Source organism: Electrona antarctica (assembly GCF_951216825.1).
Source record: "Electrona antarctica genome assembly, chromosome: 8".
NCBI lineage: Eukaryota > Metazoa > Chordata > Actinopteri > Myctophiformes > Myctophidae > Electrona > Electrona antarctica.
Genome location: NC_136789.1, coordinates 39,570,875 through 39,642,963, shown reverse-complemented (window position 1 = coordinate 39,642,963; position 72,089 = coordinate 39,570,875). Strand labels below are relative to the sequence as shown.

At 44.0% G+C, this 72,089-nt stretch overlaps 4 protein-coding genes across 5 annotated transcripts in view; 1 reads left to right on the top strand and 3 right to left on the bottom strand.

Annotated features, from left to right (window-relative positions):
• ppm1e (protein phosphatase, Mg2+/Mn2+ dependent, 1E) overlaps positions 1–2,493 on the bottom strand; it is a 26,935-nt gene extending 24,442 nt beyond the window's left edge. Inside the window, exons 1-2 of the mRNA XM_079509036.1 lie at positions 2,312–2,493; positions 1,836–1,864 (exon numbers count right to left, since the gene is read on the bottom strand). Coding sequence (XP_079365162.1) covers positions 1,836–1,864; positions 2,312–2,484 — 202 coding nt within the window. The 5' untranslated portion in view covers positions 2,485–2,493. The remainder of the gene's footprint in view (positions 1–1,835; positions 1,865–2,311) is intronic.
• Positions 2,494–5,344: 2,851 nt separating this feature from the next.
• pom121 (POM121 transmembrane nucleoporin) lies at positions 5,345–23,891 on the bottom strand. The gene is made up of 14 exons (XM_079508857.1): positions 23,218–23,891; positions 21,181–21,444; positions 20,497–20,664; positions 19,862–19,942; positions 18,900–19,071; positions 17,712–17,800; positions 17,534–17,613; positions 16,463–16,584; positions 15,766–15,865; positions 14,991–15,413; positions 14,105–14,343; positions 12,019–13,339; positions 10,531–10,638; positions 5,345–10,232 (listed from the first exon to the last, which is right to left on the bottom strand). Exons 1-14 carry the CDS (start codon positions 23,835–23,837, stop codon positions 10,135–10,137), a joined length of 3,885 nt encoding a protein of 1,294 aa, XP_079364983.1. The 5' UTR covers positions 23,838–23,891; the 3' UTR covers positions 5,345–10,134.
• Positions 23,892–25,779: 1,888 nt separating this feature from the next.
• LOC306927749 (E3 ubiquitin-protein ligase TRIM35-like) lies at positions 25,780–29,564 on the top strand. The gene is made up of 2 exons (XM_079507590.1): positions 25,780–25,915; positions 26,606–29,564. Exon 2 carries the CDS (start codon positions 26,795–26,797, stop codon positions 28,205–28,207), a length of 1,413 nt encoding a protein of 470 aa, XP_079363716.1. The 5' UTR covers positions 25,780–25,915; positions 26,606–26,794; the 3' UTR covers positions 28,208–29,564.
• A 12,039-nt stretch (positions 29,565–41,603) lies between these two features.
• Positions 41,604–71,735, bottom strand: ypel2a (yippee-like 2a). 2 transcript variants are annotated; one of them, XM_079508240.1, is made up of 5 exons: positions 71,553–71,735; positions 49,818–50,182; positions 46,598–46,641; positions 46,200–46,308; positions 41,604–44,637 (listed from the first exon to the last, which is right to left on the bottom strand). In XM_079508240.1, the coding sequence occupies exons 2-5, from the start codon at positions 49,923–49,925 to the stop codon at positions 44,548–44,550; spliced, it is 351 nt and encodes a 116-aa protein (XP_079364366.1). In that variant the 5' UTR covers positions 49,926–50,182; positions 71,553–71,735; the 3' UTR covers positions 41,604–44,547. The 2 variants fall into 2 exon arrangements, with proteins under 2 accessions (XP_079364366.1, XP_079364365.1); XM_079508239.1 differs by lacking the exon at positions 71,553–71,735 and having other exon boundaries at positions 49,818–50,054.
• Between the last annotated feature and the right edge of the window lie 354 nt (positions 71,736–72,089).

The window sequence follows — 72,089 nt, the reverse complement described above, 5'->3', positions numbered from 1 at the left end:
CGGTAATAATAATATAATATATATCCTAGTGCAGTGATTATCAACGTGGGGTCCAGGGTCTTTAAGGCAGTTAGTTCTCTAACCTTTTCGGGTAAAGGACCCCCAAATTAATATGTAATTTGACTGAGGACACCCATCTGAAAATGAATTGTGCCAAGGACCCCCGCAGAAGAGAACATTTTCTATATTTATATATATTATTTATTTTATAAATGCCAAAATAGACGATGTACAAGGACTTGTAGATCTGCTATTTTTAAATAGCAAACATATAAATGGATAAAGTGGTTAAAATGATTGTGATGCTATTATTAACTACCTTTGCTGGGGACCCCCTCCCCGGACCCCACTTTGAGAACCATGCTTTAAGGAGAGTAGACTGTAGGTTACAGCCAGGTTAAGGCAGGTCTGTAACTCTGAGAGTGTACTGAGAATCTACAATGTAAATTGGGTCTCAAAGATGAAGCATCTTCATCACACATAGGGGGGTTCTTGAAATTGAAAGGGTTCAGAATCAGAAACACTGATCTAGTATGCATGCTGATGCTGTGCTTTCAAAACGTTAAATAAATAGGCCCTCTGAGCCTGTGTGGGGATGTTGTATCAACAATACAAGCCCTATCAGTGTAGTGTTAATAAAAGCTATTAGAATGCAACGATCTGGCTTCGATTTGAGGCTCATGGCGTGACCGGTGTCTGCAGCTATTTTTAGCCCGCCGTGAAGATGCGCGGAGACAGCCCATAGCCCGTAGGGACGGTACTGCTGTGATTGGACAGTTGGTTGCCAAGCCTCCGCTGACGCGAAACAACGTTTCAAGCTTATGCAGTGGTTCTCAAAGTGGGGTCCGGGGACCCCCGGGGGGCCTTGAGGAGGGTGGTTCCAGGGGGTCCCCGGCGAAATTAGCTAATATAGAATCAAAATCTAGTTATCTATTCTGGAGTTTTGATTGATTGAAATGTGTATTCACACAAATTTCACAGTATGTAGAATGGGTACATTTCAATGGGCTGCTACACTACAGGTCAATACAAAAACTGCTACGAGGATGAAACCAGAAAAAAAGCACTAAATCTTGTTTACATCAGGGTCTTCCAAAACAAATTGTGTTATTTATTTACTTTCTTATGAAGTATGAAGTTTGATGCTAGATGCGTTGTGAGCTTGTAGAAGCCTTGAGCTTGAAAATAAATAAATAACACAAATCTTGAATGGGGATCCCTGGCACAAAATATTTTCAGATGGGGGTTTGTGGCCCCAAATTCATATTCAGTTTGGGGCGCTCTTGACATGAAAGCCACTGCCATAGACTATAGCCGGTAAAACAATAAGAACACCAAGATAATATAAATAAATGACAAATAACCTACAACATTTTTTGAGGAAACAAGACGAGATACAGAGAGGCTCTGGTACTTAAATGACCCCTATATGCAAGCTGACCGTCTCTAATACATTACAACCTGTGGTTGCCCGTGACAACCCATGTTATCCAATCACAGCGCGAGGCGGCCGTCCGCCCTCCCGCCCGGCTATGGGATGTGATCGCCAACGATCAATGACGTCCCGTGCTACGCAAAAACAAACGGAGGGGATTCACCTCCTCACAGAACAGGAGGAGAGGACCATTAAAAAACCGCGACACGTTCCAACGTGCGCACTGTTTTATACATTTAAAACAAAGGCTACAACTGTAATGTAAATGGCAACAACTGTAAAATAATGTGTAAAACGGACTTTAATGAACGAGTTACGAGTATAGTGGGTGATTGAGCAACTGTGAACAAGCTGTCGTGTTTGTTTTAATGAGCAAATGTTCGCTTGCCGACAAGAGCACCTTGTATTTCTTGTCGGCAAGCAACGCAGCTGGTACAAATAAAGAAAACCACACTAATACCGGTAATTACACACTACCATACTCATACTCTGCTCTATGAGTCATCATCAGCCGGGCTGCTGCTCTAGTCTCATAAGAGAACCCAAACCCTGCCTCTATAATAACTTAACAATTTTGAAATGACCACAAATGTGCCAAAACAAATGTAAATATAAAATAAACATATTGCGAAAGAGTCATAATAATTGTATCACTTTAACTGAATTTCAGAAATCGTAGGATATTCCTGACCACGAACGTGCAAAACAATGTATTAATAAAATAACAATTAAAGCAAGCGAGAGAATATAAAATAATTTGCTCACTTTAACCACATTTCAGAAATCGAATATCTATTCATGACCACAAACTTGCAATGCAATAAACATAATAAAGCGAGAGAATAATAAGAATAAAAAAAACTCAACTATTTGTACAGGTGCTGGAGGCACAGGTCGAGGCACTCCCCTTCCACCTCGTCCTCCGACAGCAGGTCCGACAGAGGGCGCATCGGCAGCGGGTCGTTCTCCTGCAGAGGTGGCCTCATCTCCCGGAGGAAGAGCTCCAGGAACCTCCGGAAGGTTTTCTCCTCTGCTGCAGAGCCGGCCATCGCTTCTCATTTCCCGGGACGAGACGAAAAGAAAAGCCCGGTTCCAGAAGACTAGAGAGAGAGAGTGTTACTGTAGGCTACTGAGTACTGACACTTTGAAAGAGAGGGGGGAGGGGGGAGGAGAGAGAGAGAGAGAGAGAGAGAGAGAGAGAGAGAGAGAGAGAGAGAGAGAGAGAGAGAGAGAGCTGCTCTGCTGCTGGGAAAAGCTGCTGGAGACGGAGTTGTTCTCCACCACTCTGCGCCGGCTCGTGAACGCGCCGCGCGTCCGAGAGAGAGAGAGGGGGTAGAGTGGGCGGATGGAGGTCGACTGACAGGGTTTTACAGGCTATTTTTGCTCAAATAAAGCCTAAAACCACATCTGGAGCAGCATTTTATATAAATAATAAATGTGTACTCCTGTAGGCCGGTAACAGGACAACTCACCCCTTTTCCGTTTTCCTCCCGGAATATTCCCCAGTGAGGGGTGGGAGGCTGGATGGCAGACGGCTGTGGAACTTAAAGGACAACATAACAGGCCTACTACAGCTCTCAAACCTTTTCATGTCAAGGACCCCCAAATTGATATTTGGTGGTCCAAATGTATAATTATGTTGATATTGATCAGACGCCCTTCTGGAAGATCAGAACACAATGCATCGTGAGGCGAAGTGTGAGCTTGTAAATCGGCTATTTACAAGCACTGCAACAGGCTATTTTTGATAGTGGTAAAACCACTTATCTGGCACAGCATAACCATACTCCAGAGCGCCACAACACGACTGCTCACTGCTCTAATGCAGAGGACACATTTCACATTAGCCTATACAGTACAAATGTAGGCCTAAAGTGCTAATTCAATTCAATACCTAACGTGTTTGCTTTTTTTGCAGGTCTTAATTGCATTTCTGAGACTGTGCAGGATTGTATTTGATTTTCTCATCCCCTTGTTTTTGTGTGTTACTGTTTTGTTGTGCTTTTTTCCTAATAAAGCTGATTTCTTTTCTCCCCATTTTATAGTAAAATAATAGATGCATTTTACTACTTAGAAAAGCAATGTAGATCTGATATAGGCCTATTATTATTTATTTTCATCACCATCTTTCACACGGTTATCCATGATGGAGAGCGGTTTGTGGTGTGTGTATGTGTGTGTGTGTGTGTGTGATGGCTAAATGTGGTGACCAAATGACCTTTCCACACAATTTCTACTTCCACTTCCAATGGGCGGATTACCATGCAACTTGCTGAGTGAGTAATTCAACGAAGTGCACCCGTCCATGGGGGATGGTCCCTACTGATTTAGGTGAGCCAATGGCACTGGTGGAAAAATAACTCAGATTTTTACTGAAGTAAAAAATACCATGGAGCGTTAATGGCTATAGTCACTAAGCCACATACTAAATATAGGCGCCGATGGCTTTTTTGGGGTGCTTCTTAAACCTGTTTCCTCCCCAATTTAGTCACCAATCGATTCCTCCCCACTCACATCTCTGCGTTGTCACTGCTGTTGAATCCTACCGAGACTCACCTACCAGCCGTGAGGAGCACCCAACGGGAGGACGTGGAGTCTTCATCCCACTTCTCTCGCCCCAGCCATAGGATGACATTGACATGCAGTGACCAGCCTGCCCAGCTTCCCTCTTTGTGTAGAGATGCTCGATAACGCCGGCTGCACCACGGTGGATTCGAACCCACAACCTTTGGGGTGGTGGGCAGGCACTTTACCACTGCGCCACCCAAGCACTTGCTCCGATATAGCCTGAGCTGTCGAGGTTTGATTCCCGAGCCTGACCTTTACTGTGTGTCACTCTTTCCCCGTTTCCTGTCATTACTCCAATATATCTATCAATAAAGGCAGAACGCCCTAACCCCCCGCCCACTGACAGCATATGGAGATCTAAGGGTTTCCATTAAGTCACGAGGCGTGACCATATATGGAGGCGTGCGTGACTAACGGACAGGAGATGCAGGTTTTCATAGTAAATGCGACCTACAGTTGCAATAATCTGCAAACTATAGTAGGCTAAAGCTGTCAAATATTTGTAGTGAAGTAAAAAGATGTATTGGAGATTTGGAGTAGATAGAAGGATAAAAAGTATTAAGAATTGAACAGATAATCATTTCAAGTAAAAGTAGCCTACGGTACTTGAGTAAATGTCACTTTCCACCACTGCCCAATGCCCTGTCCATTAGCGCCACCATTAGGACACAATTTCTGATGACACAAGATATTCCAAAATCTAATGGCCAGATTGCCATGAAATCATCAGCAAGGATAGTGAGCCACCCCATAAACCATCCTCTAGCGCCACTCTCAGGCTAAAATGCACTTTTCACAATCACACAATATCTCATAATTTAAACCACAATAAACTGAGCTCAGGAGTAAAGTTAAAGCACTGTGTTTTGAATGAATACAATGTAATTTTGCCCAAACTGTGGTAGAGTATGTTAATACAATGTCTCACCTACAGTAGACACATGATCTGACCAAAGTTTTGACCTTAAGCAGACAGGCTCTATTGAGGCTATGTGCGTGACATCATCGTCCCAGACTCCCCGTAATTATGCGGGAACGCTCACCGAGTGGTAAAAAAAAACACAACAGAAAAGTGAAGTGGTCATAAGTTGTAGATGACAGTTATAAGTTATAGTACAATAACTGGTTATTAAATCATTTTTACTGGTATATTACTATACTAATTAATGCACCCTAACTAAATCAGGTTTAAGACTAACTAAGCATAAATTAAGCTTAAGATTTTCATCTCCCTTTCAAAGGAAAGGAAAAAAAGAGATTAATAGAGGAAAGGAGAAGGAGAAATATGTTTGTGCTTTTCCATTTGACATCATCCATTCAACGGAAAGGAATACACCAGTGTCAACCTTGTCACATTTTTATTTAAAACCAGCACAATTCAAGACATCATGAGTAGAGGCTATATTACACTGCCCTGCCCAGTGCAGCAACGTTCACGCAACATCCAAAACATCTGCACACTCACGCACACCGTCACAGACAATTAAAGTCCCAAATTCGTAGGCACGTCTTATACACAGCAAAATCCCCAGTTATTGTATCCATTCTGAACTCTGGGAGTGTAACAAAATGGACTCGTATGGGTCAATTTGTACATGCTCAGAGTTCACATAACTAGAGGATTTGTATTGCGCAGTCATTCTCCAATCGCTCTGAAACCACAGCCTTTGGTTCCCTTGTACAAAAACGTGTGAAATTATTTTTAAGGGCCGTTTTCATGTCTGAAGCGAGACTTAAATACCACACACAAATCCATCACACAATCATTGTTCCTCACACTTTTCACGGTGAAATAATGGTATATCTGTTTGACACGTAGGAAAGGAGGAGTCCATGTTACGTACGCCGTGAAAATAAAAAAGGTTCCTCCATTTACTAACAGAACCCAAACTGTAAAAGTCCTTGACACAGATTATTTGTGCTTCTCAATACTGTATAACAATTGTGATTTTAAAATGGTCTGTGGAAAAATACATAAATTACAATTTAAACTATACAAACAAACAAAAACAGTCAAGTTTCATGTGCTCGGTGGGTCACAGGTTTAACTGGAATGTCAGAAAGCCGATGGTATAGTGCAAAAAAATCAATCTTAAGGTATTGCCAGATTGAAATGTTTCAAATTGATTTTTTTCCCCCGTTTATAAATGCTCCAAATTGGGACGGCAGGTGAAAGTGGTTAATGAAAGATTGCCAGGTAGCCCTAAACATGAACTCAGTCACCACCTGGGTATACAAACCCATGCAAACGTTGTGGAAATAAAATAAAGATAGATGTAATAACTGTATAAATATGGTTGATATCCATGTTCTGTGAAACCCACATGAGACCATGCGTCAACCAGAGAGCTTTTTCTTTTCTTTTTTTACACACCATGAAAACACAACCAGTCACATACCAGACCATGTAAAAACACATTTAAAATAAACGCCTGACAGGGGAAAACTTTGACAGTTTTATTCCACCACAGCAATATGGTTGAGGAAAAATGTAATGAATTAGCACAAACAAAACAGAAACAAAAAGTTTGGTCTTTAACTAATATACATGTTTAGACCAAGCGCCTTACTGAGCCAAGCTTGAAGGAACTCTAATAGAAACCTGCTTGATATACAAAAATATATACATTTTCTTGTTCTTTGTTTTAAGCATGGGTTAGCCACTGGTTAAGCCCCCCTTCGCCGCCCAAAATTATTATCATACACCCACGTACAAATTCACACATTTCAGAATCAACAACTGGTTTGTCCAGGAGGGGGCGACTTCGTATTAAAAATGAGGACTTGGAAAAACAAATAATCTACACACCATATAATAGGCTTCGAATCTAAAGCCTGAGTTGTACTTTGTTGTGCGTGGGTGTCGTGCACCAAAAGCAGCGGATCGGCGATTTTCGGTACGCAGGCACCCGCGCACAACCGAGTTTAAGTCAGGTATTAGGAGTGCAACATTACCCTCCACCCCCCAGGGGATTTCTGTTCACCTTCCCTGGGTGGTAAAAGATCACATTAATGTTAAACATACGGTTCCCTTCAGTCCTGAGTTTCAGTCCAGCATGAATGAACATGAGCTTTGTGGAAAACAGTTTTAAATTCACTTTCGACAAATACATTCATCAATACTTAAGAAAAAAAATAAAGAGACCCGATCCAATGGGAATCATTATAAATCCTAATTTACGCACCAACGCTTTGACAAGAACGGCCGACCGTTTTTCAGAGTTGTCGATTTTTTTTTTCAGTTGAAAAATATGTAGGTTTTTATTATTATCATGTGACAAAAATTTGCCTCTTTTGCTGATAAGTATCTATTAGACTTAAATGTAAACTATTTCATTCACCAAGAAACAACTGAAACAACGTATATCCACCTAATAAAGTGGCTCCTTTTTTGCATTGGCTTTCAGAGGGGAAAGAAAATCTGTTTTGGTGGTGGTGGGGGGGGGGGGGGGGATCTTGGTGCCAGTTGCAGGAAGCGACCCTTCATAAAAAGCCATACAAAAATATAATATCGACTCCTATCCTCGACTGCACTTGATCCCCACGTTACGACCAATGCCCCCACACAAGCAAATATGCTGCCATTCACATTCATTTCCTCCAAGTGCGACCCAATAAGGCAAATCTACAGTAGTAATAATAAACAGAATAAAAAAATGAAACATTACATCAAATATCTAAAGTGAGTGAAAGTCATAGCTGGGGGGGGGGGGGGGGGGGGCAAATATGATCTTTCCAGTAAAGGCTCCAGTCTGTACTTTTGATGCAAAAGGAAAACCATAACCTCTGTTGGATTTTCAAATTCTGAAAGGTGTCATGGTGTCTACCAGAGTATAGTTAGTAGTAGTCTGAAGGCTTTTAAATACATTGCCGTTTATGACAGTAAAATGGTATAGGCTGGGGAACTTTTTGGCCTGAACGAAAGGTGGAATCTTAATGGTTCAGATAGAAACCACAATCTGGGAGGTATTTAAAGGACCACTTCACCACTTTTCAACCTATCTTCATATAATTGGTCCTCACTAATAATCATGATAAAATAGCACCATTTATTCTACTCCGTCTGAGTCTCATTGGTAGGGCTGTGGGCAGTTCAGAAACCCGTCCACCAGTGATATCATCGATGGGGAATCCAAGCTAATAGAAACGGCAGGCTTTCTATTCCTGAAAAGTTGCAATGCAATAATGGAAGCCATTGTTCTCAAGATAATAAAAATCTCAATATTTTTCGGGAAAAAAATCTTGTTTTAAAAAGAAACTCTGCCTAACGATGATGTCAAAAATGGTGGCATTTTATCATGAACATTAGTGAGGACCAATTATATGAAGATAAGTTGAAAAGTGGTGACGTGGTCCTTTAAGTATTCATGGGTCAATACTGAATATTACTACATTTACATGACATTAAAGCAGTATGCTCTTCAACATAACAGTTCCTGTGCCATTATAAATCTCAAGAGCATTTCGGAGGAAAAGAGGCGTCACCCAAATTATCATCAAACTCATCTTAGTAGGAATTCACATGTACTTTTTTCCCCTCCTCAATGACTTGTTTAAGAGGGTTGTTGTCGCCGCACTGCACCACAGCTACACTGAATAAGGAAATCGGTGTTGAAAAGAGAGGTAGTCAAGTAGTTAAGTCTCCACCTGTGGATTGCACAGTAAAAATCTTCAGTACTCATTTAACTCGGAGAGTACAAATGGAACCAAATGGACGCAAAGGTTCCATTTGTACACTAGGTAGGAGTTAATACATTTCCCCGAAAAGCTCCATTTGTACACTCATGAGTTAAATGAACACTGAGGAGTTGACCGTGTCGGACCCAACGCGGGGTAACAAGATGTTCTGGCATTGGAACAGCTTTAATAAAGCAATACTGTGTCCCGTTTAGCCAAATGGGGCTCCCAATGTGAAAGAATAACAATAAAATGAAATAAAACAGTTGAGAACCACTTGTTCTCATCTAGTACACATCAACATGTGGCTTGCATTTGACTTTAGGCTCATCCTAAAGTCAGGTTATGTCACAAGGGCAGTCTTGTTTTTTTTTTTAACAACCGGCTTTGGTTTCACACATTGGCAATCACCACCATTTAGGACACTAGGCAAACACACATCGTCTGGTAAAGTACTTCAAATGTAAGGGGAATGCATATAATAATGTACTAAATGGAAAAAAGAAAAAAAACACAAGGATCTAGGTATTCAGACATGCTGTGGTCATTCATTCGCGGAGACAAGAGACAATTCTTTACAACCCAAAACGCAATTAAAATATAATTGTTCTAAAGAGCTTAGTGGATATTTCACATTGGAAAAATAAAATAAAATGGTGCATTAAGCCCTATTGTTTGGCATTGCTAAAGAATATGCTCTTGACCTGATACATTGATACATACGTAGTCTACACTCACACCTGGTTAGCACGTCACATTTTAAAAAAGGAGGGAAAAAAAGGATGAGTCTGACTCAACTTGGGACAAAAACATGGGATACACCAAATACAGTAAGGGGGGGGGGTTAAATTGTATTATGTGTTGTTTGCGTAGAATCGATGCCGTTTAATTTTCTTTTTAAACAGTCTCGCTTCTTTTCAAGTAGAATATACATTTGCGCTTCAAATCCACCTCCCTAAGCCATCCTGTTCCCTCCTGGATCGACGTAGTCAGCCAAGCAGCAACAGAACGCGGGTTAAATTTCTCCCGGCAAACACAAGGGTGAGCATGGCCGAGAAGACCACACACACACACACCCACACAGACACACACACACACACAGGGAAAGTGTGGTCTTTTAAGTGTGGGGTGTGGGATTAGAACAGGCAGCTATGCTAGTCGTTATTTAGCCATAGCAGCAACAGTAGCGACAAAATACACGTCCGTCCCCCATTCCCCCGCACACGCAGAAGCTGTCTTGGGTTGTAGCAGTGGTTCTCAAAGTGGGTTCAGGGGATCGCCAGAGTTCCTTGGGGGAGGGGGTTCCAAATGGACCCTTTCAGGTCTGTAACTCCGAGAGCGAACTAATGGAACCGAATGGACCCCATTAGTTTGCTCTCGGGAGTTATGGGAGTTCCTTGAAAATAAACAAAAAGTTTGAGAACCAACCACTGCAGTTGGTTTTTGACCTGCCGTTACTTCTTCCTGGGGTGCTGTCTGCGGGCCTGCAGCCTCTGCCGGGCACCGGAGGGCTTGGAACTGGCGCCGATGGAGAAAGAAGGAGTCGCTGAGCCTGTGAGACATGGTTCAGGGAGGAAGTCAGAATCAGATTTATTGTCGAATCATCATCATCATCACACGATTTTTTTCTGCACGAGCTCTCAAACATTGCAGGCACAGGAAGAAATTAGAATATGGATGGACAGAAAAGAAGAGGAAAGGAACACAGAACAGCTCAATAACAGGAAGGCACAGGCAAATCAAATAGTCCAAAAAAAAGTCCAATATAAGGTGCATGATAAAAAAAACAAGTTTGTACACCAGCGTTGTGCAAAAACAGCCAATCTACAATGTCTATGACTCTCTCTTACCAAAGGGAGAAGGTGCGACAGAGTTGAAGCCTTGCACGGGAGTTGCTGGGCTGCCAAAGGGAATGGGACCTGTGGGGGCACTCTGTCCAAAGGTGGGAGTAGAAGTCCCTGAAGGCAAAAAGGAAACATTTTCATTTGTGAAACAATGTGAGAGGAGCCCCCCGCTCCTGCTGTTCTACACACTGCAAACTAGGTGAAGGTGCTTTTATATGAAATATCCGAGACTATATTACGATTTTATGGAAGACAATGTTGCTAGTTTGAAAACTTCAAATGCTGAAATATTAAACTGAACAGAAAACAGCCTCTCTAAGCTCTTAATGCATCTCAGAGATCGGCTATTTTCACTGTGCAACATGCTTTCATAGAAGGCATGCTCTATGGAATCCACGATTGAAATCAGTCGTGGTGACTGAGAACTTCAATCCATGAACATTGCAAGAGTCTGTCTTTTTTTTCTATAATTTTTATCCCACGATTTTGTATCCCATTTTTCACCCCTGTGTCAATTATCTAATGTGATCCTGGGCTCTACACACCCTCCGCCAACCTAGTCCCCATATATGGGAGAGCAACGGACTTGAACTCATGCTTCCTTCATGCCCGAGTGTCCAAGTTACTCCTTTACACCTGACAGGGGGGAGTTTCCCTGGTTGGACGTAGCGAGTGGAAGGAACACGTTATTCCGACCAGTTCCTTTCCCCTCCATCAGGCGCCCCGGCTGGCCAGGGGGAGGAGTCTGTCTGAGTCCGCTTAGAGTTATTATGGAAACAAAGCTGCCATGATTCAGTGGGGGCCGGTGCCGATTCAGGACCAAACACATGACCTGTTTTGGCTGTAAATGTAGGCTGGCATTGAACTAGAACAGTTTATAGTTGATGACAAGATAATGCATTTGTCTCACATAGTTGTTGCAAAAAGTTCCTGTGAGGTTAAACATTAGGATTTGAATGGGGCAATGGGTCAAATTCAGACACAACTACAATTTTGACATCTATCAACGTTTTCTAAACCCTAACCACTGGGGGTGTAACAATTGCATCAGAAAATCGATTTTAAATTCAAGAATCGAAGTATATCGAAATGTAAACAGCAGCATTGACTTTGTATCATACCATTTTGCAATGGAAATAATCGATTGTATCAATATACTAAGGTCTTGGGGGTGTATAGGGCAGTTGTTCTCAAAGTGAGACCCCCCCCCACCAGGGGTCCAGTGGGTTCCCAACCAAGCAATGAATTAATATAGCAGCACAATTTGCTGTTCAAAAATAGATCTAAAAGCTCACAGTGTGTCACTTCGTGCTACGCTAATGCTAAATCGTAACATAAAAAATCTCTTCTGGGGTCCCTGGCAAAACCTTTTCAGATGGGGGTCCGTGGTCAAAATTATACACATCAATTTTGGGGTCCTTGACATGAAAATGTGTGAGAACCACTGGTATAGGGTTTAAGTGGCTAAGTAACATTATACGCTTCATTACTCACCAAACGTTGGCGTACCACTAGCAGCAGCTCCAAAGTTGAAGCCGGACACGGACATCTGCGGCGGCGCGTTATTAGAAACGGGCGTTTGGAACTGCGTGCCCGTCATGGCACCGCCAAAGTTGAAACCAGAGGCTGGATTGGCAGCAGGGCCGGCGGGGGTTTGTTGTTGCGCCGCGGCGCTACCAAAACCAAAGCCGGCCGGCGCCTGCGCAGTCTGAGTCTGAGCGGCCGCCCCGAAGCTCGGGGGCACCGCCGCCGCCGGAGCCGCCGCGGCGCTGCCGAACGAAAAGCCGCCGGAGCCGAACGCCGGCTTGGCGGGGGCCCCGAAGGTGGAGGCCGTGGTGGGGGCCCCGAAGGTGGAGGCCGTGGTGGGGGCGGGGCCGGCGGCCGAGCCGAACGTGAAGGGAGCCGCGGTGGGGGCGGGCGCTGCTGCTGCGGCTGGCGCCGCCCCGTTGCCTCGCCCGAAGCTGAACGGTTTCACCGCCGCCGTGGTCATGGTCGCACCGGGGTAGGCCGGCGGCGGCGCAGCCGTTGTGGCCGCCTCAAACGACGGAGGCTTTCCGAAGCTGAAGGTGGGCTGCTGCGGGGCGGCGGGGGGCACAGAGGCCCCCGCCGTGGTGGTGGCGGCGTTGGGCATGGCGAAGCCACCGAAGGACATGGTGGTGGCGGGGTTCTGGCCGCTAGTAGTCGCCGCCTGGCCGAAGGCGAAGGGGTTCTGGCCGGTGCTGGAGGGTTGGGTGGTGCTGGCGGAGGTGGTGGCGGGAGCAGCGCCGAACGCAAAGGCGCTGCTAGTGGACGAGGTCTGGGCGGCGGTGGGGCCCGCGGTGGTGGCGGCGGCTCCAAACTGAACCCCGAAAGGCCCGCTGATGACGGAGGAGGCGGGCGCCATTGTGGAGGCGCTGCTCGTCGTGGAGGAGGGAGCGCCCCAGTTTCCAAACAGAGGCTTGACGGCAGACTCTGCGGTGGTGGTACCGGAAGAGGAGGTGGTACTGGTGGCGAGACTGCCGAACATCGACGGGGGGGCGGTGGTCGCCGTCAGGGACCCCCCGCCAAACATGGAGGTGACGCTGACGGAGGTGACCGACGGGGCCGAGGTGGCTGCTGCTGCCGCGGGCTGGCCGAAGCCAGTCGCGCCGGTGCTGCCAAACAGCGGCTTGAAGGTGGGCACGGCCGGCTTGTTGTCGGAGGAGGCGGCCAAGGAGGAGGCCGGGGCGGTGGTTGGGTTGGCGCCGAAGATGGGCTTGAAGCCGGAGGCCAGGAGAGGGTTAGCTGTGCCGGCTGCCGAGTCGCTACCGGGGACCATGGGAGCCGACATGAAGGGCTGTTACCATTACAAAAAAATGTAAGTTGAACGATTAATTTTCATACAAATAATTGCGATTAACGATGTAATAGTGTTTTTGGCACTGGAACATGTGAATAAAAAAATAAAATGTTTGCCTTAGGCTTCGTAAACAAAAATGGAGCAGGGCAGATATGATAAACAACTTAAATATACAAATTAATTTCTGACATATTTAACAATTACATTATATATATACGTTTTTTTTTATAAATAGCTGATCTACAAGCTATTTCTGCTAGTTTAGGAAACATTTTCAACATGGAAACAATAGAGCACCGAAGTCTGACGTCAATATCGGTAGAGGGCGCTAAGTCCACGGGTTCATGTACTTTAACTGTGATTTAAAAATAAGCAAATCATCCTAGCCTAGTATCACTCATATGGATATGAAGAATCAACTGACTGAGAGAAAACGCTAATGTTGCCGCTGCTGAATTAGTTACATTTTTGCTAGAAACAGACTGAATCAAATACGAGGGACTAACTGTCATAAAACGATACAGAGACACCTCCCCGAAAATAACGCCGAGACAGTTTGTTTATTTTTGGACCACAATGCTTATATGAGACGATTTTAAGATGACCCCATGTTATTCTCCAAAGAGAAAAACTTCCATGAACCAGGGGATGAGTGAGGACTTCGGCGCTCTGACGATTATGCAAAATCTGTGTTAATTAATTGCGATTTTCTCAAATAATTGCGCCATTAGGCCATCATGTAATAACGGTGACAGGCCTAACCGATGTGCTGGAGGCTGAAGAGGCGGTGTGCGTGCTGCTGCTCAGTCCAAACAGGCTGCTGGCTGCCATGGTGGTCTGACCCCCACCCAGCACCTGGCTGAAGGCAGAGCTCACACTGCTGGAGGCCTGGCTGAGGCCCGACAGGGTGGAGGCGGAGTAGGGTGGAGGTGGCTGAGCCGTGGTGGAGGCAGGCTTCAGCACGGAACCATTGGGCTCCGAGGTGGTTGTCAATACTGGACCTAAAAAAGAACACACACAACCATACAGTAATGATAGAGTGATCATCATCTGCTTCTGTTCTGTTTCGTCTAATATCATAGAAGCTACACTAAACAGTTCAAAACCAGAGCTCATGGTCGTGGCTCCCAAGGCACTGCTCCAGAAGGTTGGACGTTTCCTACTTCATGTTGATGGCAGCTCCATAACTCTATCTCATAAGATTTGCATAAGATCTGGTCATCCCAGCTTAGTAAGGGGTTTAAAGTAAATATTTAGGACGGCCGTCGAGCCGATTCTACTCTATGGCTCCGAGACATGGACACTTTCAAAGAAATTAGAGAAACGGCAGGATGGCAATTACACCCTCCTTCTAATTAGAGCGCAAAATCTCTCTTGGAAGAGCCACCCATCGACTTCTCTAATATACCGCAACCATCCCCATGTTTCTTCACTAGTCCGATCCAGAAGAACAGTTTGATGGCCACTGCTACAGAGCTGATCATGAGGTTATATCTTCCCTTCTTCTCTGGAATCTTGCCTCAAAGCAGACCAGAGGTAGTCGTTCCAAGCTTGTACATCTGCTATTTTTGAAAACTCTGGCACAAAATAATTTCAGGTGGGTGTCCCGGGACACAAATATATCAAAGAACGACTGATCTAAGCCTACCTGCTGTGGTGGTGTTGAGCGTTGATGTGGTGGAACCGGCTGGAGGGACGCTCTGCATCTTCAGGATCTCCAGCAGGGAGTTGGGGAGGCCAGGGGCAGGCGCAGCCGCTGGGGCAGGGGCCGGGGAGGAGCGAGCCAGGGCGGCCGTGAAGCTCGGGGCCGTGCTCATGCTGCTGCTGGTGATGGCGGTGGCGGCTGGGCTGGGGTCCAGGTTGATGACGGGGATGGGTGCTGCCGCTGCTGCCATGCTGCTGCTCTGGGCGGAGGAGGAGATGGAGGAGGTGGTAGCGGTGGGCAGGGGGGCCGCCAGGAGGCTGGCCAGGGTGGGGCCGGAGTCCACAGAGGAGGAGGAGAAGGAGGCAGCAGCCTGAGAGGAAGGAGCAGGCTCTGCCGAGGGAGGATCAGGCTTCTTTGGTTCTGGAGCTACACGCAGAAGCAGGTGAACAGGGTTAATGGTTTGAAACACACCGAGCGTACGGGCCATAATTATTAAGAATATCTGAGTGCGCTTTGTGCAATCTGTATCAAGAATGAGCCAACGAGTACACCTCGAGTTCATCGTGTAATTAAGCCTCAGCCAATGTGATCATCCTTCTCTTTCGTTTGATTGTCAATTCTTATAGACTGGTGGGTTTTTGTCAGTTTGACTGGAGCGGTCTTTGATGCACAACAAATTTTAATGTTTTAATTAACAAAAAAATAAAATAAAAATCGATTCGAAGAAATCAATTCCTGATTGTGTGTGTGGTTTTTTTAAAATGTTTTCGACACTCACCGACTTCTTCCAGGACTTTCTGGATCTTGTTGAGGGCGGCTCTCTTCTCCTGGTCCAAGTCTTTGACGGTGATGGTGTATCCCAGCTCTGGGGGTGGAGGCTGCAAGGGAATTACCATCAGCAGAACTGAAACATTGTCATGGCTGAAAATGCAGCTGGTGGTGAAAAGGTACGCTTTTCCGACCAGTCATTGGTCCGACATGCGGAAAACGACCGGATTAAGGTTGGCGAACATGCATTAACCCATTTTGACCTGAGATCAGATTCTAAAAATGTCTTCTACGTCCTGACAGTTTTCTGAAAAAGCTATGTTTCTATGTCAGTCGTTCTTCGATTTTTCATTCTGGTGGGATGAAGAAAGAAAATAACTTCGGAATGACAATTTCATATTCCTCATCTACAATCAATTAAAAAAATTAACTATCCAATAAAAGTAGAAAAAAAACCCTACATACAGTAATCATCAGTTGATGGAAAACCCCATATTGTATGTCCAAAACCGTTTTCAAATAAAAAAATTTTAGCAGATCTAGCTTGAAACCCGGCACGTGGATCCGCTACTTGTGTGTGGCGCTGTAGTAGGGTATTCATTTTACAAGGAAAAAGCCCAAACACATTAGAATATGGAGATAAGAGGTTTCTGGCTGACGGCAACACTATAATAATAATGTGTTTCATAATGGACTGATCATCTTACCAGGGAGATCTGCTCCCCATCGTGGCTGGCCACCAGCTGGATCTTACGCTTCCGTTTCCCTCCGCTGCTGGTGGAGCTTGACGACAGAGCCACTGGGACCTTGGGGACAGGGGCCACTTTTGCTGGAATGGCAACATGGGATTTCAATACGTGTTAAAGGTTTCCATTTGTGATCCTGGAACCACCAGTGCATTCAATAAACAAATTCCGCCATTACATTTTGTGTCGCAGGCCTATGATCGCATCACACTGGCTTTATCAAGTTTATGTTCAGACGCAATACATAAACTATTAACAAAGGCAACATGCCACATCTGAATCCAGAGGGTATGTGCGTGACATCATCATCATACCCAGAGGTTATGTGGGAATGCCTACTGAGTGGCAAAAAAACCCTACTTTCTGGCCTTGACAGCCCATACATCCAAAGTTCCAAACAGAAAGAATCTGCATTAAACAACATTAAACTCATGTTGTGAGCACAGTTGTTTTGATTTTAACCATCATTTGAGTCTTAGTCTGAATAGAAGCTGCAGCACACCACACGGAAAGAAAGAAAAACGGCAAAACGACAAATCCGCAAAACGTGTGACATGATCATGGCTCACGTCGGCTCACATTGCTTATGATTATTATATTGGTGCAGAGCCGTAGGCGATATTGGAGTTCCTAGGATGAGCAAGCGCTCTCTCGCCCGCTCATTGTACGAATACAAATGTAGTGAGATTGGTGAATGTAAACAAACAGCTTTGTGATAGGAAGTAGACATAGCCACCTGGCATGCACACTACAGCATGTTAAGTCACTGTTTTGCATCTCCGTGTAAAAGCTGAATAAAAAGTGAGAACGCAATGGGACTTTGTCCTTTTCTCTACAGACCGCTGCTGTGTATAAGTGGCCTCATTCAGAACCAATTAATCGAGAGGGCAGGACCCCCACAAAAATTGAACTTCAGCACATTAGACTACTGTAAAACAGGCTTTGAGTCTTATATCAAGTTAACACACCCGATTTTTACTGCGTACACATGTCAGTATGAACTTATATAATATATAGCCTATAAAGACTCACATATGGTGGGTTCAGTGTCTGTGGCCACCTTGTCAGACTTCACTGAGGAAGCAGAGCTGGGAGACTTGGCATCTTCCTCCCTGGATAAAACACAAAGCCTGGGTCAGACATGACGAAGAGGGGACACTCATGCATTTCATCATCACTTCAACTCGTCACAGCGAAGCAGAAATCCTACCTGGGCTTGACAGAAGCCCTCTCTGGAGTCTGAGAGCGAGACGACATGGGGCTGGAGAGAGGGGAGGCGTGTGCCGAGGCTCTCTTCCACTAAAGACAAAACGGAGTTAGTTTTAGTTTTGTATTCTTGGTCAACATTGGTCAGGGCTTTACCGTTTTAGGCTGCACTGTGTGTGACTTTCCTCTTCTACCACGGATGTTAACCCGGTTTCCTGCGCAAGTGCTGATTTTGTATTAGATTATTAGACCAATAGAGCCTGCCTGCTTGCTTAGGGGATACATTGAATCTTGACCATCAGGTCAAAATGAGTGCCAGATCCTGTGTCTAGGTGAGACATGACCTTTGACACTATCTAAATGCCTCAATAGAAGAGCAGGAAGACAAGTTTTTTGTCTTCCTGCTCTTCTATTGAGGCATTTAGATAGTGTCAACAACCCCAACTGTGTAAGTTATATTGTATTAACATACCACCTGGACCACCAAATTGGACATTGGATTACCTTTTTATGAATTAAAAAAAACTTTATAGTGCTCCTTTAACCATGGCAAGGATTTTACCATGATGTGATAAAACATTCCAGATAAATACAAATCATGTCTCTATACAGGATTTAGTTCGGCTAAGTTAATTCTCAATTTTGCTAATCAGCAATGGATGTCTTTGCATGCATTCTCTTGTAGGATAAGCATGAAGTGTGGTTGCAAAATGCACTGCTTTAAATAACATTTCACACTAAATTATTCTGATGCGTTTAGAAAGAAAATAAAAAAGGCTATTTCTAGATTGCTCCCTTCTGCTATTTCTGACAGCTTTTGAAAAATATCTAAAATGTTTTGGAAAATAACACAAATCCTCTCTTCTGTGGTCCCCCCCTCCCCCCTATGCGCAGCCAAATACATATCAATTTGGAGGGTCTTTGGCACAGAAAAAGGTCTGAGAACCACTGGCTTTACTTTGTTTTCCCCCTTTAAATCTTTATCCCATGATTTTTGCAACACATCTTTTTCACCCAGTGTCAATTGTCAGTCTAATGTGATCCTGGGCGCGCTACACTCCCTCTGCCGACCTGGGGAGAGCAACGGACTGACCCCATGCTTCCTTCAATGCATGAGTCGGGAGTCCACTGGCTTTGCTGTACCTGGCTGAAGCCCTGCGAGGAGCTGTAGGAGCTCTGTATGGGGTTGTACCTGGCTGAAGCCCTGCGAGGAACTGTAGGAGCTCTGTATGGGGTTGCGGACGGAGCCGGTGGTGTGGATGTGGCTGCCGCCGCCGCCCAGAGAGCTGATGGAGGAGGTGCGAGACCTCTTCATGACAGCCTCCTCCGCCACGTAGTTCAGGCCTCGCTTAAGGGTTCCCGGCCTGAGGGGCGGAGACATGGGGGAAAAAGCTAAATAAAATCTCAAGACTGAAAATGTAATGATGTTTTAGGCCGACCAGCTGAAGAAAACACAGATTTAATTTGAGGCATTTGACATTTCTGATGCTTCTAAACTTTTATTCTATTGCTAGTTTGATCACTTCAAATAGTCTTTCATCTTAAAAATAACTAATGACCGAATCTACACGCTGACAACATGTCACAGCGTGGCGTGTTGTGAGCGTGGCCATTTGGTCCAGTATCCAGTTCAGTGACCATGGGGCTAAAGAATGGTTCAGAACCTGTGTTCACGTTCACTCTTCCATTGTAAATAAGACTCCAACCTGCTTCCGGTCTCCTAAAAAGGCAGCAGCCTACTTTACGCAGACACAGGAAGTAAACTGGAGATGGCCTGCCTGATTACGTCCTAAATAGCCTGAGACTTAAAAGCAAGACAGCTGCCAAGCAGATGTTGTGATAATAGGCTCAATAGCTTCCGCGAGAAGGGTTAACAATCATAGCTGGAGGGCTATCAGGCTGGTAGGCGCCACGTGCGCTCATGGGTACAGTAGTGTGAAGGGCACATAAATGTTAAGGACAAAATTAAATATATTTATGAACAAATAACAATATTTTCTTTTCTCGCCCACCCGACTCACAAATAGTGTTAATAAAGCAGAATTTACCTTTTTCTTTTTTGGAAAAAAACATTACCAGACATAAAATATATTTATGTCACTATATCCCCCAATCTGTGATTAGGTAAATGGTTTAAACAGACATTAAACTCACTTCGGTACGAGCTGGGATTGCACTCCATTGGGCAGAAGGGGCTCAAAGGCAGAATGTGTGCTTCCTCCGCTGTCGTTGCGTCTTTGGAAAGGAGATTAAGTTGGTTTAAAGACACGTGCTCAATCTTTCACTTTGACTCGCAGGGAAGCCGACACGGCACAGCACCCACTGGCCTATACCATGTTACCATTTCTAAGTGCACGAAATTGACATATCCCTCTCGTGGTCAATTCGATAGATACTAATGTTGCAGACAGTACAGGTGTTCCATTAGAGTTAACCTAACCTGTTATACAGAGAAATGGGGTTCTGGGTGATTATATGCAGACTTCTAAAAAAAAGTGCATTGTTATTTTGTTACAAAAAAATGCATTGTTATTCCCTGATCTATTGGGCCTACTAATGCACATATTAGTTCAAAGTAATTTATTCTTCCAACACTGATGGAATGCGCAGCCTTCATTCTTCACAAAATATTACAAAATAGAAAGACTATATTGGGAAGAAAGAAATACAATTTTTACCAATACTGTTTTTGTTTTTACAGATATGATGATCAATTAATTGTGCATTGCAGTAGAATTTCTTGGAGTCAAAGTGACAAAATGGGAGCTGTGTGTGCGCCTCCTACATACCTTCTTTTGCTTTTCTGCTCGTCTGTAAATGTCCTGTCCTCGTCGTCAACCACCTCCCTCTTACGGCTCTCTTTGAGCACCTTGAGGACCGTCTCCCTGGAGCAGGGGTCCGCGGGGGGCGTTGGGCCTGGGGAACACAGCCCTCCGGGGGAGCCCACGTGCTCCAAGCTAAAGGAATGACCCTCATCATCAACAACTCAAACCACCATTTCAAACAACACAGAGGCTTGTAGCTACATGGCACTGACTGACTGCAATGATGCATGGAATAAAGAAAAATAAAATCTACCGATGATGTTACGGTATTATTGTTCTAAACCTATGTTGCTGCTGTTCCACGTACAGCCAACCAGTTGAAGAAATCACAGATTTGAGGCATTATAACCATTGTCATTTCTGAGACCATTCATGCTTATGGAAGATGCTTCTCTAAACATATATTCTACTGCTAGTTTTAATCTTAAAACTAATAATCAAAAATAGCCGATCTATAAACTCACAAGGCGTCGCAGGTGCGACGTGTTGTGAGCATGTCGACCTGCTATTTTCGGTGCGCGACATGTTTTCATAGAAGACACGCTGGCTTCTATGGAATCCAAATGTGGCGAGTTACAACCGCAATCCATGTAGGATCATGAATAGTTTTGAATAACTTGTGGAGAAAATTAAATAACATGAATTTACAATGGGGATCTGTAGGTGCTGTGGTCTGGCCTGGCTATCTTCACCGTGACCGGACTGGCGTGCACGGAGGAGTTACGGGGGCTCAGGATGCTCTTCTTCCGGAAGTTGTCCCACTGGGCCGGAGGCAGCAGCCCCACCGAGGAGGTGCCCGTCTGCTGCAGGGGGTAGTGGCGCTGCGGCGTGATGGTGAAGGTGCCCGTCTGCTGCAGGGGGTAGTGGCGCTGCGGCGTGATGGTGAATCTGCTGGCCGTGCCAACCTGCTCCCTGTGATGAACACATGGATTAGTTTTAATTTAATTTATTCCATTTTATTTTTACATGGCGGAACAAGGACCGACCGACCACATGGGGGGGGATTATATCTCCAAACTGGCCTGGGAAGGCCTCGGGATCCCCCAGGAGAAGTTACAAATGTTCTGGAGTCTGGATATCTCTGTTGGAACTGTTACCCCTGTGGTTGGATTCCGGATAAGCGGTTGAGGATGGATGGATGAATAATTACATTAATTTACTTTACATATTCCAAAGGAGCAGGAAGAAGACGAATCTTATTATATAGCTGCCCCTATCATCAAATAATAGATGATCTGTCCAATGGCCACCAACCATCTCACAACTGAAAGCGTTTGCGTGAACAAGTCCCATTGTGTGATTTGTGAAACAGAAAAGGAGCCTCCCGCCACACTAGCGCTGATTCCAAAACAATTAACTAGTAATATTGTTCCTGCTGTTCTACATGTCGAGTCACTGCTGACAACCCGGTGATGAAGTCACAGACTGAGGTGTTAAACTTTGCTTTTATACAAAATTGTGAAATATCGAGACCATTATCACGATTTGATGGAAAATGCTTCTGAACACATTGATAGTTTGAGCAGTATTCAGATGCTTAAAATAATAACCTCTATCTACAAGCTCCCGAGACATTGTACAACAAACATAAAAGAAAGAGTAAAAAGAAGTAAAACAACAGAACAAGCCAAGATTAATAAAATGATGGGTGAGTGACAAAGTAAGGATTTTCCATGATTACAAATGCTTTAACTGTATAAAACACTTAACACTTAATACATCACTATATGATGAATAGTTACAGTATATAGCAGATGATCTGCTATAGTGTGACAAACATAGGTTCAATTTCTTGATATCGACTTATGGTCATGATCAGGTGCCCCAGGACTTATTTAGCTGTAGATTAGTTTTGTTATTATAATTACTTATTAACTGTACAATTATTTGTATTAAGCCAACCACCACCACCTGCCATAATGTGGTGAAAAACTGATCTGGTACTGATGACGTTTCAGACGGTTTCACAATCACAACATCAACATCTTAAATGGGTCCAGGTTTGCTTCCTGTTGCAGTGTGTGTGAGGATCAGTGACTGACAGGAAATTACCTTGTTGTACCCACGCTGTTCACATAGCAACGCACTTCCACTGATAATGAGGTATATAATAAACCCAAAGCATTTTTGAAATATGGCGGGCTAGGCTAGACTTTGTTTTTAAATATGATGAAACATTCTACAGGCCCTGGGGGCACTTCCTGTTAAAAGAGTCATCATTCATCAACACACCACTACATAGTAATGGGCTATGTAAATAATAAATCAATGCACCTGTGACCTGACCCCACCACCCAGTTGGCTTGCAGGATTTAATTACATTTCCATTATTTCACTTATGATTATCTGCTAATATCATACAATGAAATATTAAGGGTTTCCAACTTTCCAGACAGGTGTGTGTGTGTATACATTTTTTTTGTTAATCATCCACCCCTCTGATATAAACCAGTGGTTGTCTGAATAATTTCAAGATTGTGAACCACTGTCAGTGGACTGTCAGACTTCCTAAATAGACCCTTGCAGGTCTGTAAGTAATTTCTTCCATTTTGTATTCCATTTGTATACTGTGAAAGAGTTTGAGAACCACTCAATAAATACTCGATCATGTTTATGACATAAAACAATTACATGATCAAGCATTACTTTACCATTACCAGCTGTGATAGAGAGGATTCAACTCACCCAGAGAAGGACAGTCTCCTGTTGGGGGTATGGACCGCGTGGTTCGGCCGGCTCAGCCTCTCTCGGAGGTGATCTCGTGGGTAAACAACGGCTCCAGGACCGTGGGAGCCTCTCCCGGTGGCGACCGGCGGCGGGACCACCGCAGGTCTGCTGATGTAGGACCCCATGAGGATGTCCCGCGGACTGAACACAGAATCGCCTCCTGCTCCGCGTCTATAAACACCCGCTAGTCCACCGGCGGTCTCTGGGGGGAGACCGAAGCCGGAGTACGCGCCCGAGTCCCGGACAACGTGGGCTGCCGCTTTGTTAGCGCCGCCGCGGTGGCTCCTGGAGGTCCTCCCCGCCGGAGGTGCTGCGGCTCCGTTCGCGGCCCTGCCGGTCAACCAGCGGCGGAGCGCGGCTACGACGCTCAGTCCACGCCGCGGATCGACGGGGCCTAGCCGGGCGTACAGCAGCGACTGTCCGTTGTTGTAATAATAATAACACGCGATGCCGCAAACTCCGAGGATCAGCGTGGCGTAGAGAACCGTGGGGACGTAGTAAAGAAGCAGGGTGAATACGAGCAGCGCGGATACCGACAGAGAGATGAGAAATATGAAGTGCTTCTCTCTAGGAGACATGGCGGCACCGCGCCGCGGGAGGACTTACGTATCCCATGATGCAGCCCTGCTGTGTCGTTCTTCTTCTGGCGCTGTTTGTGGTTCACTCCGTTCATTGTGTAGAGTGCGGATCCGGTCTAGGGCGGATACGGAAACTTTTTGTGCTCGTATGTGTATCATATATACTCTATGATGTGTATGCGTGTGTGTGCGAATGAGGCGGGCTCTAGTCACTAGACCGGATTGGAGCACAGAGTCGTTAATAGAAACTTTAGAAATCATGCACTTATCATTGAAAAGCCCGGGTGACGCCAGGTTAATGTCAACATTTTCAAACTGTCAAATAGCAACTGTTGTTGCTGTATTTGTTATTATTATTATTAATAATAATAATTATTATTATTATTAACAATAATAATAATAATAATAATTATTATTATTATTATTATTAATAATAATTATTACTATTAATAATAATAATAATAATAATACTTTGTGTGTGTGTGTGTGTGTGTGTGTGTGTGTGTGTGTGTGTGTGTGTGTGTGTGTGTGTGTGTGTTTCTTTGACTATGCATGCACCTCCTGGTACCACAGCACCTCAAAGGCCCTTAAAACCAGGCTCCAGACTTCCCAAAACAAACTGGTCAGGCTCCTACTTGACCTAGCCCCCCGAACCCACCTCACCCCTGCCCACTTCGACAGGCTGGAATGGCTTAGGGTCGACGACAGAGTACAGCAACTTGCAATGGGTCTGGTCCACAAGATTCGATACACCACCAAGATACCCATGTACCTGTCTAGATACTTCCTTAATGTTAATGAAGTCCACACCCACAACACCAGAGGGAGTGCAACGAACCATGTACAACCCAGATTCGGCACAAACAAGGGACTAAATTCTTTTCGCTCCTATGCCACCAAAATGTGGAACGCCCTACCAACTGTCATTAAGACATGCGAATCCCTTGACTCTTTCAAAACCGCTCTCAAAGGGCACCTACGGACGGCTGCAATTCGAAACTGGCCCCTGTAAAATCGGAATCCCTCAAACACGAACGCAAGGACAACACAAGAGACGGTCGCGGCCACACAGCCAACTCAAGGTATGGCCACTGAGCCAACCTGGGGACCCAACGCAAGGACAACACAAGAGACGGTCACGGCCACACAGCCAACTCAAGGTACGGCCACGGAGCCGACTTGGGGACCCAACGCAGCTCCTCCAAGGAAAACAAACAAATTAACGGAGCTGAACGTGAATCCCCCCCACCGCCCACCCCTTTTTTCCCCCTCACTGTATATGTTCTTTTCCCTTTTTACCTCCTTTATGATGAATTCCTGTTCTGTCTATAGAAGTGTCTATTTGTACGTCTCTAAATGTTTTGATGATTTGAACATGGTGGACCCTATTGGAAACAAGTGTAATGCTTAATTGGGTCGTCCACTCACAGTTAACAGCCTTTGTATTGAGTTTGTGCTTGAAATGTACTGTAATTCTGCAAACTGTTAATAAATTCTTCAATCAATCAATCAATGTGTGTGTGTGTGTGTGTGTGTGTGTGTGTGTGTGTGCGCGTGTGTGTGATATCAGTGATTATTTCCTTTTTTTCATTGAAGTGTATATTTGTATGTCTTTAAATATTCTGATAAATTGAAAATGGAGGACCCTGATTTTATCCTCATAGCACTGTTTGTATTGACCTGTACTTTCGTACTGTACCCATTCTACAAACATTTTTCGATCAATCAATCATGCGTACATAACCTACCCTACCGGTATGTGCAAATGTACAGTAGTAGAAAATATCCCTAAGTCCCAAAATCAACCCAGATCATTCTTGAGTCTAAAATGTATGCATTTCTATCAGGTTTAGGAGGTGCGCTTATGTGTTTCACACAGGATGGAACTAAGTGTGCTCATATACATAACAGGTTCCTATGTTGTACCCCGGGACACATTTAGTTGTTACAACTTCACACCAAAAGTTTAGCTCTGCTTGCTTGCATAAAGTTAAAACGTTTGAAAGGGAACATTGCAAATTGCATTGCCCAATTTAAACGTGTACCACATTTACTCTGAATTGTATGCAGCCAACGAGGTATGTTTGTTTTCTTTGTGCTTGTTCTGTTTTGTTTAAGTTTGTTTTGGTTTAGGTTTTGGTTTTGGTTGTTTTGTTTTGGTGTAGCTACAATGTGTATTTACTAGTTCAAGATGTGCGTGTCCCGATAAAATAAGGTGCCGAGTCTCGACAGATAATCTCTAAAACACGAATATTTCCCGGGTTTTCAACATTCATTACAAGATTCTGCCGGTTTTCGCCAGACTTAAAAATAATAGTTGTTTTCAGTGGTTGCATAGTTTATGATGTTCTTTTTTTCATGAAAACATGCTCACCTAACCCATTGGTCCTCAAAGTGGGGGTTGTGACCATATTGGTTGGGACCCCCAAGGCCCAACCCTCCCAGATGATTAGCAACAACAACATTGTTTTCGCACTCAACAGTAAACAAACCAACATACAGTGTATGAAGGGTATCTGTACATTTCTATGGTTACAATGTATGACTTATTACCTTTTTAATACCGAATTGGTCAAATTGTCAAGAGGCAAACATTGATTCAAGGGTCCCGGTTTGAGCCGAACGTGAACGCCTGGGTAGTAGTGGTACTGAGGCTACGGTTTGAGCGACTGACTAATATGGCCACCTTAATTTCCAGTCATGTTTCCTTATATGTGGTTATGTGCATGAAATTAACACATTTAATGCATTGTTTTTTTGGATTACAGTTTGATGACGTGATGGGTGCTACCGCGCTACTGACTGCAGTGCAACAAGTAGAAGACGAATGACGACGTCGTGTATTTCCTGGAGGCACGATAAGGATTCAAAGTAAAAATCAGAAGTCAAAAGAAGGATTCTCTGAGTGTTACCACCACGAGTGTCTGTACCTTAACTCTGAGACTAAAAGCATCACCATGGCTTCCTCCCTCCTGTTCTCAGAAGAGGACATTTCTTGCCCCGTGTGCTGTGACATCTTTAAAGCCCCCGTTCTCCTGTCGTGCAGCCACAGCTTCTGTGTCGCCTGTCTGCGGGAGTGGTGGAGAAAGAAGGTCGTAAAGGAGTGCCCGGTCTGTAAGAAAATCAATTTAATGGATCCAGTCTGTAACCTGGCTCTGAAGAACCTGTGTGAGGCCCTCGTGCAGGAGAGACACCTGAGAGCGTCGGCTGAGGTTCTCTGCAGTCTGCACGCCGAGAAACTCAAGCTCTTCTGTCTACAGTGTCGACAGCCGGCGTGCGTTGTGTGTCGAGATTCTAAAAAACACACCGGCCACAGTTTCAGGCCCATCGATGAAGTCGCGCTGGATCACAAGGTGGGCATCCAGAAGTCGCTGAACCTCTTACTGGAGAAGCTGGAGGCCTTCAATCAAGTTAAGGCACACTACGATCAAACGGCTGACCACGTTAAGGTCCAGACTCGGCACACAGAGACGCAGATGAAGGAGCAGTTTGAGAGGCTTCATCGGTTTCTACAAGAGGAAGAGGACGCCAGGATCGCTGTGCTGAGGGAGGAAGAGCAGCAGAAGAGTCGGATGATGAAGGAGAAGATCGAGGGTCTGGACGGAGAGATATCGACCCTTTTACGCCAAATCAGAGCCGTGGAGGAGGAGCTGAGAGCCGAACACATCTCGTTCATGCAGAACGTCACATCCACGATGGAGAGAGTCCAGTTCACGCTGCAGGACCCACAGCTGGCCTCGGGAGCGCTGATCGACGTGGCCAAACACCTGGGCAACCTGGCCTTCAGAGTCTGGGACAAGATGAAGGACATCGTCTCCTACACGCCCGTGATTCTAGACCCCAACACTGCCTCTCCGGAACTCGTGCTGTCCGACGATCTGACCAGCGCGAGGACCGGAGACAGACAGACCCTTCCCGACAACCCAGAGAGGTTTGACCCCTTCTCCCACGTCCTGGGCTCCGAGGGCTTTAACGCGGGCACGCACAGCTGGGACGTCGAGGTCGGAGACGGCGAGCTGTGGGAACTGGGCGTGTTGTTGGCGGACTCTTATCGGAGGAAGGGAACCGCAGGGGGTCGATCCTGGGGCATAGGGTTATATGATGGTCAATACTACACGGCGGCACACTCTGTGAGTCACTCCCCTCCCTCCTCGCCGTCGGTCAGTCCTTTGTTGGTGAAGCAGAAACCTCGGAGGATCAGGGTGCAGCTGGACTGGGACGAAGGAAAGCTGTCGTTCTCGGATCCCGACACTAACACGCACGTGCACACCTTCGCGCACACCTTCACCGACACGCTGTTTCCGTACGTTAACACCAATTCTGCTCTCCCCCTGAAGATGTTGCCAGAGAAGGTCATTGTATTATATTAGTTTGTCAACATTTTAGGCAACCTATCTGTCTTTAAAGGGGAATGCCAGTCAATTTTAGAATGATTGTTGATTGTTTTTCATGATTGATATGCCCGATATGTATACTGCTGATAACGGGGATCTCCATATGGGCATAAAAAGGACAAGGTCAGACAGATATAGAGATCTCCATATATGTGCACAAAAGGGACACAGACAGTTACAACAGGTATTAGTTCCCAACTTTCATCTCCCCCGAGTAGACCAGTGATGGTCTGGTGATTTTTTTTTCATGGTGATATTTACCGTAATTATGTCAACACCATGACGGGGAATAATAGATGGTGGGCCCTATTTTGCGCACCGCCTTACCCCTTATGCCTAAATCTTTTAGGCATGTTTTACGATTTTGAGCTATATTTTTAAATTTGAAAATAGGGCCCGGTATCTCTGCTCTACCAAGGATACAGTCTGTACAATAGTCTCTTAAAAGAGTTAGCCTGGCGCTCGGTTGGCGCAGTGGTAAAGTCCCTGCCCACCACCACGGAGGTTGTGGGTTCGAATCCACCATGGTGCAACTGGCAATTCCAGCCGGGAGGGTGATACTTCATACTTGATATGATATGATGGTCATTGCATGTGCTCCTATGGGCTGGGGCGGCACCATGTCATCAGGGGAGCGTTGGGTGGGAGGAGTAGGACGAAGGCTCTATGTCCTCCTGGTGGGGGCTCCTCACTGCCAGGTGAGTCAGTAGGATACAACAGCAGTGACAACACAGAAAAATGTGTGTGTGGGGAGGACACAATGTTGGCATCACAACTAAATTGGGGAGAACACGTAAAAATAAAAGTTGGAAATTTAAAAGAAAAAAAGCTTTGTGGTCATCAAAGCCACTGTGATGGCTCTGGTGGAAGTTGACTGTCAGGGTCAAGGTTGTTCTGCCTCACTCACTCCCTGGGTTACCATTATGTCTTAATGACATGTATTGTACAGTATGGAAGTAGCACAGGGCTTTTGGATGGAAGGGATTACGTTGTGTCACAGATGTTTTTAAATGGCCTCTTTGCATTGTTTTAGAATTCAGATTTTGTATTTTGAAATGAGCACAATGACGTCTTCTATACCACTGGTTCTCAAACTGGGGGTCTTTTTTTATGTTTATTTTTGTGGCTTTTGCCATTTTATTTTTTATTTATATGGAGGGACACTGGGGGTCTTTATTGGGGTCATTGTTTTGAGGGGTCCCCAGATGATTAGCTGTACTCGAGAACTAGACACTACCAGGCCTCCTCCCAGCTGTCCCCATCACCTTCAAGTATTATTTGTATTGATCATTTATTTGTATCCATGTATTCAAATAAAATATATCAATGCTTAGTAATAGTAGTCTTGCCTACATGACATTAAATGACAAATGGTACACATCTAGTGGATAACTTGCAGAGCAATCTTATGCATGACATAAACTGACAATCAAAGCCATTTGATTTGCTGGGGCGGCAGTGTCTCAGGAGTAGAGACAGAGTGGCCGGTAGAACATCCAGATGGGAACCGTGAGGTTTCCAGCTCAATCCTGAGATCCCCAAGAGTTGGTGTTGAAGTGTCCTTGAGCAAGACACTGAACCCCTTAATTGCTCCCGATGTGCAGGTTGTTGCCTTGAATGGTTTCCTCCGCCATCAGTGGGTGAATGTAATGCACAATCTATGTAAAGGCCTATATAAGAATCAAACATCTAAAAACAAAATATTGTCTTGTTTTATCATATTTTAAATAAAATAGCAGCAGTATTCAAACCCGACGGAATGTTATGTCCAGAAGAGTGACCTGTTTTTTTTTTCCCCCATGTTTTGTTGCCTGTGTGAGCGAAATGAATATCCAAGACACATTTAAGATTTACACCATTCGTGCTGTGGAGCAAGAGGGACGAGTTCTCTTAGACATTATAGTATTGATATTAAACCAATCTGCTGGGGGGTTGAGTGTCGTGTAAGACGCGATTCACATTTCTTGCAAGCAGTGTTTGGTTGATTGGAAATTCACAGTTTGTAGAATGGGTACAGTTCAAACGATAGTACAGGCCAATACAAAAACTGCTATGAAGATAAAACCAGAAAAAGCACTAAGACTTGTTTACATCAGGGTCTTCCATTTTCAATTCATAACATTTAAAAAATGTCACCCTCAGAATGTCAGTGAGTTGGATTTGCTAGCTGTCAGGTATAGCCTACAACTAATAGAGTTTCCCAAACAGTGGGTCGGGATCCATATGTTCTTGTTCACGAAAACCTTTATGTTGTGAGTAAATACCCTGTATTTTTGTTTTCCTACATTTCAAATGTCAAAAAGAAGGATTTTTTTTTAAATTGTGGGCTTGTAGATGAGCTAATTTCATTATAGTTTGGGTCCCGGCGGGGAGACATCACATCACATATCTCTTTTGGGTCTCGAGCTAAAAGGTTTTGGAACCACATCTAGCCACTAGATGGCACTATCCCCCACATTATTTTCCCCATAGAGAAATCGTTGTGTCATAATAAGAACTGGGTTCCAAAACAATATGAGTAAAATGTCTTGGGAGATTTTTAGAATCTAAACTTTTATGCTGTGTTCATGTGCACTTTCACACTTTTTGATCACTAAAACAGTCAATACTTTGCCTGCTCTATTTCCCTCCTCACGAAAATCTCTTTGCCGAAAATCTACAAACTCAGGCACCTTACTGGGCAAACTGGTATGGTATGCTGGAAGCAAAATTGTGTGTAAACCAATTAAATGCAATAATGTAGGCCTATACTACTTGTAGTGTGTGTGTGTGTGTGTGTGTGTGTGTGTGTGTGTGTGTGTGAGAGAGAGAGAGAGAGGGTGGGTGGGGGGGTGCAGGATAATGGCCCCATTAGCGTGTGTTTGGGAGCAGATGTGTTCTTCATCCCTGGCCTTTAACATTCATTAACTCTCGTCTACATTCAGTTTGGGGTCACAGGGGGTCGCTGTCTAAATCACTGCCCTACAGCTGCGGTCAAACCGACACGTGTGAGTTTATATCAGTGGTTTTCCCAAACCTTTTAGCTCAGTGCTTGCTTCTCAACCTGGGATTTTGGGGAGGTCCCCTTGGAGGACAGTAAAGTGACAATGGAAAACAATGACCATTACTATAGACTACTCCATCAAAAGTAATCAACAAATAGCTACTATAAAAACTGGTGATATAAAATGCGAAAAAGAAGGCACTGGAGCAGCTCAGACAATTTAGGCCCTTAGTTTAATAACAGGGTGCAGGTAAAAAGTGACGACGTTTCGATGTTTAAGTTACATCATGATGACCTGACGAAGATGTAACTTAAACATCGAAACGTTGTCACTTTTTACCTGCACCCTGTTATTAAACTAAGGGCCTAAATTGTCTGAGCTGCTCCAGTGCCTTCTTTTTCGCATGTAACCTGTCCTGCTGGCTGCTTCTGAGATGCACCAGACTGGCCTGCCATAGGCTAGAGGCGCGGTTGGAACTCCCTTCTACATAAGATATAAAATATTGCATTCTGGGTTTGAGCTATAGCCTCTGTACCCAGGGTTTCATTTTAGTCAGCGCAAAAATTGGTTTGAGCTGACAGGCCCTTTTTGATGTCAATCAATCAAGTTATCTTAATTCCTTGCCTTTGTGATTACTGGTAGATCGCGATCTACCTTTTGGGCGCCCCTGGTATACAATAAAAACATCATTACATAAAATACACAAATGCATTAAAGCTATAACTGTCCTCTTCTCCAGATTTTAACCCGGTTTCTTGTGCAATTACTGACATTTTTTTTACCACTGAGCTGCTCAGGGGATCAATTGAATCTTGTACAACAGGTCAAAATCCGTGTCGGAGGTGTCTAGGTGAGACATGACCTTTGACACGATCTAATGTGAGAGCAGGCAGACAACATGCAAACACCCCAATTGTATGAGCTATATTGTATGTAAATGTAATTTTGTCCAATCTGTATGGTAGTGTGTACTCTACCATACAGATTGGACAACATTACATTGTATTCATAAAAAGGTTACATAGTGCCGCTTTAAGTGTAAGTAGAAATACCTCAGCATAACAATACTATGTCACAAGTAAAAAGTTGTGAATAGCTTAATAAGTAATGCTGCGCATGATTTGTATAACAATTAAGCTGTCAAATAACAGCTTGTATATCTGGTATATGTATCTGCTATTTTTGAAAATTTTAGAAAAATCTTGAAAGTGTTTGAAATATTTTGAATATACTGTATATATCTCTTCTGGGGGTCCCTAGCACAAAACAGTCTCCCTGTAGCACAAAACAGTCTCCCTGTAGCACAAAACAGTCTCCCTGTAGCACAAAACAGTCTCATATGGTGGCACAACCACCCCGCAGGTTTGATTCCAGAGCCCGATGACCGGAGGTCATCACCATGCTGGCTTGTGGAGGACATTTTTTTGTTTGCCACGGACATACGAAATGAGTGGACAATAATATTACCAGAAACACATAAAAAGAGCCAGCCCTGAGTGACCATAATATGTCTGTAACTTTGAGAGTGTACAAATGGACCGGTACGAGTGACGGGTCCATTTGGTTCCATTTGTACACCACCAGAGTTAAAGGGGTCCTTCCTTGCAAATAAAACATTTGTGAACCAATATAGTGGACTCCTAATATACCTGAAAACCTGAAGTTTTGACATTCAGTAATTGGGTCTTGTGATCAAAATCAGAACAGTATAATGGTGTGTAAAACATAAAATCTAAAATGTGCCACGGACAGACCAAGTCTTTGCCACAGACACATTTTGTCCGTGTACGGACATGTTGGTGACCCCTGACCTCTGTAGGACATGTTGGTGACCCCTGACCTCTGTAGGACATGTTGGTGACCCCTGCCTTTGCTGCCTGTCACTCCCTGTCTCTCTCACTGTTTCCTGTCACTCTCCACTACTATCCAGATAAAGGCTCCAAAATAAATCGTAAACAAATCAGATGGGGTGGTCTGTGGCCAATACTTGCCGTGGCCATTCATTCTGGGGGTCCTACTGATTTTTTTAGACGACATTAGTAGAATCGGCCTCAGGCCTTAATGGGTGTTAAGTACAGCACTTAAATAAAGTAAATGTAGCCTATTTATTTACTTTCCACCACTGCTGTAAACACAGACACACATCACAATGGACAGACAACAATCTCTGTCCATGCCTGAGTGAAGTGCTAATCAGCTGGTTGTTGATAAATGGCGCATTTATATAGCGCCTTTATCCAAGGCGCTTTACATAGATTGTGCATTATACATTCACCTATTCACACACACACACCAATTAGGGGTTCAGCATCTTGCTCAAGGACACTTCGACAGTAACTCGGGGGGAGCCCGTGATCGAACTGGGAACCTTTACGGTTGCAAAGCAGCCACTCTATCCGACCGTGTCCTCTGGTATATAAATGACTGGGTTCTCATCTCAACCTGAGTACCAGTGGTTCTCAACCTGTGGCTCACACATTGGCCAATGTGTCAAATGATTTAAGAAAAAGGCAAAAATTGTGAAAATAGACGTTGCGAGGCGTTTTCCACAATATTTATCTGTGGAACCGAGTCAAACAAAAGTGTAATGCCTCAACTCCTACAATTCCAACTTAAGTGCTTGCCAGCTGGGTGGGGTGTCCCCAGTTCATATACGATTATTTTGGGGTGTCACAGCCTGAAAAGGTTGAGAACCACCACCCTTCCACCCAGGGCTAACTGGCTAGGGCAGGCAGGGGCCAAGCCAGTCAGCACCCCTAACCTGGTTGCAGGGATCACCAATCAAAGGGCTTGTGTGTGGGTTTTGAGCACTGTATATTGCTTAACAATGATTTTCCGGATACAGTATAGTAAGTAAGTACGATTAAAGGACCACGTCACCCATTTTCAGCCTCGTTTCATATCTAATGCTGATGGCAGCATTTCTGTCTACTCACTCTGTGTCTCGAAATGACTTGGGTTCCATTTGTACTACTTTCAGACTAGTTATGTCGACACACCAGGATTTGACTGTGTGTTGGGTTAAGCTGATATGTGTGCTGTGCGTGAAAGCCTTTTCTAAATGAGAGTCTACTATGTCATTAGCCCTGGCCTGCTCTACACAGCTGTGACTCTGCTCTGCTATTATCTCCTGGCCCCCCTCCCTCCTCTCCCATCCCCATCCCGTTCATACCATCTGCTGCTAAGAGGATAGGCTAATTATTACTGAGACCTGAAGCCCCCCTCCCAGAAATAATAGACCGCAAGTAACAAAGATCACCCTCACTGCCCGACGTTCCTCGATATATCATGACTCTATGGTTCCCCAATAGGCACACGGCAGCCATATTGGAAAGAAATTGGGCCTCTTCCTCATATATAACTTCCTTCACAGGTGTTACCAATGATGCTAATTTAAGGTTGTGTTCCATTCTGGTCAAAACAGAGTCAGGGCACTGATATATTGTGCATGTTGGCTAGCCTCACTGGAAACACTGTCCTGGACCTACACCAGTGGGTCAAGTGGGTCCTTGAGGGGGTTCCCAAATGGCCCCTTATACGGGTGTGCACCTCTGAGTGTACAAATGGACCCGTAAGTGGCAGTTTTGTGCCAATTCTGATGTGATTGAAAAGAAGACAATCATTGTAAAGGTCAGTGTAATCATCATCACTTCAAAAGTGCCTCAACCACTCCCCCCCCCCCCCCCCCCTTTCACTTGGTTAATATTGGAGGGGGGGGCCTCCAATATTAACCAAGTGAAAGTATTAGCGAGGATGTGCAAGGATAATACACACAGAAAGGACCAAAAACAATAAAGCGACACTAAAGTAATACAAGTACAACGCAAGCCTGTATGACGCGTCTCACTCAATACCGATGGCCTAGCATGTGTCTGCACAAGTCTTCTGTGTGTGTGTGTGTGTGTGTGTGTGTGTGTGTGTGTGTGTGTGTGTGTGTGTGTGTGTGTGTGTGTGTGTGTGTACACGCTGGGTTGGCAACAGATGGCCCGTACGTGTGCCTCCTTAAGGCTGAGCTCACACCTTTCATGCAATTCTCGTGCTCGTTGGATGCTCGTTGGGTAGTGTCATGGCCGCCCAATGTATTTCCAATGGAGGTCACATGGTTTGACCCAACATTGTGTTGTGTGAGGGGGAGGGGCGCAGTCGTGCGCCCCTCCCCCTCACACAACACAATGTTGGGTCAAACCATGTGACCTCCATTGGAAATGCATTGGGCCGCTGGGCGGCCATGACACAACACCCAACGAGCACAGAGAATTGCATGAAAGGTGTGAGCTCAGCCTAAGCGATAAGCCTTAGTGGCTGACTGGGCTGTAGCCAAAGCTCCCGGGCCAAGTTCAACATGTCAGCCATACAGTAATGACGTGACTGTATGACTGACACACTTTACATTTACATCTCGTCACGTACAGCCCCGGTGCTCAACCTGTGGGCAGAGGCCCCACTGACAGTGGTGGAAAGTAACTTATGTACTTAGGTACTGTACTTAAGTACAATTTTGAGGTATTTGTACTTCACTTGAGTACAAATACTGTAGTATTTGCCAGTACTTTTACTTCTCCACATCATCTCGGAGGCAAATATATTTATTTGAAAACTTGTTTATTTGTTACTAGTTACTTTGTAGATTTTGATTATTATTACAAAACATACATTACCCGCTTCAGCCCTATATATATTTTGGCAATTTGAAAATACACAATCTACAAGCTCACAATGTGTCGTGATGCGACATATTGTGAGCTTGTAGATCCGCTATTTTCAAAAGATTTGTATACATTTGAAAACTTGAAATTAGTTAGTTAGTTAGTTAGTTTAATTTATTGTCCACGTGTGGAAATTTGTCTTCGGTCTCAACAACAGTAAAAAACAAACAGTTACAACAACAGCAACAACACTTACACAATTATTTTCTCATGGCAAGACATGAGACATTCTGCATAATGAGTACTTTGGCTTTTGGCACTTTAAGTACTTTTACTTAAGGTAAAACAATTGAGTACTTTTTCCACCACTGCCCACTGAGGATATTGCAAGTTGGCCCCCCGAGTAATTGGCTAAACCAAACCTATTTTCAGAAAATAGCAGATCTACACAAAGATCTTGTAGATCTGCTATATTCGGCTATAATGTTGCCCCCTAGAAAAGTGAAGTGGTAAATGTAAAAAAAAGTTTCTATCACAAAAGTTTCTCACACAAAGATCCCATCCCCCCACCCCACCCCCATGGTAACTCTGAGGACCCCCTAGGGGTCCCAGACCCCCTGTTGAAGACCCCTGTCCTACATTCAAAAAGATTAATCCCACTCAGCTGTAGCGTGAACTTTTAGCCCTAACATGTTTTGTGAATACGGCCCCCCTGTGAGTTTTAATTGTTCTTTGTACAGAACATTTCCACCAACGCACACAGGGCTGTTATTTTTAGCAGCGGTGGCTCACACACACACACACACACACACACACACACACACACACACACACACACACACACACACACACACACACACACACACACACACACACACACACACACACACACACACACACACACACACACCATCTCTTCTAAATTAAAAAGCATCCCCCCCCCCCAGCCTGCTCCATAAAAGAGCAATTGCCTAATGTATATAGCAGTTAAGCTATTCGGCAGCCAGAGTTTTAACTAAAACTAAGATGAGAGAACATATTACTCCAGTTTTAGCTTCACTGCATTGGCTTCCGGTTATTTTTAAGATTGATTTTAAAATAATTTTACTTGTTTATGCCTTGCTTTTCTTTTTTTCTCCATTGCTCTGTAAAGCACTTTGAGCTGCATATTTCATGTCATAAAAGGTGCTATACAAATAAAGTTTTATAATAATAATAATAATTATTATTATTTATTCTCTCGTACTCACAAGAGCATGTGGTCTTTCAGTTCAGAGCACCAGGGTTTAGGTTCATTGATCTACTGACTAGATAAACTAAAGATAAGCTTAAGTTAAAGTAAGGTTTTACATCTAAACTAAATGTAACAAACGCTGTCGGTCGGCTGTCGCAAGTTGGCGCCTGTCTGATGTCTGATACCTGCTCGCTTTGGGGCCCATCTCACAACGCCCTGGCGCATCACGCATGGACAGACAGCCACAAGGAACCTAGCCCCGCACAGCCCCGTCCTCCAACCTCAATCTGCACTGCTTGCAGCACCAACCACTTGCTAGCACAATTTACATTTAATTTACTTAATCTTCGCCACAAAACTTGACTTCGAGACCACAACATGGAATGAGCGGATCCATTTAGCTACACTCCCAAAGTTACATTACTGTGACATCGCAATGACCACCATGGCACCATCCTGTGTCGTCGGTAAAATAAAATGATAAATACATACAGAGATGCAATGGCAGTTAATGACAGATATCTATCTATCTTATATAAACTTATTTCATCGCTAAGGGCACAGTCACACCACACTTTCATTCTACCTACTAGACCTGTGCGTGACCGTCGGTCACCGGCCTACTTGAGAACTATGCAACTTGGGAACCTAATAATACCCGTTGTCAACTTGTCATAGCACCCGTTTTAACTATCTGTCTGTGTCCCTTTTGTGCAGAAGAAAACCAGCACTCACGGCAATAGCTTTTAAGGCACTTGTTTATTTTACCATTGGTAGGTTGGGTATGGTATGCTGCAAACAAGCAGCACACAATGTCGTTGCTTGTTTGCAGCATACCATACCCAACCTACCAATGGTAAAACAAATAAGTGCTGGTTTTCTTCTGTTTAAAATGTCGTTTCTGACTTTGCACCCGGTAAAATGATTAAAGTGAGTGAGACGAGATGGAGTCGTGCTGCCTTCTATTCGATGTGTCCCTTTTGTGCCCATACTCTGCCCACAGGCAGACAGAGAGATACTCTGTATCTCTCCGTCTGCCTGTGCCTGAAGAGTAAAGCGAGCAGGCGGACTCTAATTAGCGTTATGAATTGTCCATGTACATCTAAGTAAGTCTGTGTACTTGATCTTGAGATACAGTGTACTGTGTACTTGATATGTGATAGTACAGCCTGCATTGTACTTTATAGATACGAGAGCCATCTGTTAGATGTCGCCACTGAGCGAGGTCAGCCTTAGTCATTATCACGTTTCTATGTCTCATATATCTTGTTGTTACGTCACTATGATAGTATGATACTTCAACTGGATTGTCACACACCACCCAGCCTGCACACACTACCAGCCTGTCAGCGCCAGACCGAGGGTCTTCTAGAGCAGGGGTTCTCAACCCGTGGGTCGCGACCCCTCTGGGGGTCGCCAAATTATTTTGGGGGGTCCCCAAATTATTTTAAAAAAAAAGAAAAGAAAAAAAAGGTTTTTAAAAAAAAATTATTTTCACGATCTTTCTAAAATAGCAGACCTACAAGCTCGTAGCGCGCCGCTCGTAGCGCGCCACTCGGTGGCGCGCTATGAGCTTGTAGATCTGCTATTTTTCAATAGCTAAATTATAACAATGCTTAAAACACCAAAAGGGGTTCCCGCCCAAAATGGTTTAAGGTTATTGTAGCAGTCAATTTATATTGGGGGTCCCGAGACATTGCCAAAGCATTTCCGCGGGTCCCCGGCCAAAAAGGTTGAGAACCCCTGTTCTAGAGATCACAACAATTAGCTCAATGGTAAAAAAATGTCAGCACAACAGGAAAGTTACGCTGCTTTAATCAAATTAAAACCTGTCTGACCATTAATTCCCGAAGAATAACGTCAGCAGACAGTCAGACAACTTGGATACTTTACACATGTGGTCATCATGAGACATGGATGTGCTATTAATGAACTATTGAACTGTATTGGACGCTTTGCTACCAATGGAACCAAATGGACCCTTACAGGTCTATAACTCTGTCTAGGAGTGTACATATGGTTCATTTGGTACACTTGTACACTCCCAGAGTTAAATGTATAGTGTTCATGGTCGTGATTTTGGTTGAAACAATTATTTGTTTATTATAATAATTATTTGTTCATTATAATTTGTTTAGTATAATTATTATTTGTTTGTACAATTATTATTAAAAAAAGAGCGTTTGTTCAGTAACAGGTGTCTCTCCAGCTCTTTAATAAACAGAAAACACATTTTCAGGGACACCAATTTCATGAGAGAGTCATTTTCTTTCCAGTTCCAATTTTGTGTGTGCTCATTTCTGTGTCATCACTATCAGACTCTGTCGGGTGGAAACCTCATTATGTGAAACTACTTTTCAAGATTCAAATTCAAAAATACCAAATCTACAAGCTCAAAAACGCGTCGCTTTGCATCACGTTTCGAGCTTGGAGATCTGCTACTTTTGAGGGACACCAAGGTTTCTGCCCGACAGCAACAATGTAGCTATTTAATCACTTCCTGCACCTTTAACACATTGAGACCAGGTTCTACAAATATCTTCTAAAACATGTACAGCTTTTTTATGAGTGATTCTCAAACTATTTCATGTCAAGGATCCACAAAATGATATGTAATTGGCCGCCGACCCCCATCTGAAAATATGTTCATGATTTTCATGATTTAAAGGACCTATAACATAAAATTCAACTTTTTCTATTTCTTTTGTGTTTTTGGGGCTCCCATATGTGTTTTCTATCCCCACAAATAACCAATTTTGAACAATCAGGCTTTCATATCATATGGGTGCTTTAATGGAAATTGCTCTCAGGAACAGCTCGACTGATTTTGGCCTCATCGTGATGTCATCAATGTCACCCTACTTTGTATAATTCCACCTCTTCTTCAGTCTTCAGTTCCAAATTTGCATTTCCACTTTGTTTACAATGTCCGCCATTGTTGATTTTCCAAACTGGCATGGAATGGAAACAAGCCTGGTTTTATCTAGCATCAGTATTATAATGACTCAAATATTAAATAATCTGCATATCAGCACCCCCGCCACCTCAGGACATTGTGGTACTGCAGCTAAAACTGCTTTCAAAGTCCAGAAAAGAAAAGACAAGGACTGGTTATATCAGAGGGGTGATTGAGGCTCAAACATTAAAATTAAGTTTGAGGGACATAGACAATATGATATGAAATATTAAAAACTGTTTTAAAATGCATGTTATTTGCGCTTTAAAAAAAAATAGCAGATACAAGCCCATAGCGTGGCACCAAGTGCCACGCTATGAGCTTGTAGATCTGCTATTTTTCAACAGCTAAAGTTTAAAATAAAGTGTTTAAAAGCTATAAGGTGACACAGATGCGTTCCAGGTGGAGTGGAAAGTGTGGAGTGGACAGTGAGGAGTGGACAGTGAGGAGTGGACAGTGAGGAGTGGACAGTGAGGAGTGGACAGTGTGGAGTGGACAGTGAGGAGTGGACAGTGTGGAGTGGACAGTGAGGACTGGACAGTGAGGAGTGGACAGTGTGGAGTGGACAGTGAGGAGTGGACAGTGTGGAGTGGACAGTGTGGAGTGGACAGTGAGGAGTGGACAGTGAGGAGTGGACAGTGAGGAGTGGACAGTGTGGAGTGGACAGTGAGGAGTGGACAGTGAGGAGTGGACAGTGTGGAGTGGACAGTGAGGAGTGGACAGTGAGGAGTGGACAGTGTGGAGTGGACAGTGAGGAGTGGACAGTGAGGAGTGGACAGTGTGGAGTGGACAGTGTGGAGTGGACCGTGAGGAGTGGACAGTGAGGAGTGGACAGTGAGGAGTGGACGGAGTGGAGTGGACGGAGTGGACAGTGAGGAGTGGACAGGTCATGGCATGGTGCTATCATGTCTTGCTGGGAGCGTGCCATGCATGTGTTCAAAGAAAGAGAGGCCAAGCCCACGCTAAACAGCAGCTATTCAGTTTGCTTCTGGAAGCCAGTTGCTAGGAGACCCCCATGTCCTACCATCTGCTGATGTAGAGAACCACATACATTACAAAGCCATGCAGGCCAGGCCTCAATACTACCAGGGTTCATACACACTCACTCCCAGTGGTGGAAAGTGACTTACGCAAGTACTGTAATTACGTAAAATGTTGAGGTATGTTGGAGTAGTTCCAATTTTCAATAATCTTACTTCTACTCCATTACACCTCAGAGACAAATATAGCACTTTTACGCCACTACAATTATCTGAACATTTTAGTTACAACAAGTTACTTTGTGGATTTTGATTATTATTACAAAACATACATTAGTCACTTTTAGCCGATCTACAAGAGAACAGTGTATTCTCAAGGCCGGGCACCGTGGAACGCGTGTGTCGGATTTGAAGTCGGTGGGGCGAACGGTTACATGGATTACAGACGTACACACGCGTGAAGTCAGAGATGTGAGGACGTGAGGATGAAAGGTGAAATTATGTTTTTCTGCATAATGCGATCCACTTGTGCAGAAGAATTGCAAAAACAAAACAAAAATAAAAAAATACGATCATTAGACGAGAATCTTTATTGAGTCCTCATATTGCCATAATCTTTCCTTTTACAAGACAATACAATTGAAAACGTTTTTTTTTCGTCAAAGTGTAAAAAAGTAGGAAATCTAAACCTGTCGCATGTCCCGCTAGCACAAGACAAGACAGCAAAGCATACACTAAAATAACCAATCGTCAACTTTTGAATAAGTGAATAAATAAATAAAACATTGAATATGGCTATTTACACAATGCAAATATGGTTTTATCACAATATATATATACTGTATATATAATGCTTTTATGTTTGTAGAGAATATACAGCTATTCATCACGATCTCACAGAGAAAGGCCTGCCTTCCACTGGCTCGTGGCCAGACCCAATCCTTCGGGAACCACCCCCTATTATATACTCAAGTTGACCTTTGCCCCCTTGGGGTCTATACTAGGCTCCTGTTTTCCCTCGACACCAGGGGTCTTCAACGTTATTCAGGCCAAGGACCCCCCCCCCAGACTACATATTGTAATCACGTTAATGTGTATTTTACATTTGACATTTAACCACTTAAAAGTAAAACCCTCAATACTTGTAAACGTGAACTTTTGACTCCGTACTTGGGTTTGCTCTTTCTTTCCCTGTACACCAACCGTCTATGCAGAAAATAGCCCAATCTACAAGCTTGTAGATCGGGCTATTTTCGGCTAATGCCCCCCCCACCCCCCAGAATAGGGATGCGAGGGTTAAAGAGTTTAGTGTAAAAAAAATAAAGATCCCCTTGCAGTATCTCTGAGGACCCCCTAGGGGTCCAAGGCAGGCCCCCCTGTTGAAGACCCCTGCTCTACACCAAATATAGTCACCAAAATGGGACAAGTCATGAACTTCCTGATGTCTGGAGTCTGGACTAGGTCCACGGCTCACCGATTGGGACAGTCATCATGATCAACTTCCTGGTGTCTGTACTATAGGTCCACGGTTTCACTGATGAGACACAGTCTTTGGTTGTGGAGGGATGCGTCGCACGACTCCCTTTTGATTGGTTAAGTTCCACGTTGATCCCGTTTTTTTTTCCTGGTTTGCACCGTTAAAACACATTCTGTGGTTTGTATTGGTTCTTGAGTTCAAGGCTATTTAGGGACTCAAGGAAAAACAAAATATGTCTTCAGTAAAATGTTTTTTGTAAAAAATAAACATTATAATTAAGTAAAACAAATAAACAAACAAACCAGCGAGGAGCAGGACGTTGGAGAAAAAATCAGTTTACAAAAATTCAAGTGTAACATTCTGGCATGAATACATCCGATGAGAGCGTAAGTCTCAGCAATTGTTTCCGGTACGAGAGTGAGCGGAATAATGACAATAAGTACAGTATCAGAACCCAGGTTCGTCCAGTTGTTCTGGATTCACTTCCACAACGAGATATTCTCCTGATTTCAAATTTCTCGAAGGCCGTCTTGGAAGAACGCTACTAGCATTAGCGACGCTAGCGTGCTTCGATTCTCACACATTCTCTCGTCGACCCCTGCGTCAAATGCTTCACTCTTCAAAAGTGTTTCCTCACGTCGTTCTACATTTGTAAAGCATTGCAAGGGCCGGTAAACAGGCAACATCCACTGTGCGGGTCCATTTGTAGGCCTGTATACCTTCAGAGTTGGGGATGTTTGCTGTGTAAGTAACATCACACTGACAAAGGCAAAGAAAAATAAATACAAAAAGACAACATGACAAAAGTGTCATAAAGATTGCTACCATTTGTCACAATGGGGCCAAATAAATTAAGTAAGCATACATTTTAATGTAACTTGAACACATGAATAAATAATAATAAAAAATCTTAAGCAAATTTTTTTTTTAAAGAAAAGAAAAAAGATAAAGCCTTTTTTTTTTTTTTTTTTTTTTTAGTTCAACAGTCAAAACAGTCCGATTTCGGATTAAGTTCAGTTCATTTTGTTTAAGGTGCTGAGTGTGTGTGTGTGTGTGTGTGATGACACATTCTTTTGATACAATCTAATATTTGTATATGGACTTACATTCCCATAAGGGCCGGGGTCCTGAGTACTTCACTACCAACCCCCCCCCCCCCCCCCCCCCCCCCCCTCAATTACTCCTATAACTGTGTGGGGGGGGGGGGATCTACCCCACGTACAGTAATAAAAAAACCTCCATCATCGCTGTGCCCTGCAGGAAACAAATGACTGCCGGGGAGAGAGCAGGAATCGCTGCGTGTTGTTGGACTAGACATGCCAAAGGACGTCATCATCACCGTCATCCTCTCTGTTGACACCTGTGCGCACAACGAGCGCAGACTGGAGAGCGTGAGCGTGGCGATTCAGCCCGGAGGCCAGGGGCACAACAAGCTCCCGCCAGCAACATCAGCCAGGGATGATGATGGAGGGCTTGAGAGGAGTGTGTGGGGGAGGGGGGGGGGGCTCGGAAACCCTCCTCTAACCAGGAGGATAATAAGCTAAGCTAAGGAACGAGGAGGAAGCTGGGACGGCAACAGCACCACTCCGGAACGAGGGATGGAGAGTGACAATGCAAAAAAAGGAGGGAAGGTGACGCCAAAAAAAAACACAAAAAAAAGATCTCATTGGGACAATATTCATGTTCATGTACGTGCGTACATGAAGTGAGTGTATGTGTGTGTGCGTGTGTGCGCGCACGGGTGTTGCACATCGTCTCAAAGTTGTCTTTTCTCACAGTCCGTTGCCTTACAGATTGCGAGCTAACAAAGTACGCGCTCGGTCGCGTGTGTGTGTGTGTGTGTGTGTGGGGGGGGGGGCGTGTACGTACGGAGTGAAGACTGGACAGCGAGTTCCTGCTTTAGACGTCCATCGGCAAGCCACGCGCTTTTAAAGTCCTAAGACACGCCTCCCGGGCGGGGAGGGAGGGGGAGGGGGACATGGGCTCCTCCTCCTCCTCTGTTCAACCCCAGCCGTCGTCCTTGGATCATGTGGGCCGGGTCAATCCCAGCCGTTGTCCTTGATCATGTGGGCCAGTTCGATGATGAACTTGCCCTCCTTGTACTTCTGACTGCTCTCGAACGCGTGCTCCTGCAAGACGAGGACACGAAGAAGAGACCAGGTTGGATACTTAGAGTATATATGAATAGAGACGGCCCCCGAGTTCTCCTCCCATCCACTTGCATTAAGTTGCTCAAAAGCGCATGAGGCGATTTCACTGTGCATTCTGGGTAGGAACAGAGTGCATTCTGGGATGGATTGGGCCCAAACACATGAACGCGCTGCCGCTGACTATCATTACAGGCATTCAGCGTTCACGTGTCATCGTGAACGTGCACAATGATAGTCAACGGACCAGCACGTTCATGTGTTTGGGCCCACGCTGCAATATCAAATTCGGCCACTATGTCCATTTCGACTCCGGGTTTCATCCGGGTGCCGTCTCTATTCATATACAGTTGGAGGCCATCGATATTGTCCTTTTCTTTTTGCTGAGGTTTGCGTGATCTGCGCAAAAGGACAGTTAACCCATTTTGGGCGGGAACCCCTTTTGGTGTTTTAAACATTATGTTATAATTTAGCTATTGAAAAATAGCAGATCTACAAGCTCATAGCGCGCCACCGAGTGGCGCGCTACGAGCTTGTAGGTCTGCTATTTATGAAAAATCCTGAAAATATTTATTTCAGAAAACTGGAGGATTTAGACGGATTTTTTAAAATTTTGAGGTCAGGCCTAAATGGGTCAAATGATAAGGGACAATATCGGTGGCACCCAACTGTATACTCTAAGGTTGGATATACCGTCGCTGTCGGGCAGACACCTCTTATCTCCACATTATAACTGTTGGTGTTTTTTTCCGTAAATAGACGCTCCCTGCTTGACCACACTACTTAAGACAGAAGCTTGTAGCGACAGCTTAGTCTATCATTTACTGGTAATAGCTGTAAAAACAAAACTGTGAGGAATAGATATTATTTTTCTAATAATAGGATTTTTACAGATTTTTTCATGTTTCACATAAAGGTGTGTCATACTCATTAATGTATGAATAAAGTATGACAAACTAGAAAAGTATAAATTAAAGGCACAATACAATAAAACAAACAAAAAACTAAGCAAAAAGAAGAAAGGGGAAGCAGAACATCACATTAATCATGAAACTATAGATACACACACAGTACAGTCAAATATTATTTAAAAAAGGAATAGCGTTCTTTAAAGATGGAGTGCCGTGATTTTTTTCCACCCTAAAACATTATTATTATTATATAATGGGGAAGATTTTTTTTTTTAAGTGTACAGTATTTGTTAAAATGTCGTTTTTATGTGGACACGCCCACCAGTTCATTAAGTATGCCTGGTTTGCCTTGTGGGTGGTGATCCACCTGAACTGAAGCCGCACCCACAGCTGTTGTTGTATGATAAAGGGGGAGGGGTTAGGGGAGGGGATGATATTGTGATGTCACCATATCACTGTTTTTTTCATTGGCACGTTTGACTATCAAGGTTTCAGCCTCCAGGAATACAAAGGGAAGACATCATTGCACATAACAACCACACCAAGGGGTCCAATGAAGTACTGTCACCTCATAAACACATGAAAAATTCCATCCACTCTTGCGTGTGTGTGTGTGCGTGTGTGTCTACGTACGTATTTCCATCCCAGGGTGGTTTTACAGTTTTCACAGTAGATGTCGGCCACGGCGTGGAGGCCCGTCAGCAGAACCCGCTCCTCCGCTGGCCCACAGCCCACGTTCACCCTGGACACACACACACACACACACACACACACACACACACACACACACACACACACACACACACACACACACACACACACACACACACACACACACACACACACACACACACACACACACACACACACACACACACACACACACACACACACACACACACACACACACACACACACACACACACACACACACACATTACACCTAACTGTCATTACACCTAAGTTTCTTCCATTAATCAAATAATCAGGAAAGACCCTTATAAATCAATGATTTTTTTGGTGGTACTTACACAGAATTGAAGAGGTAAGCTCTGCCTTGACTACCTTGGAATGACTGAAACAGAGGAATGGGACAAAATCAAACATCACAAAATTATTATTTTTTACCAAACCAAATACCTCAAAATTCATTGTGCTGAAATTGTATATTTTATAATATACAGTATATGACATATACGTTCTTTTCCCCATGTATTTAGAAAAAACTAAAAAAGAAACAATTTTGTGGGAAATTAAAAAATAGGATCTACGGTGTGGTCACAGCGAACTTTAATTCTGCCTATGAGGGCGGATTCCGCCAATGCTTTTCAATGGGAACAGAGCGCCCTTTTTTTTTGCAGAAATCCGCAAATGACAACAAACCGATCTGTTCCCATTGAAAAGCATTGGCAGAATAGGTACAATTCCAGTTTGTTGTGACAACACCGAACAAGCTCACAACGTGTCGATGTAGAACGGCTAGTTGAACAATTTTAAAATGTTTTAAAAACAAAAAAAAGGAAAAAAAAGGCAAAGATGTTTAGGGATAAGGGGCTCCATTTTCGTGACCGCTAAACCCCTTATCCCTAAACTTCTTTTCCTTTGTTTTACTATTTTGAAAAACATTTTTGAATAATTCAACTAGCCAATCTACATTGACACGTTGTGAGCTTGTAGACTGGCCATTTTAACTATTCAAAAATGTTTTGCAAAATAGTAAAAAAAAGGCAAAGAAGTTTAGGGATAAGGGGTTTAGCGGTGACGAAAATGGAGCCCAAGGTGTATAAGGTGCATGGTGAAAATAGGGCCCTATAGGTTTACTTTAGCCTATTTTGTGCAAAACGTAGCATGTTTTATGAACAACTGTTAAGTTCTGTATACTTTCTTTCCCTGCGCCATCATTTGAGCCATTGGTGCTGCCTACTGGTGCTGCCATTGGTGCTGCCTACTGGTGCTGCCATTGGTGCTGCCTACTGGTGCTGCCATTGGTGCTGCCTACTGGTGCTGCCATTGGTGCTGCCTACTGGCGATGTTCTTTTTTCTCTCTTCGTTTTGTTCAGGTTTAAAATGGTGAATACATGTTATGGTCGGACTGGGCCTCGGACCGGCTCAGTAAGGCCCAGTAAGGGTGGAGCATACATTTTCAGGAGTCTTTGACACGAAAATGTTTGAGAAACACTGGTAAAAAAAAAAAAAACATTGGAAGCAAACCCAAATAAGGAACTACACTTCAGAAACAAGCCCCAAATAATCTGCAACCCGAAACTCCCAATATTTACAAGCAACTTTACAGAAAAACAAAGAAAAAAAACAAGACCAAAGTCTCTTATAAGAAGCAGACATGGCAACACTGGTTGCAGGACCTATACTAAGGTCAGAGAGTGTTTAAACAAAGCTCCATCTGGATGTATAAATATCATGTGAATATGGTATGCTGGGCCCTGCAGGCATAGCAGTCGGGACAGCACACCAACCCAAAGGCGCTCACAGCACAATGGAACAAAGCCTTGTGCCGAGTGGGCAGGGGGGCCATTCACACAGCCCTGTGCCTAGTGGCCAGGGGGGCCATTCACACAGCCCTGTGCAGAGTGGGCAGGGGGGCCATTCACACAGCCCTGTGCCTAGTGGCCAGGGGGGCCATTCACACAGCCCTGTGCAGAGTGGCCAGGGGGGCCATTCACACAGCCCTGTGCCTAGTGGCCAGGGGGGCCATTCACACAGCCCTGTGCAGAGTGGGCAGGGGGGCCATTCACACAGCCCTGTGCCTAGTGGCCAGGGGGGCCATTCACACAGCCCTGTGCAGAGTGGCCAGGGGGGCCATTCAAACAGCCCTGTGCAGAGTGGGCATGGGGGCCATTCACACAGCCCTGTGCAGAGTGGGCAGGGGGGCCATTCACACAGCCCTGTGCCTAGTGGCCAGGGGGGCCATTCACACAGCCCTGTGCAGAGTGGCCAGGGGGGCCATTCAAACAGCCCTGTGCAGAGTGGGCATGGGGGCCATTCGCACAGCCATATGGCTTCTCAGGAAAATTGGGAGGTAGTGAGAGAAACACCCACCTACCTTATTATAAAACCCACCTCGTGAAAGACCATTTTTGAGTGGTGTAAACCACTCCTACAACTGGCTTTTTTGTGCAGAAAAAATGAGCATGGTTGCTATGTTCACCCTGTTGTAATGACGTAATGAAATCACACCCGGGTGAACAGGGTGAACATAGCAACCATGCTCATTTTTTCTGCACAAACAAAGCCAGGTAATGAAATCACACCCGGGTGTGATTTCATTACGTCAGACATGATTTCATTACGTCAGACAGACCTTACACCACTCAGTTCACACGGGTGTGATTTTTTAAAGACATTTCTGCTTTATTGGACAGAGGTGAAATGACATGTCGTTGTTGTCGGACAGAAATCTTATCTCCATATTTGGGGTTCCCCCCGGGCCGAACCCACCCTAATTTAACATCCTACTTGATCAATACCACGTCACACAAACAGTAGCAGATCCGCAAGTGGATATAATACTTTTGAATTAGAAAACAGTTTCGGACGTATGAGGACGATGTATGTATGAGTTTCCTACAGACAGAGACTATGTGATACATTTGGTCATTAGCCGGATTCAGAGTCTGTGTTGGGTGGACATACCTTGTATGTCCAAAAACATTCATTTATTTTATATTATTAATGTAGCTATAAGCAATATTATGTCAAAAATGTAATGACATATATGTTTTGTATTCAGACAGCCAGCAATGGGTTAAACACTCCCAAAAAGACTTTAGTCTCTGTGACACCTTTAGGGGCCGCAATTAATATTATTATTTTTGTATTTATTTTTTTATACAACTTCGGCAAATCTTTGAATATATATATTCCTCTAAGTGAACATTTTTAACTCAAATACTTCTGGTGGTCCCTGGCATAAAATATATTTTTGAGACGGGGGAGGGGGGTATCATTTTGGGTGGTCCTCCTCGACATTGGAAAACGTTTGCAGAACCACTCCTGCCTCAAGAGATCACCAGCGCTGGCCTGGGCCATGGGTCAATGGTCCAGGCACCTTGGCTGGTAATCCAGCCTGGCAGTGTGCCGCGGGTTCGACTCCCGATCCCGACGGCCTTTACTCCATGTCTTCCCCCCCATCTCTCTCCCCATTTCCTGTCAGCCTACTGTCTGTCCCTCCATAAAAAATATAAAAATAAAGGCGAAAAAAAAGAACATTTAAAAGAGATCACCAGCGCTGACCTTGGAGATGAGCTCGTCGTGGTTGGCCAGGTGCGCTCGGCAGTGGATGCAGCTGTAGGTGCGGTGGCAGTTGGGCAGGTACGCCTGGAAGGTCTTGGAGCGCGTCATGATGTCGCGGGCTGGCGAGCGGAGCGGCGCCGACCGGGAGGAGGAGGAGGAGGAGGTGACGGAGGCGGCGGTGGGAATGACGGTGTTGCTGGCGCTGGGGCCCAGGCGGCCGGGCCTCCACGGTGAGCAGGAACAAAGGGCTGGAGGAGGAGACGACCCCGGTGGACTTGCAGGGGAAGCAGGGCAGCAGGCGGGCAAGGGCCGTGATGCAAGGGGGACACCAGGGCCGCCGGCGAGCCACCGGCCTGAAGGGGAAACTGCAAACGCAAGAGAAACGCACGGTCAGAAAATGGCCGAACGGTCCCACACAAATGACAGCAGAAAGTCACACAAAAGCATCAAAAGTAGCAGATCGACAAGCTCGAAACGCGGCGCGAAGCGACGCGTTTTGAGCTTGTGGATATGCTACTTTTGATGCTTTTGAAATGGAATCCTGAAAAGTAACAGCTTTGGACAAAGTCACACACAAGAATGAAAAGTAGCAGATCCGGCCCGGGCCTAGCGGGCCTTGTGATCCTAGCCTGATAGCAGTGTTAATTTTGTTGACTAAGGTTTCTACTATTTAGTTGACTAAGACTAGTCTAAGACTTAACAATTTCATTTCAGAAGACTAAATAGTACTAAGACAAAGACTAAGACTAAATCAAAAGATTCTGAAACAATTCACACTGCCTGACAGCGCGTCACTCCCCATCTCTCCCCCCCCCCCCCCCCCCCCCATTTCCTGTCAACTTACTGTACACTATCAAATAAAGGCAGAAAAAAGCCCCAAGACATAATAGTAGCAGATCCACAAGCTCGAAATGTGATGCAAAGTGGCGTGCTTTGAGCTTGTGGATCTGCTACTTCTCATACTAAAGTAACAGCTTTGGACATGGGAGGTTTCCACCCGACAGAGATGAGTTGAGTTGAGTTATTGACCATTATTTGACCTTTTAGTATTTACATCGGTATCTGCAATTATGCAAACGTTGTTTCCAGATTTCCAGGTGAAATGAGGAACAAATGAGGCAGAAGTGAAATCACTTTCACTTTTCATCTTTGTGGCTTTTTGATACTTTCTTCTCCATTTTAGATAAGAAAAGGGAATTGGAAAAACACCCCTTTTAACCCAAAATGTTTCAATATCATGCATCCCTAATGCACGCTGTCTGAAAAGATGACACAGGAATGCCCTTTTTGACTACTCAACGACGCGACAGATTTACTGGGCTTACCAAGCATATGGCCCGCCAGATTAGAGTTACAGTTGTTGACGTGTGCGCGCACACACACACACACACACACACACACACACACACACACACACACACACACACACACACACACACACACACACACACACACACACACACACACACACACACACACACACACACACACACACACACACACACACACACACACACACACACACACACACACACACACACAGGTACACACAGACAGGTAAGCCGCTCAGGTCTGGCAGCATCCAAAGCCTTTAAAACCGGAGAGCAAGCAGGGCAGGGGAAGCTTACACTACTGTACACTACATGCGGTTGGACCAGTTGCTCAGGTGTGCAGTCAGTCACTGTCCTGTTAAGAATGAATGGGATGGTATTAACCCTCACTTGGCCATTATTATTAGCTGTTATTATTATTGTCTGTTTGGGCAGCGGCCATTTATGTTGGTGAAAAGTCAAAAAAACGGCAAAATAATATGACATATTATCTTAACTCATTTCAAATCCCATTCAAATCTTTGAATACACATACATACTATACACATATATATTTTTTTTTTATACCAATTTACATTAAAATCTATAAAGACATAAATACATCATTTTGGGGGTCCTTGACATGAAAATGTTTGAGAACAACTGTTGGCATTTTTTTTGAAGACACATGCAGAATGGGCCTCAGGTCTTTATGGGGCTAACATGTCCAGTCAGTCTATGAGGGGTCCTGGAGTTCAGCCCTGTGGTCCCCCACCTCAGCAGTATCCCTGAGGTAAGCAGCTCTTCAGCTGTGGTGGGCCTGCCTGCTGACTCAGTGCCACTAGTTGGCACAATGTGTGTGCATGTGTGTGTGCGTGTGTGTGTGTGTGTGTGTGTGTGTGTGTGTGTGTGTGTGTGTGTGTGTGTGTGTGTGTGGGGGGGGGGGGGGGGTCACTTAGCGGGGTGTGAATGGAAGTGCTGAGGTCAGAGCATTGCGGGGGGAGGGGGGGAAGGGGGCGTTGGAGGTCAGAGGGCACAGCTACCAGTGTTGCAAACAGGCTGCGTTTTTGACGCAATATATTGATAAAGGACGCAATCGTGTCCCCTTCCGGGGGTCCTGGGTCGCACTACTGTACTCGGCAGGTTACTGTACTGTAACACAATCCATGTTACATTCAAGTTGTCAGATTTGGAATTGTGTTTATTTACTTACAGAGTTAAAACGCTGTAATTTGTAAACATGACAAATTATGACTCGTATAATGTTGTTGAAGTAGGACTCATAGAATGTCCCTGGGACCCATCTAAAAGACCGCTCCTGCCTGGGGTATATATATATATATATATATATGAAAACCTTATATTTTGAAAACAATGCAATACTGCTTCATCAAAGTTGGTGTTGTGACTTTATTGTCAATTACTTAGCTGCTTTAGCTTAACAGACAGTTTGAGGGTCCAAACATCAAACATGGCAGATCTGACTACAACGCTACATACTAATTCCTACACGGGTTGTGTTTATAACCACGCCCCCGGGCAAGTTAAGTTTACTGAGGTTAGGGTTAGGGTTAGGTTTAGGTATAGTTTTACTGAGGTTAAGTTTAGGGTTAGGTTTAGGCTTTCAATCACAGCAACTGGCCAATCACAGCGCGTCGACTGCACAACCCATGTAGGCTTTGGTATGTCGCGACTACAACCCACGTGTTCTTCTGGACTGACATTATTGCGACCGGAATGTCGCAAATAACTATGAAACCTTGCATTTTTGACACCTAACCCACAATCACTCTGTCACGACACCTAACTCCGTCACTCACCCCAGGCAAGCCCCCAGGTGCCCAGGTCATCGTGACATCAGCCCCCTGGTCACCCCAGGCAAGCCCCCAGGTGCCCAGGTCATCGTGACATCAGCCCCTATATATGGTGCCCAGGTCATTGTGACATCACCAGAGATGGATATATAGTAAATGTGGCCTGCAGTCACAGTTAAGCCCATATATGGAGATCCCTGATGTCATCAATATTGGCCAGCAGCAACTCATCTGACCTCAAACCCTTAGATCTCCATATATGGACATGTAAGAACCTGTTCTAACATTCCATATATATATGTTGATCCTTCCCCATCCATCATTCCTCTTCGATGTCTCCCTTTTGACTTATAGTCCGGCAGTCGAGGTGGACGGGTGGGAAATTTGGTATATAGTCTTTTTTATTGTCTATATACATATATTCATGAATCCACTTTGTCGGTATTGAGGCATTTCTTTTCATAGGGGTTTCTTGTGACCCTACCATTAACATCCTATGGCAGGCAAAAATATCAAACTTTCCATTTTGTTTTAAGTAGCATGTAACATCTTAAGGATGAAGTGTTGTTGTTTTGTTTTTTTTGTTGTTTTGCTTTCTTTATATCAGTAATTGTCTTGTAATGTTCATTGTTGTTTCTTTGTATATTTGTATTGTCATTTGTGTGGAAAAAGGAAAATAAATACATTGTTGAAAAAAAAGTAGCATGTAACATGTCTTACTAGGGGGTTTTCATGATTCTGAATCCATTCCAAGCATTAGTTTTGCACACAATACGACAAAAAAACAGCCAACGCCACTTGCCCAAAATGTGCTGACCTCATCACATTTGTGCTGACCTCATCACATTTGTCATGACGTCTATGTCCGTTTTTAGCCCAAGGAGTGTATTGTGTGCAAAACCAATGCTTTGAATGGATTCAGCATCATAAAAAAAACCCTAGTTTGACATGGTACATGCTACTTAAAGCATAAGGAAAGTTTGACATTTTTGACAATTTTGTCTGCCATGGAATGTTAATGAAAAAAGAAATTGCCCAATACTAACAGCCGGTCAGTAAGTGGATTCATGTACGTATGTATATAGACAAAATTTTAGGTCAATACAAAAATACTATATACCAAATTTCCCACTTGAATCTATTGAGACCTGGAACGGATCCATGTCACGTTAGCGTTTAACCACATTAACCATTAACCCATTTTGGGGCGGGAACCCCTTTTGGTGTTTTAAACATTGTTATAATTTAGCTATTGAAAAATAGCAGATCTACAAGCTCATAGCGCGCCACCGAGTGGCGCGCTATGAACTTGTAGGTCTGCTATTTTTGAAAAATCGTTAAAATGTGCCTCAAATCTTTCCGAAAATTGTCATGATTTAGAAAACTTTTTTTTTTTAATTTCGACGTCAGGCCTGAATGGGTTAAACAAAAGAAGCCTGTCGGCTGCCGGACTATTATACCTGTCCATTCAAACTCTAGACGGGCCCGCCCCAAAGTTATTAGTGCAGACGCACCCGGCAGCCGTTCTCAACAGGCCCGAAAATGAAGGCCTGGCCCTACCTGGGCCTTCATCAAACCCTGTACACTCAAGAGCAGGGGTGGGCAACTGGCGGCCCGGGGGCCACATGCGGCCCCCACCTTCACTTAATGTGGCCCTCAGGTCAGAATAGTGATATATTATTGGTTTCAGCTGTTACAATTCCACAACATGCAAACATGACCCGCTTTAATTACTTCAGTCTAAATTAGTAGCTCAATGCTCAACACAAGTATAATTAAAGGCATTTGAAATTACATAAAAATGTTAATTTTCAGGATTCCAATTCAAAAATAGCAAAAATTCCAAGATTTCAATTCGAATATAGCAAAAATAGCCGATCTACAAGCTCAAAACGCGTCGCAGCGCGACGCGTTTTGAGCTTGTAGAGCGGCTATTTTTGCTATGACAGTAATATATGGCCCTAGGGAGTGAGTGTGGAAATATAGTGGCCCTCTCCATCGTCAAAGTTGCCCACCCCTGCTCAAGAGAATGTCCCCGCTACCACCCTTAGATTTCCATATACTGTATAGAGCTGACCTCATCAAACACTGTACACTCAAGACATGCTCCTAAGTTATATGGGAAGTACAGAATTCATTCCATGTTGATCTGACCCCCCCATGCCAAAGCGCCAGCGCTCGCCCAGCAGTCTGCCATCAATGAGGCGGATGTGTCCACACGACCTAGGTTGCTTCTCACCCTCAGGCGTCTTACTGGTACTGATGTCAGTGGACACTGAAAGTCTACTCTACGTGTTCCGAGAGGAAGCGTGAAACTCTAAGCCTGTACCTTAGAGTGTGAATAAAACATGAAGATATTTTATCCCATACGTCATTACCCTAATGCACTGCTTCACAAAGACTGCGTTGGAACTTTGGTAGCCTGGTGTCCACCTATGCTTTCTATGGCAGAGGCAGCTCCCGGCACGATCTGCCGGGAGAATCTAGACGCAGCTGCGCGACATGAGACTAATTCATTAGAGCGACAGAGGAGTGTGTGTGTACGTGTGTGCGTCTGTGCGTCAATTTAACAAAGGTGCAGACGATCAGAAATCAGCAGAGAGTGATCGACGTTTGCGCTACTGTATGCCGAATTGAAGTAGACTCGGACCCAGACTTTTTTTTTTTCTCCCTGGAAATAAAAGCGTCTGGGTTTCCGAGGCTAGAACTTTGGGACCCGGACACATTTTTATGGGTCCCTCAATTATTTATTTCTTACATCTTGTTTTTAATTATTATTTCAAAACATTTTCAAAAAACTCAATTTCCCATGAATTAAAAACAAATCCAATGATTTTTCTTTTCCTTTTCAAATCAAAGACATTCCATAAATTAGAAAACAAATGTTTTCACTAGAAAGGTAGTGAAAATAGCCGATTTACAAGCTCACAACGCAGCACGAAGCGATGCCCTGTGAGCTTGTAGATCTGCTATTTCTAGTTCCTTTTCCCCTCCTCCTGGCCAGGGGGAGGCAGTTTAGAGACCAGGATTACTGCATGTTTTTTGTGAGGGTACCTACCCTAGGGGACACGGGGAGAACATGCAAACTCCACACAGAAAGGCCCTTTCGCCAGCCCCGCCTGTGGTATGGGCACTAATGACGCGGAGGAGGAAACACGCCGCCAGCACCCACAGCGTCCCGAGCGGGAATCGAACCCAGGACCTTCTATCTGTGAGGCGACAGCGTTACCAACTGTGCCACTGTGCAATTTATTTTGGGTCAAATCTTAGATTGACTGGCCCATTATGTGAAATTTAAAAAAGACCACAAGGGGAGGTAGGCTTCCCATCTCCTTTGTACATAAAGATGTTTGCATTTGTTGATGTTGATGATGATGTATTATTGTGTTATGCAATAGGACCACAATGGAAAGTCCCCAGGACTTTTTTGTGTTATGCTTTTAGTCTTTATGTCTGACTGTACCACATGATGACATGTTTACATTTATGGCTAATAAAGTATTCACTCAATAAAGGAAAAAAAAAAGAAAAAAAGAACGAACAACATGTACGTTTGTCTGCCGTGTTTTATCATAAATATTTAACCAACAAAACATATTAACAAGCTCATCGGATCCATTTGTAACCAAAGTTATTTTATTTCCTGAAAAGTAGCTTTTTTTTTTTTGGACATACAATGTTTTTCCACCCGCCGCCAGTGATGATTACCAACAAATTCCCACGGTTAAGAGGAGCAGGAGGAGGAGGAGGAGGGAGTACTGCCTTTTGTACGCATGTGTAAAACACTGTAAGCTTGGAGGGTTATAGCCAAGCCACCAACACGCTCGTGCACGCACGCACGCACGCATGCACGCACGCACGCACGTGCACGCGCACACACACATAAAATACTGTAAGCTTGGTGGGTTATAGCCAAGCCACCAACACGCTCGTGCACACACGCACGCACGCACGCACGCATGTGCACGCGCACACACACGTAAAATACTGTAAGCTTGGTGGGTTATAGCCAAGCCACCAACGGGACGGGACGGCAGCTGCTGCATGAGCGTCCAACTGCTACAGTAGATTAAAACTCTCTCTCTCTCTCTGTGTGTGTGTGTGTGTGTGTGTGTGTGTGTGTGTGTGTGTGTGTGTGTGTGTGTGTGTGTGTGTGTGTCATGTTCCGCGATGCTGACGCCCTGAGCCAGCCGGGCCAAGCCAAGCCAAGCCAGGGTCAGCCGGCATCTAAATATGTATATATGGGTGGGTTGGTTTAACCACTTTCAAACCTGCCGTCCCTATTTTTGGGCACGTGTACATATATGTTTGGATTTTAAGGAGCTAAAAAAGCAGATCTACAAGCTCACAGCGCGGCCACGATGCGACACGCTGTGAGCGTGTGGATCGGTTGCTTTAGCCGTTTGTTGTACGACCAAGTAGTCTACTGTATTAATAGGGCTGGGGGCTTTACCACTTAAACCCTAGGCCTACATACTATACGTAGTACATTGACCGATGTCCCTCAAGGGTCTACACTACAGGTATATATATATATACGCTAAAACAAAATCTATTCGTTGGAAATAGCCGATCTACATGCTCACAACGTGTCGCGCCGTGACGCGTTGCGAGTTCGTAGAATAGGTGACGCGAGGGCTCGGCTGGTTAACCCATTTTGGGCGGGAACCCCTTTTGGTGTTAGCATTATGTTATGCTTTAGCTATTGAAAAATAGCAGATCTACAAGCTCATAGCGCGCCACCGAGTGGCGCGCTACGAGCTTGTAGGTCTGCTATTTTTTTTTAATCGAAGAACGACTGACATAGAAACAGCTTTTTCAGAAAACTGTCAGGATGTAGAAGACATTTTTAGAATCTGATCTCAGGTCAGAATGGGTTAAAGTGGTTGAATTGAACCGCTGTTGACCGGGTTACGCTGAGCTATAAAGGTTGTCATTTCACAACAGGGATTGGAGGACGGGAGGACGGGGGTGTGGGGGTTGCTATTTAGAGGACAGTCATACAGTACTGTGGCTTGAAGTGTGATTTTTCTGAACACTATGGCATTTGGCCACTAAGGTTGCAAGATGTATCGGATATTTGAAAATGTACCTTCGTCAAGGTATCATCATGCAAGATATACATATCGCGAGAGACGGCATTTATCAAGGTAAATTAATGGTCATTATCAGTGTTGATTTCGTCGACAAAACTATGACAAAAAAATGTTCGTCGACTACGTTTTTTCACTGACGAAAGCTGTATGACTAAAACTAAGGCTAAATATACTGACAGTTTTGTCAACAAATGATACAAACCAGACTAAAATGTTAGAAAGGGACTAGTGGACAAGAGATCCAGTATAAGTAAAAGACACAAGTTATTTTACACTTGATTGCATGCTGAAAATAGCCGATCTACAAGCTCACAAGTAAGGATCATAAGTAAGCTAAGAACCTAACATCCGTCTAGCAGTAACCCTAACCCTAACGGCACGCAAAGCCACGTAGTCTGAATAGTGGCGTGTCGAGACTATGGGCAGTCCCCATCCAAAACTGTTACTTTTCAGGATTCAAATAAAAAAATAGCAAAAGCAGCAGATCAACAAGCTCAAAGCGGGTCGCTTCGCACCGTGTCTCGAGCGTGGGGATCTACTGCTTTTGATGCTTTGGTGCGACGCCGTAGCGTGATCAAGTAGAGCGTTAATTCACGGGGAAACACAAAAGGTTCAAATGGAGATGAGAGGTTTCTGCCCGACAGCAATGATATTATGCCGAGTCATTTAATTTAACCCATTCAGGCCTGACGTCGAAATTTTAAAAAAAAAGTTTTCTAAATCATGACAATTTTCGGAAAGATTTGAGGCACATTTTAACGATTTTTCTAAAATAGCAGACCTACAAGTTCATAGCGCGCCACTCGGTGGCGCGCTATGAGCTTGTAGATCTGCTATTTTCCAATAGCTAAATTATAACATAATGTTTAAAACGCTAACGCTAACGTGACATGGATGCGTTCCAGGTCTCAATGGATTAATTACTGGTCATTATGCCTGGTGTGAACTAAGGACCCAAACAAATATATGCAATTGGCTGCTGACTCCCATCTCAAAATATGTTGTTCCAGGGACCTTCCAGAAGCAAATATAGGAGTTAAAAACGATAGCTGTGAAAGAGCATAGATCTGCACACATTTTCACGATTTTTCAAAAATAGCAGATCTACTCAAGCGCTATGAGCTTGTAGATCTGCTATTTTTCAACAGCTAAAGTTTACAATAATGGTTAAAGTGAGGTGTAAATGGGTCATACTCTCTACCATACAGATTGGTTAATAAAATAATGTTGTATTCATTAAAATAAGTTGCAGTTGCAGTGAGCAGTGAGCAGCTCTGACCAGGACCAACTCCTACAAGCAATAAAATGTAATATAGTTCTGAGAGCTTCCATTGGAGAACTGCCACCAGCCCACATAATGACGCGTTTTGAAGTTTTTTTTTTTTTTTAACCTAAGGCTGGGTGATGATTTTCCAGCGCAAACTCTCAATGCCGAAGGCACTGGAAAGTATTACGACAGATTTTCACATGTCAAATCCAGGGTGGGATATATTTTTTTGTATTCACTCAGATTGTATTGTGCAGCGCAAGGAGAACATAATGTGGAAACCTGTACAGTTAGTATGTCCAAATGAACCGTTCCTTTTGGGTTGTTATATTGAAAATAGATGATCTACACACTCTACACGTCGTGTGAGCTTGTAGAGCTGCTGTTCCCACAGTGCTTTGTACAACACATTCTTGTACAACAAAGTAGGGGAAAAAAGGAAACGTGGAAATATGGAGATAAGAGGTTTCAATTTGGATATGGAAAGGCTGACAGAGACAGAGATGGGTTAAACCAGTGGACCTCAACCTGTGGCCCTGGATCCCCATGTGAAGTTCTTATTTTATTTTGTGTGTGTGGGGTCCACATGATTAGCTTAATGTGCAACATTGTTTTCTCACTCAACAGAAAACAAACCAACCAACATTTGACCTTTTGGTCGGTCAGCTATTGTCACAATATGCATCTGTGGAGCCGAGGTCAAACCAAATGTAATATCTCAACTCCTACAACACAGCTACAATACTACAAATATTTTTGCGTGGGTACCCAGTTCAAATATGATTATTTTGAGGAAAAGGTTGTGAAGCACCGGGTTAAACAACAAACAAAAATAGGAGAGACAACAAAGCAGGGACAGAGAGACGAAGAGGAAAGGTACAGTGCAGTGCAGAGAGAGAGAGAGAGAGAGAGAGAGAGAGAGAGAGACATACAGGCCACATCATGGAAGAAAGGAGGGAAAAGAAGACAAAGAGCTCTTTCTGCATGTTATCAAAGAGAGGGAGGAAAACCTACCTCCGACTCACACCATGAGTGCAGAATGTGCTGCATTTAGCTCTTAAATAGCAAAGATAGCATGCCATTTGGTTTAGTCCCGGTTAATTACATTATACAACTACACCAGTGCTTCTCAGAGCACTGACTGGGAGGACCGAGTCGTGACCGTCCCAAATATTGAAATGAGCAGTCGATAGCATGCAGCTCTTGTGCAGGGATATCCGGTTTGTACAAGCCAAGTGAATCTGGGAGTTACTTTGAGGTCATGCCATCTACAGTATCTCACTGGCCTTCCCTCATCCTTTACCTGAGCTGACCTGAACAACAACAAGCCCACACCTCCTCCTCCGCTCACGCTGTAAGTGGCAGGTTTGCACCATGAATGCATCATGGGGGATTGATGCCGTCGGTTACAGGAGGAGCCACTATACCAATTACAAAATGAGACGTTTCCTCTCCTCTTTTTCACAATCAATCAATCAATCAATCAATCAATCCAAGTAATTGTCTGTCTGTCATTCACATATCTTGAAAACCATTCATCCGATCGACTTGTCACTTTACACTTATTAATAGACTAAGATGACTTGACTCGACTGGACTATGACGGACAATAGTTTTATGCCATGATTCAGCGCCGTTCGAGTTGCGTACCGATAGGCACAGAATAGTAAATATTAGTCTCCCCTACTTTCCATGCCCCCGACATGTCTGCACCGTCCTGCGGACGCTCCAAGTGAGCACAGCCGAGCGACATCGCTGAAAACCACGTCAGTATGGCCATATTCCAACATCTTGATAGCAGTTGAAAATGTGTATTTAACCTATTTTGGCCTGAGATCAGATTCTAAAAATGTCTTCTACATCCTGACAGTTTTCTGAAAAAGCTACGTTTCCATGTCAGTCGTTCTTCGATTTTTCAAAAAATAGCAGACCTACAAGCTCGTAGCGCGCCACTCGGTGGCGCGCTACGAGCTTGTAGATCTGCTATTTTTCAATAGCTAAAGCATAACATAATGCTAACACCAAAAGGGGTTCCCGCCCAAAATGGGTTAATGCAGTGATAACAAATAAAAGTCTTATCTTATCTCAGGTGTAGTATTGCAGAGGACCCGAGCCCTCAGCAATACACAGACTTCACTTCATACAGGTTTACAGTGTGTTGAGTTGATCAGGTGTTTCCAGGGAAAGCTGTAGAATACTGGAGGCCAATTAAATTGCTTGGCCTGTTGTGGAAGGTGTTCACCTTTGACCCTTTGCACATGAACCCATTGAGACTCCAGGCCCATTTTACAAATGCCTTCTAAATCAGTAGTTCTCACACTTTCAAGATTTTCCTAAAATGTTCAAAAATGACCTGCCCCGTAAGGCAGGTCTGCTATTTTTGAATAGCAAAATGCACAAATACAAAAAAATTACACGCTTTCCTAGTTTTAGTTTTTTTTGGGGGGGGGAAAAGGATTAAAGGATGTTTCCAAAATCAATTAAAATACAATTTTAATCATTCATAGACAAACTTGCATTTGGCCTGCTCTATTTCCCCACGAACCTCTGTGAGGCATTGTGAGCTTGAAGATTGGCTATTTTTTGGCTAATGTTGCCCTCAGTAAGGTGATGCTAGGGTTCAAGTGGTTAATGTAAAGGCCAGTCCACACCAATGCAACTCCTTGCAACTGCCATTTGGGATAATGGTGTCAAGACAAGTAGTTGCATGTTGCAAGGAGTTGTGTCGCAAATCATTGGTGTTGAGTGGCCTTTAAAACCAGTTCCTATCACAAAGGGAGGAGAAACGGGGACGCTAGCCCCCGTGTTGAAGACCCCCAACACCTAGGTCTTAGGTGAGTGGTTCTTCAAAGTGAGGTTCACCCCTGGCCCCCGTGTTGAAGACCCCCAACACCTAGGTCTTAGGTGAGTGGTTCTTCAAAGTGAGGTTCACCCCTGAGGGGGTTCCAAATGGACCGTTGCAGGTCTACAACTCTGTGTGTAAAAAATGGAACCAAATGTTGGTTCCATTTGTGTGTACACGCTCTAAGAGTTATGGGGAATCTTTGAAATTAAAAAAGGATGACCTGATCATTGATCAGAATGACCAGCACTCTCTTCACTTGCGGTATGGTTTGATTCACTTCATGATGAGTCGTTTGTGTAAACTCACTTTTATTCAGAAGTATCCTTTATTGTCTATTCCAGGGATGAAACAGTTCATCGAACTAATCGATAATACAAATAAAAACAGGTATCAATTGAATAATTGATAAGAAAATAATGGCCTTTCAGCCCTGAAGAGAAACCATGAGTGCATTGTTTTAACCCAAGGACTGTCTAAAGAGGACGAGACACGAAGACCGTATGGGCGACGCCATGTTGCTCCATGTTGCTCCATGGAAGGAAAGAAACATGCGCAATGGGCTATATGCAGCCAACACTTCCGCGTTCAGCTTCCTTGGTCTCAACTGCGCATGTTTCTTTCCTTCCATGGAGCACCATGGAGCAACATGGCGTCGCCCGTACGGTCTTCGCGTCTCGTCCTCTTTAGACAGTCCTTGTTTTAACCCAGGATGCAAAGCAGCCACATGTTGCGTAATCATCACCTCACTGATTGGTCTGCATGCTCACTTCCTGTATGGTCAGACTATTTCATATAGTTCCTGTGTGAACGCACTGAGGAACTGCTTCTCAAAGTGGGGTCCTTGAGGGGGTTCCAGGGGTTCCCCAACAAAATGAGCTATATTATCAAAGCACTTAAAGCACGTTGTAACCATGTGTCGAAAAGCGCTTTATTTATTATTATCTAACAATTATTTGTTTCATAACTTTTATTGCATTTTTTATTGTATTTTAATTTTGTTAATTTCCCCCCAAAGAATATAAGAAAAAAATAATAAATAACTAAAAACGTTCCTCCGCCCAGTTTTCGACCATCGCCTGTTCGCCTGCTATCGCCAGTAGTTGCCGGGTGGGTCCCATCGACAAATAATGCACTTCTGGACAATTCGTCTGGCTGTCCCCCGCTGTTAAAATTAGATTGAATGCCGCTTTGGACGGAAACTCCCAGTCAGGAAGTAAAAATCAGATATTTAACGGCTGCCGCAAATGTAATTTAGTCCACCCAAAACATACTTTTTGTAAGCATGGATCATATCGCCTTGGGAAATGATGCGCAAATCTAGCTTGTTTTGACCCAAAAAGAACACATAGACATAGACAGCATAAGCCAGTGAAATTTCCTTTTGCGTTTTTTTTTCTTCTTTTTTTTAACGGACTGCTACCGGAGTGTTATGAGGGCATACTGGACGCAGTTGATCACTGTAATCAATCGATATTAAATAAGGCGTCAAAAGGCGCAATTGGCGACGGGTGAGTTAACACACTGACTGCCATGGACAGAGATCTCCGTCATGTGGTCTTGTCAGCCAGAGAGGTTTACTCGAGTTGTGACCCATTTGAAAATTGGTCCGTGCACTCCGTGGTGGCCCGGACCGGCCTAGCGGTCCGGGCACCTAGGCTGGTAGTCCCGATCCAGACGACCTTTGCTGCATGTCTTCCCACCCCCCATCTCTCTCCCCGTCTCCTGTCTACCTACCTATATGTATCAATAAAAGGCAAAAAGCCCCCAAAAATATTGTAAAAACAAAAAGAAACAAAAGATGTCCGTGACCCACAAATGGGTCCCGTCCCACTGTTTGGGGAACGATGGTATAACGCCCAACAACGTATGGGGTTAATTAGAGTGGTTGTTCTATTGACGACATGGGCGCCATGCGCCGTGTGTTTTATGTTTGAGAGGATCACAGTTGTTTATTATTCAGCATCAGAACTGTGTGTGTGTGTGTGTGTGTGTGTGTGTGTGTGTGTGTGTGTGTGTGTGTGTGTGTGTGTGTGTGTGTGTGTGTGTGAGCGCGTGTGCGTGTGCGTGCGCAGCCAGTTAGGATTATCACACATGTTAGTAGGTTAAACTCTTGACGGTGTGTCAACGCAACACTGCGGTTCTACAGTCCACAGGGATAAGTGAACGCTGCTGTGTTTACAGCAGGAACATAGGCCCGGTGAGCTTCTAGTTTCACACTGCCAGTGTTAAAGTAACACCCCGAGGGTGTTGCTTGTCAGTGTGTATGCGCTGCTGTGTGTGCGCTGTGCGGTCTCAGACCTCGACAGTGGAGTGAGTGGAAATATCCCCTGTAAGGTGTCCACTCACTCCACTGTGCGGTCTCAGACCTCGACAGTGGAGTGAGTGGACACCTTACAGGGGATATTTCACTTCCAAACAGGTTTGGGGTCATTTTAAACGTAGACTACTACTAGGTTTTTGTGAGCGCTCGGCCCAGACAGTTCTTAAGTCGTTTGAATCAGTGTTTACATATTTGATATGCATTTAAAGAGCTGGAGGGGAGACAGGGAGACCTGACTCTCTGTTACTGAACAAACCACTGGTGGAAAAAGTACTCACATTCTTTACTTAAGTAAAAGTAGCAAAACTGCAATATAGAAGACGTACTCTATTACAAGTAAAAATTTACTTAAGTACCAAAAGTAAAAGTAGTCATTGTGCAGAATGTCCCATTTCAAGTTTTCAAATTTATAAAAAATCTTTTGAAAATAGCAGATCTACAAGCTCCCAATGCATTGCGACGCATTGTGAGCTTGTAGATCGGCTATATAGGGCTGAAGTGGTTAATGTATGTTTCGTAATAATAATCAAAATCTACAAAGTAACTAGTAACTGAAGTTTTCAAATAAATGTAGGAGTAAAAGTACAATATTTGGATCCAAGATGTAGTGGAGTAGAAGTAAAAGTATTGGAAATTGTACAGTACTTAAGTAAATGTACTTCATTACTTTGCACCACTGATAGTGCTTTAGTTTAACCTTTGAACAAAATCAAAAACGTTTCGTTTTAACCAGAACATATCACGTACCCTTAACACTATCAATCAAATGAGTGCAACGAACCATGTTCAACCCAGATTCGGCACAAACAAGGGACTAAATTATTTTCGCTCCTATGCCACCAAATTGTGGAACGCCCTACCAACAGTCATTAAGACATGCAAATCCCTTGACTCCTTCAAAACCGCTCTCAAAGGGCACCTACGGACGGCTGCAATTCGAAACTGGCCCCCGTAAAATCTGAATCCCCCCCCACCCCCCCTTTTCCCCTCACTGTATACGTTTCTTTTCCCTTTTTACCTCCATTATGATGAATTCCTGTACTGTTCTTTGTCTATATAGAAGTGTCTATTTGTACGTCTCTTAATGTTTTGATGAATTGAACATGTACTGTAATTCTGCAAACTGTTAATAAAATTTTCAATCAATCCCATCCGGATTGCAGATTTTAAAGCTTTTACTCTCGGTTGCACAACGGTGTCGCTTGTCGACAATAAGAGCTGATGGAGCCGACAATGGCGCAGCATAGTACTGAGGCTTAAGTCACGGCAGCTGGGCTAGCCAGATGGGACCGACTGGCCACCTGGGCCTGCCTGGAGGCTGCTGGGTGGGTGCTATGGAAAAGGACTTCCATAGGGCCTGCCTGGAGGCTGCTGGGTGGGTGCTATGGAAAAGGACTTCCATAGACAGGGAAACATGGCAACAACAACAGCGTGGAAATGTGGGCTAACTGACTGTCTGTTAGAAGCTCACGCGGAAATAGACACGCAAAAACTCCCCCAAAACATTACATTTACAGTTGGAGGCCATCGATATTGTCCTTTTCTTTTTGCTGAGGTTTGCGTGATCTGCGCAAAAGGACAGTTAACCCATTTTGGGCGGGAACCCCTTTTGGTGTTTTAAACATTGTTATAATTTAGCTATTGAAAAATAGCAGATCTACAAGCTCATAGAGCTTGTAGGTCTGCTATTTTTGAAAAATCGTGAAAATATTTATTTCAGAAAACTGGAGGATTTAGAAGGATTTTTTTTAAAATTTTGAGGTCAGGCCTAAATGGGTCAAATGATAAGGGACAATATCGGTGGCACCCAACTGTACACTTTCACACACACAACGCAGTCTCACATAGGCAGACAACTATTCCACAATCACCGGATGCTATATAATATAGAGTCTGGAACTACACCTCCCGAAATCTGAAGGTTTTGCCTTTTTAGAACCTGATATATCGGCCAGTATTTGTAACTATTTTCTTATCAGCGGCAATGTTATGTTGGACATGTTATGAATGGGGCTATAGCGGTTACTGTAAATAAAATCAAGTTCAGTTAGGTGTTTGAGATGTACTTGTTTTGCTAATTTCGCTGGATAAATTATTCATTGTCAAATGTTCTTTTCATACATTTGAAGTTCAATATTGACCACACTACAGCGTCACACACAAAAGCACCAAAAGCAGCAGATTTACAAACTCAAAACAAAACTTTGGGATATCTTGCCGGCGGCGACACATACAAAAAAATGGGCCCACTGTTTTGGGGAAACACCAGTCTGGAGTGGTGGTTAAGCTACTTGACACTGTGAAGATTTTACTTTGAAGGCTGCCCCCTTTGAGCCAAAGATCGCCTTCCAACAATGTATCTTTCACTATAGTCAATAGAAGAACGACACAGCCCTACTCTTTTTCTGATTCCTATTATTATTATTCCATTGTGCAGTGGTGTAAAGTAAGTAAGTAGCCTACATATACTTAAGTACCGTGCTTGATACAATTTTTATATATTTGTACTTTGAGTATTTTCAATTGCCAATCCTTTTACCTCAACTCCACAAGTCCACTACATCTCAGTGGCAAATATCGTACTTTTACTCCACTATTTGAAAACTTTACTAGTTACTTTGCAGATTACTTACTTGCAGATTATTATTATTATCTACAAGCTCACAATTATGTGTTGCGATGACATGTGACACATGATTGTGAACTTGTAGATCTGCTATTTTCATGAGCTTGTAGATCTGCTATTTTCAAATGATTTTTATACATGTGAAATTGTAATCTACACAATAAGTACTTCAACTTTTGGTACTGCAAGTACATTTTAATGCCAATACTTCTATACCTTTACTCAAGTAAACTTTCGGGACTTTTACTTGTAACGGAGTACTGCTATACATTGCAGTATTATTGATACTTTTAGCCTACTTACAGTAAGTACAACATTTGAGTACTTTTTTCCCTCACCACTGTCCATGTGTCTGTGTTTACAGCCTTCCCTTCCCCATAATATGGAGCAGATCTACAAGCTCATAGTGGCGCTGTAAGCTTGAAGATCTGCTATTTTTGGGGTCCTTATAGCTTGAGAAACACTGACATAGAAACATAGGTTTTTCCAGAAAACTGTATTTTTAGTAGACATTTATAGAATCTGGTCTCAGTCCTAAATGAGTTAGGCAGCGGGGCAGGAAATAGGTGTGAACAACAAGTCAAAGAATAGGTGCAGGAGGTCGGGGATACGGTGGGGGGTGGGGTGAGATCGGGGGTGGGTGGGGTGGGGGTGCTGCCTGCCTGGCAGTGGGCCCAGGGCTGAAAAACAAGCTCCATTCTATGGACTTTGTTGTATGCGGTGTTGCCATGTAGACCTGCTTATTATAACGCGACTTTATTGGCTTTCCTGTGAAGTCGCTTGTAGGCTTGCTTTCAAAATGCTGTTTAAACCAGTGTTTCTCAAATATGTTCATGCCAAGGAGTCAAGGACCCCGAAATTAACATGTACTTCTTGTCCCTAATCCCCATCTGAAGATGCATGATCTGTGTTTTTAAAATGTTTAAAAGAAATTCTAAAAAAATAACAGATCTACAAGCACACAGCGTTGCGTTGTGAGCTTGTAGATGAGCTCATATAGGTTTAAAGTGCTCATGTGGCGTATTATTAGTCGCTTCTTTTGGGCTTGTTTTCATAAGACCTGCTTGCTGCTTATATTTCCCTCGCAAAATCTGGCAACGCTGCTTTGTATGGCTCCCTTGTGAAGGGCCCACACAGTACAATCCTGTCTTTAATTTCACTCCGAGAGGTGTACAAATGCAACCAAATGGACCCCTCAGAGCGAAACGAAACACTGAGGACTTTACTGTGCACACACACTGTGGGCCTATTGTCAATTCAGCTCTCTCACCGCCCGATGTCAGGTAGCTGTTAGTGTTGTGCTTAAATATACAGTGGTTTTATTAAAAGGCTGCTAGAGGAATGATGAATGGCTTCTCCTCTCGCTCAGTACCCTGGCCTGAACTACACAGCAAGGCTTGATGCCGCTGGCTGTATGCATACAGCAAATCATCATAATGGCACTGGAGCAGTCCTAAGATCATTTGTGCCCTCTCCGCACATGCACACACACACCACAGTTTTCAGACTGATGTGCAATGATTTGCTCGCACGCGCACGCACACGCACACAAACAGTTTTCAGACTGATGTGCAATGATTTGCTCAAACGTTCCCCGCACCACAAGCCCTTTACACAAGATAAAAACTCAAGCCACACACACACATACATTATTGAAACAGGGAACCCGATCTGCGTCATTTTAGATTTTAATATATCGGCTATTAGTGATGGGAGATTAATTGGCAAACACATCGGTATCGGCCGATTCTAGTTGTTTTTAGATTAATCGGCATCAGTTTGATTAATCAATCACACCGATTAATTAATTGGTCCGATTAATCGGTTTGTCTTTACAGATAAACAAGCCCCAAAGTAACAGCTTGAACAGATCCACAAGCTCACAATATTAAATATAAAGGTATTACAGTTAAATCGGACTTGCCTAAGCCTGCAGTGCAGACACCCTGTTACATGTATTTTTCAGAATGGACAAATTATATATATTTTTAACACATAATGAGATCAGATCGACAACGGTAATATCGGTTATAACAGTAACAGTAATTAATTATATCGCATATCGATATCGGCCAAAATGTCTCATCAGCACATCCCTATTAAAAAATAGCAGATGCACAAGCGCTATTTTTGAACATTTTAGGAAGTGTAAGAACCACCTTTTTAGAAGGCATTTGTAGAATCGGCCTAAATGGCCAAGAAAAAAATAAATAGAACTTGAATGTTTCTTTCTGCCATTGTGTTGATGCAGGTCAGTTGAGTTGCTTTCTTTTGACAGTTGACAGTTCCTGACCTACAGGCTGCAGCCATGAATGCAACAAAACAGCCAGAGTGCAAACGGTCAGACCTGCGGTCTATTTGGGGACACCACATAAACAAGGAACAACAAACCACGGAAGAAAAAAAGAAAACCTTGTCAACCTGTGTGTGTGTGTGTGTGTGTGTGTGTGTGTGTGTGTGTGTGTGTGTGTGTGTGTGTGTGTGTGTGTGTGTGGTGAATGGCTATTTGGATCAGATTGTAGAACCAAGATGATGTTACGTTATGCACTGGTTCCTGTTCCTCTAAAAACAGACAAAGAACAACTTCCCCCTTTACCTGATAATATAAGCAATAACAGTTTGGATGTTGTAATGCACAGCAGTGGTTCTCAAAGTGGGGTCCTTGTGGATGTAACATTTGTAACCACTTCATCCCTATACATATAAGAACTCTTGAAATAAACAAAAAAACTTACAACAAATTGTAATATAGCCTGAAACAGTTTAACACCACACATCTTGTATGGGGAGTGGGGGGACTACTCTGGCTCACATTATTTTCATATGGGGCTCCGCCATATTTATTTGGGGGTCCTCCTTGACATGGAAAGGTTAGAGAAGCACCGTTGAGTCGTATATATGCAGAGGTGTGTGTTTGAATAATATGTTAAAGGTGTTGCTCGGAGGTGCTGCAGGATACGCCACAAGCACAACTTAAAAGTGTGGCTAGAATGAAATCCCATTGTCCAAAAGGACAGCCGCTCTGTGACTGGCCACTTGGTTGCCGGAGTCAACAAGCCTGCCTCCAGTGAAAACATAGTCTATACATGCTAGCGTTGGTAAGTTGAAAACCTAGTCTATACATGCTAGGTTTGGTAAGTTGAAAACCATGCTGGGGTTGATAAGTTGAAAACCTAGTCGATACATGCTGGGGTTGGTACATTGAAAACCTAGTCTATACATGCGAGGGTTGGTAAGTTGAAAACCTAGTCTATACATGCTAGGGTTGTTAAGGCCAGTGAAAACCTAGTCTATACATGCTAGGATTAGAAAGTTGAAAACCTAGTCTATACATGCTGGAGTTGGTAAGTAAAACCTAGTCTACTCTATACATGCTAGGGTGAGTAAGGCCAGTGAAACCTAGTCTATACATGCTAGGGTTGGTATGGCCAGTGAAACCTAGTCTATACATGCTAGGGTTGGTATGGCCAGTGAAACCTAGTCTATACATGCTAGGGTTGGTAAGGCCAGTGAAACCTAGTCTATACATGCTAGGGTTGGTAAGACCAGTGAAACCTAGTCTATACATGCTAGGGTTGGTAAGGCCAGTGTTTTGTGGGGGGACATCAAGGATCAGCTACTGTGGTTCCCCATTTGAAAGGATTTTGAGCCAGTACACGTACAGTGGCGAGGAGGGACCCTCTTAAGATTTGGCTCCAAAAAATGTCACTGTCCATTTTTCAAAAAGCGTTTCAGAATAGTCAGACTCATAATATAAAATAAGGTTTCAATGTTCACTCACACTCACACACAAGTGCTTAAATATACAGCTGTTTATTGAAAGGCTAGACTCTGGAGGACTGATGAATGGCTTCTAATAATAATAATAAGAGCAATTCTAAGATCATTCACTCACTCACACACACACACACACACACACACACACACACACACACACACACACACACACACACACACACACACACACACACACACACACACACACACACACACACACACACACACACACACACACACACACACACACACACACACACACACACACACACACACACACACACACACACACACAGCCAACCCCTCTGCTGACAAATCAGCTCCATAGCCAATCACAGGACGACCCTCTCTGGACTATGGGATGGTGGACTAAATATACCTCCAGCAGCACAAGTGGAACAGTGTGTAATCGAACTGTGATGATGATGAAGATGAAGATGATGCTGCTGGCATCATCACAACACACACGCGCACGCACGCATACACACACGCGCGCGCAACCAAACAACCACCGAATAGCATAACCACACAACAACGACATATTAAACAGAACGTACGTCACGTCACAACAAAAAAAACTTTAAAGCGTTGTTAAGCAAAGCCATCCATATTTTTTTAACCAAAAATGCCCCCCCCCCCCTCCAAACAGCAGCAGGCCCCCATGCATACGTTGTAATTACCTTGACAGAAGAAAAAAAGAATAAACTTGTCCCTCCTTCTGTCGTTCGGAGAAACACTTGTCAGCTGCAAAATGTTGTTATTCGTATAGTTTTGACAGGTTTTAACAGAGCAGTCCTGCTGCGGCTGTGTGTGTGTGTGTGTAGAGGAGAGGTACTGTAACAATAAAAGCTGCTTTGCTGTTATTGAGCTGAGCACACACGGCAGGGGGGCGGGGCTCAAACACCGTTGACTGACACCCGGCGTGGCCAATCGCGTAGTCGCCACGGCATAGCAACATTGTGTCGATTGGTCGGTTTTTCTTCTTCTTTTTTTTTTTTTTACTTTACGGCGCACGAGCGGTGTCAATTGCCCCCCAAAAAAGAACAGATCTACAAGCTCAGTCTCAACACGTCGCTGTTGAGAGCGTGTAGATCTGTTCGTCTTGAGAGCTTGTAGATTTGTTCTTGTAGCTCTGTTCTGGGGCTTTATGCAGGTCCAGACATGTTTTTGTATCACAAGTTTTATGATTGTATAGCCATTTAAAATATCTAGCTATA

Coding starts and splice junctions, on each gene's coding strand:
- ypel2a (XM_079508240.1), bottom strand. CDS start 49,925: ATGACGCGCTCCAAGACCTTCCAGGCGTACCTGCCCAACTGCCACCGC. Junction 46,309..46,597: donor GCTTACCTCTTCAATTCTGT/GTAAGTACCACC, acceptor GTGTGTGTCCAG/GGTGAACGTGGGCTGTGGGC. Junction 44,638..46,199: donor CCACCCTGGGATGGAAATAC/GTACGTAGACAC, acceptor CTCGTCTTGCAG/GAGCACGCGTTCGAGAGCAG.
- pom121 (XM_079508857.1), bottom strand. CDS start 23,837: ATGTCTCCTAGAGAGAAGCACTTCATATTTCTCATCTCTCTGTCGGTA. Junction 14,344..14,990: donor GCTCAACACCACCACAGCAG/GTAGGCTTAGAT, acceptor GTTCTTTTTTAG/GTCCAGTATTGACAACCACC. Junction 10,639..12,018: donor TAGTGGTACGCCAACGTTTG/GTGAGTAATGAA, acceptor TTTTGCCTTCAG/GGACTTCTACTCCCACCTTT.
- LOC306927749 (XM_079507590.1), top strand. CDS start 26,795: ATGGCTTCCTCCCTCCTGTTCTCAGAAGAGGACATTTCTTGCCCCGTG.